This window comes from Triticum aestivum, chromosome 2B, assembly GCF_018294505.1.
Source record: "Triticum aestivum cultivar Chinese Spring chromosome 2B, IWGSC CS RefSeq v2.1, whole genome shotgun sequence".
NCBI classification, from domain to species: domain Eukaryota; kingdom Viridiplantae; phylum Streptophyta; class Magnoliopsida; order Poales; family Poaceae; genus Triticum; species Triticum aestivum.
Window position 1 is genome coordinate 392,232,806 of NC_057798.1, and position 72,089 is coordinate 392,304,894.

Here is a 72,089-nt window from a genome sequence, read left to right on the forward strand (position 1 = left end):
CACGGTGCTGCATGCATCGCTGGCCAGGGCGCGTGTCGAAGCGAGGAGGAGCGGCGACGGACGGGACGGGCCTGTAAAGAAACCTAAGCTACCTAAGCTCCCGTCCCCGATAAAGAAATAAGACACCTAAGCTATGCATTAAATGAGTCTTGTCCTGTAATACGAGCGATAAGCTCATAGCACTGTAGGCCTTTCCACCTCCTGTGTGCCACTGTGACAGCCCCTTTCGACTATAAAAGGAGGCCCATGGCGTACTGGAGGGGGATTCGGCTCTTTTGAACCATGCGACCACCGTAGCTAGTTCAAGAGCTAAAGAATATTCAATACATCCACCAAAGCAGGACTAGGGTTTTACGCATTCCTCGCGGCCCGAACCTGGGTAAACGATCCTTGTGCTGATTACTAATCCTGCTCTTCTCACAACCCTGCGCCCCCACAACCGCAGAAGGGATCCTCATGATCCCATAGGTGTCGTTTTCCACCGACATCTTTGGCGCGCTAGGTAGGGGGCGCAGTTGTGAGAATCTAATCTAGTAGTTGGCCTAGCAGTTCTTCATCGCCATGGCTCCTAAGAAGAAGACGACCACGGTGATCGGTTCGTCTGGGACCGGACTGCCAGTACCGATACGGACCAGTAGTGGGCTAGGCGCGGAGAGAACCCGTGGTGCGGCCCGCGAACATCCACAACACCCTGGCGGTCCAGGCCTGGTGAGTTGCGTCGTTCGTACGCCAGGCGACGAGCCACGTGTCGCGAGCTCCAGAGACGGGGTTGGCCCCACCCCCTCGCAGGCAGCATGGCGCCCTCCAAGGGCGGCATCGTGCCGCCAGACGATGGCGCGATGACCTCCAAGACACCAACACCGGCGCCCACGGAGCGCTCTTCTCAGGTCGTGCGCGATGAGCAGCGCCGCCCTGCTGGTGACCCTGGGCGCTGCCCTGGGAAGAGTCCCATGCACCCTTCACATGATGAGGAGGGCCAGCATGCGCACTGAGGTGCTGGCGGAGGTGGCGGACGATTGCGGGGCCGTGATGGGGCTCCTTCTAATGCGGTTAGAAGTAGAAGCGCATCACGGTTCACACAGCTTTCGCCCCCGCCCACGCCAACAGAAGCCCTAGCACGCGCGCAGCTGCTCCTCGACTTTTCTCCAGCTGTGGAGAAGCTTGACAAATGGAGGTCCACCATCCGGAGCCTCGTCGGCATCGCTAACAACGACGAGTTGCGGCCGGTGGGACCCGTAGGCCGTCGCTCCGTCGAGCCACCGCATGCCAGCGGAGGACGGGCCGGAGGCGATGCGGCCACGGTGCACTCCCCTCCTCCATACCGACCACTGCGGGTGTCGGTCCGTCGCGATGACACTCATGATGATATCTCCATAGCATCGTCCGACCCGCGAACCCACCGCGACCAACGTCAAGTTCTTCGGGAGCGAGCTCATGAAGACGCTCGAACCACCATCAAGCGCCAGCGTGACGTGTGCCACCAGTTGGACAGGCGGGCATGGCCCACTACGGACCACCCAACACTAGGAGGCTACGGTGGCCTACCCTACGAGGTGGGTTGTCCGGCCTTCACCCGTGAGCTGTTTCAGTTCTAGTGGCCCTCCCACCGCACGTTCAAGCTCGACGTTGGCGAGAAGTACAACGACAAGACTCACTCGTCGGAGTTCCTCAGCATCTACACCATCGCGATGCAAGCTGCTAGGGACCACGATGATAAGGTTGGCACTCAAGCCCAATGTTATGTCATGGTTGATGCACTTGCCGGTGGACTCCATTTCTTCTTGGGCGGATTTGTGTCATGAGTTTGTGGCGCCTTTACTGGAGGCCACCAAGCTCATGGCCAGGCGAGCGACTTGCATATCATCCTCCAGAAAGAAGGAGAAAACTTGCATAAGTACATCCAAAGGTTCAGCCGAGTGCAGTACAACATTCCCGACGTTCATCCTACCGCCGTGATCAGTGCATTCCATCAGAATGTGCGCAATCGCAAGATGCATGAGCAGCTGGCGATGAACAAGGTCAAGGATGTGGTCGAGCTTTATGTTCTAGCCGATCGGTGCGCTCGCGCTGAAGAGGGAAGGAAGTACCCCGACGAAGACGCCGGCATGGAAACCGACTCCACGGATGATACCACCACCTCGGCGAAGAAGGGTCGGCGCCGTAACAGGAAGCGCAAGGGCAAGACCGTGCTTGCCGTCGAGGGGTCCGACGATACCGGCGCCACCAAGAAAGCCGAGGCGAGCGACCCCGGCAAGGAGGTTGCCGGGTGTGTCGCTTGCCGGGCCTTGGCGGCTGCCGATAAGCCAGGGGGCTTCGACAAGCAGTATTGCAAGATCCACCGCACCAAGGGCCATGACCTCCAGAACTGCTCGCAAGTGGAGCTGCTCGCTGAGAAGCAGAAAGCCGAGTATGAGCGGCGGGACAAGGAGAAGGGCCAAGAGGGTGCCGAGGGATCCGACAAGAAGCGTGGCGGCCAAGGAGGCTGCCGTGGCAAAGATAATCAGCAGGAGACGATGATCATGACGAGGACGATGAGTCCGGCGACCACGAGTTCCAGAAAGCCACATAAGCCATGTGCATCGATGGTGGCGCCTCGCTGCATACATCCCACCACCAGCTCAAGCAGTGGCACGTGAGATCACAGCGGTGGAGCCATCGTTCAACGCACGAAAGCCGCTGAAGTGGTCCAACATGCCTATCATCTTTGACACCGAGGACCATCCTGACCGCACTACTGCGGTCGGGTGCTTGCCGTTGTTGGTCTCACCAACAATCCGCAACCTCAAGTGATGAAGATGCTAGTTGACGGCGGGGCCGGTCTGAACTTGATCTCGCCTGTTGTGATCAAGAGGCTGCAGATCCCTGATGGAGACCTCGAGGAGACAGGCATGTTCCAAGGGGTCAATCCGGGGAGGAGCCAGCCGAAGGGAAATGTCACGCTGCCCATGGCGTTCGGAGGCGAGCTGAACTACAGGACAAAGAGGATTGCCTTTGATGTAGCCGAGATCCCGTTGCCCTACAACGGGATCCTCATTCGCCCGGCACTAGCCAAGTTCATGGCGGCTTCACATTACGCCTACAACATGCTGAAGATGCCCGGGCCGATGAACATCATCACCGTCCCTTCCGACAAGAAAGACGCATTGATTTGCGCCGACCAACTCTACCGGGAAGCAGTTGCAGCAGCTGCCGCCAAGGCACCTGCTCCTGCCGACGGAGTCCCCGGAGGGGAAAAGACCAGCAAGACCCCTCGCACCCACTCCAGCAAGCGCACCTCTTCGGGGTGTTGCGCTCCCGTTGAGGACGTGCCAGAGAGCTCCACCGGCAAGAGCAACAAGTCTAGAGCTGCACCACCAGAGACCAAGAAGGTGCCCGTCAAGGAGGAGGACACGGGGGGAGCTTTTACCATAAGCTCCACCCTCGACAGCAAATAGGAAAGCGAGCTCGTCACTTTCCTGCGGGCGAATGTTGATGCGTTTGCATGGCAAGCCTCTGACATCACCGGCGTTCCCAAGGAAGTGATTGAGCACCATCTTGTTGTCTGTCCTCATGCACGGCCCGTCAAGAAGAAGGTCAGGAAGCAAGCTCTGGAGAGGCAGGAGTTCATCACGAAGGAGATCAGAAAACTAGAGGTGGCAGACTTGGTAAGGGGGGGGGGGTGCTCCGTCCGACGTGGTTGGCCAACTCGGTGGTGGTGCGCAAGGCAAACGGGAAGTGGAGACTGTGTATTGATTACATAGACATCAATAAAGCTTGTCCAAAGGATCCCTTCCTGTTACCGCGCATCGACCAGATTGTTGACTCCACGGCCGGGTGTGACCTGTTATCATTCCTCGACGCCTACTCAGGGTACCACCAGATCTTCATGACAAAAGAAGACGAGGAGAAGATAGCGTTCATCACCCCATGTGGTACGTATTGCTTTTTACGGATGCCTTTCGGGTTGAAAAGTGCTGGCTCAACCTTTGCAAGAGCCGTCCAAATTGGTTTTGAGCCCCAACTACATAGAAATATGGAAGCTTATATGGATGACATAGTGGTCAAAATCAAGGACAAAGCAACACTTGTGCAAGATCTGGAGGAAACATTTGCAAACCCGCGCAAGATCAACCTCAAGTTGAACCCTGAGAAATGTGTCTTCGGTGTCCCGTCCGGCAAGCTTCTCGGGTTCTTTGTGTCGCAGCGCGGGATTGAGGCAAACCAAGATAAGATCAAGGCCATTGAGCAGATTGAGGCACCTAAACGGATCAAAGACGTGCATCGGCTCACTGGTTGTGTTGCCGCCATGAGCAGATTCATCTCCAAGTCCGCGGAGCGTGCCCTTCCCTTTTTCAAGATCTTGAAGAAGACGGGCCCAATGGAGTGGACCCCAGAGGCCGAGGCAGCGCTGCAGGATTTGAAGAAGTACTTCTCCTCTACTCCAGTGCTGGTTGCGCCCAAACTACAAGAACCATTGCTGCTGTACCTAGCGGCAAGGAATCAGGTGGTTAGCGCCGCAGTGGTGGCACAGAGAGAGTTCGACGAAGAGGCAGCGGCGGTGGCAGAATGAATGGATTGCGAGCCGGAACCCTCCCTGGCAGGGCTCGGTCTCGGCAAGACTGAGTCCTCGGCAGGGGGCTGACGCTAGTGCGACAGGGCCCACGCGACTAGGTAAAGTGGCGCAGAAGAAGAAAATGGTGCAGCACCCAGTTTACTTCATCAGCTCCCTCTTGTAGGGGGCTAGGTCGAGGTACTCAGGTGTGCAAAAATTGCTCTTCGGCCTCCTTATGGCCTCGAGGAAGCTGCATCATTACTTCCAAGCACACGAGATCACCATGGTCACCCGCCTCCCGTTGCAACGGATATTGCATAACCCAGATGCAACGGGAAGGATTGTGGAATGGGCCCTGGAGCTGTCAAGTTTTGATTTAAAGTTCGAAAGCACCTCGACGATTCAGAGCAGAGTCTTGGCGGAGTTCGTTGCAGAATGGACCTCGACGCTCGACGAAGAGGTACAGGAGACCACTCTCCCTGGCAAGGAAACGAGCCGCAACTGGATCATGTACTTTGATGGGGCTTTTTTGCCGCAAGGCGCCGGTGCTGGTGTGCTGCTTTCCCCTGGGGATGTCAACTAACAACACCGCTGAGTACGAGGGCTTGCTTGCTGGTCTCAGGATCGCGGCGGACCTCGGAGTCAAAAAGCTCATCGTCAGGGGTGATTCGCAGCTCGTCGTCAGGCAGATCAACAAAGATTACCAAAGCCCGTTGATGGAAGCTTACGTGGATGAATTGAGGAAACTAGAGGAGCGCTTTGACGGCATACAAGCAAAGCATGTCCCTCGGACGGAAAACGACATCGCCGACTACCTGTCAAAGCGCGCTGCCCTCAAGCTACCTGTGGAACCAGGTACTTTTGTGCTTCAGTTAACTCAACCATCCATTGAACCATCAACCGGGCAGAACAAACGGAGGAAGCTAGGCCCCGGCAAGTACTTCCCCACCGAGCTCCCCGGAGCCGCTGGCGAAGATGTTGCCGTGGATGCCGATCCTGCCGCGGGGCAACCGACTCCGGTAGGGCCTCAGGCCATGGCCATAGAGATGGCCGCTCCCGTGGCAGAAGAGATGCCTTTGGTCCTTGTCATCGAGCCACGGGATCCAGCATTGGCGCAGCACACCGTCCGATTCCTCCAAATAGGAGAGCTTCCTGAGGAGCAGGAAGAGGCAGAGAGAGTAGCCCGCCGGTCTGCTCTGTACCAATTCGTTGACAACGTCTTGTACAGAAAAAGACCGAATGGGGTGAAATTGAAGTGCATCTCCCGGGAGGAAGGACTAGAGCTGTTGGTAGAGATACATGGAGGCATATGTGGCCCCCAAATAGGGTCGAGGGCCCTTGCTGGCAAGGTTTTCCGACAAGGTTTCTTCTGGCCCACTGCCCTCCAGGATGCGACGGCACTAGTAACCAAGTGTGAAGCGTGCCAGTTCCATTCAAAGAAGCTTCATCAACCAGCTCAAGCCCTTCAAACCATCCCTCTCTCCTGGCCCTTCTCAGTCTGGGGGCTCGACATATTGGGCCCTTTCCCTCGTGTCGTCGGGGGCTTTGAGTACTTGTACATTGCAATCGACAAGTTCACAAAGAGGCCAGAGGTGGAAGTGGTGAGGAAGGTGACAGCGCAGTCAGCCATCAAGTTCTTCAAGGGGGTAGTTTGTCATTTTGGGGTACCCAACAGGATCATCACCGACAACGACACACAGTTCACAAGCCGTGCCTTCATGCAGTACATTGAGGATCTCGGCAGCAAGGTCTGTTTTGCTTCTGTGGCACACCCACGAAGCAACGGCCAAGCAGAGAGAGCAAATGCTGAAGTTCTGTGAGGCTTAAGAACGAAGACTTTTGATAGGCTGCGCAAGAGTGGAAGGCGCTGGATTGACGAGTTACCAGCGGTTCTTTGGTCGATCAGAACAACGCCAAATCGAGCCACCGGCCAGACACCCTTTGCCCTGGTCTACAGGGCAGAAGCAGTTCTCCCCATGGAACTCACATACGGGTTGCCTCGAGTGCTCGCTTATGATGAGCTTGAGCAAGAGCGATTGCGGCAAGATGACACAACGTTCCTTGAGGAAGATCGTCTCCGGGCGGCTGTGAGAGCAGCGTGCTACCAGCAAGCCTTGCGCCGCTACATAGCCGCGAGGTTCATGCCCGGAGCTTTGAGGAAGGCGACCTTGTTCTTCGGCACGTTCAGTCGGCCAAGAATTCCAACAAGTTGATGCCAAAGTGGGAAGGCCCTTATCGGGTAACACGAGTCACCAGGCCCGGCGCAGTCCACCTGGAGACCGAAGATGCCATTCCAGTGAGCAACTCCTGGAATGTCGAGCATCTTCGCAAGTTTTACCCATAAGGCGTGGTTGCCGGGCCTCCTGGCAAGCCACCTTTTGTACGAGCCTTGCTGGCAAGGCATGTAACCCTCTGTACAAAGCCAGGCGCAGACCCTGAGCATAAATAAATGAAGCGCTGGCGCCCTAAGTTATAGCATGCATGCTAGATTGAGTCTCTCCCTCGGTTAGGGTTGATAGTGCTTAGCGGCGACTGACCCCTAGCATAGAGGTCGAGTTTGCGTCATTTTGTTCCTATCCATACTCTTTGGTACGCAGGGTACATGATATGTTTTCGCCAAGCCAAGTGGAAGGAAGAGAACAAGCCAGCGCCCCAGGCCCAGCAAGCCGAGCTTGCCGAGGGCAGAAGACACAGAGGTCCACCCACGGCAAGTCAAGGTTGCCGGGGGCTGTAGATTCAGATAAGTTTTCCCATCCCTTGTCATGCATTCCCGTATGAAACTTGGGATGTATGGAACCTTGTTTTGTTCCAAGGCTGTCGTGCTCCCCTCGTTCCTATCACCCAAGAACTTCTTGGGCCGGAATATGGTTGTAGCCGCGGCGGCAAGGAAGCAAGCGAAGGGCCCACCCCCACTTTGTCCCTGCTTCCGCCAGAGGCGTGAGTATGGACGAATGGAGTGGGGGAACGGCAAGGCCTGCTATCGGGCAACGATGCTTATATTAAAAATAACAAGGACTTGTTCCTTGGTATGGGCTTTGCTCACACGCACGCACAAGAGCAGGCAAGCACCCCTTTTCCATTAATACATTCCATACAGGTACAGTAAGTACAGAACATAAACATGAAAAGGGAGATTACAGGTTTTAGATCTAAATAAGGCCCGTAGGCTTACAAGTTGAGAAAAGATAAGGTGCCCGTAATCCCTTTCTTGTCCCTCTCCTCAGGATTTGAAACAAGAAAGCAAAAGGGCAAAAGGGGCGCCTAGGCGAGGTGTGAGCAGCAGAAGGCACCAGGAGAACATCCCGGTGGCCACCCCGAAGGGAAGCTGGTGATGATGATGATGGGAGAAGAGCTGGAAGACGAGGCGGCAAGACCGGCAATACGCGACGAAGGCGTCAGTGCCCGCGTACTCCGGCTTGACGGCCCGCCACCTGCCCTCTTCGTCTTCTCCAGCCTCCCAAGCCAGCCGCCCAAGGAGATGGCCCCGAGAAGTTCAGGGAGCCGACGACATGGATGATGGGGTCGCCAGTGTCGCCCTGGAGCTGCGCGCCCGACGCCTAGTTGGACCCGTCGTCCTGCCGCCCGTTACCCTCGTCGTCGCTGCCGCTGTCCTTGTCGTCACTCTCGCTCAAGGAGGAGTCTTCGTCATCAGAGGAGCTCTCCACGCAGCACCTTACGCGAGTCCTGAAGTGCCCAAAGACCTTGACGGAGAGGAGGCCACTCTCCATTAACTTGAAATGGAGAGTGAGCTCCTCCGTCAGGTTGTGGATACGGGAAAAGGTCTTCCACCCTCGGCGAAGATACATGATGTGGGGGGCGGGGAACTCGACGTCGGCCCATGTACCGCTGTTCCCACAGCCCCTCATATGCAGCTGCAGTGCCTGTGGTGGGTCCAGCCCCATCTCCCACGCAAATGGGGTCGGGAGACGTAGACGACGGCGTGGCGGCTGGCGCTGCCTGAGGAAGAACTCATAGGGGTTGTCCCCGACGTGGCCCTCCACCGGGGGAGGGACCGCTGGCGGAGGCGAGGCTGATGCGCTGCCCCGTCCTCCTCTTCCCTGAACACTATGACGGCCTCGACCTTGCCCCCTCCCCCTTCCTCTAATGGCTGGCTCTGCCACCACGAGCTCTTGGGGAAGAGCGACACGTCGTCTAGCCGAGACCCTCGCCGCCACCGATGAAGCGTCGCCACGCCCCCTCACCATGGCAAAAGGAAGGAGGAAGAAGGAATGGGGAGAAGCAGGTGACGAAGGATTGAGAGGCGTCGTTCCTCCCGCTCCCCTCTTTATAAAGGGGCGGGGGTAGGGCTCGGCCACCCCCTTCGGCCAATCCGTCTCATTGAAGTGACAACGGGCGGGGCCGTCGACCGCCCTCCCTGCCCAATTGAAGGCGCGTGGGAATCAACCCACGCGCGCGCGACTTCCCGTATCCCGCGCACCTGTCATTTGCTCTGTGTCATGCATGCAGCACACATGGGGCAAGAGACGGGCGCAATGGGATGCGTGGAGCGACGGTTCCCAAGTGAGGGCAGTAAATGAGCGGTGGCCCTGCGGTCTCAAGGGGACACGCAAGCCGCCTCTTTGCTGCCCACCGCAAGATGACGCCAGCGTGCTTCGGTCACTCGCGCGCGCGCGACCCCCACGTCGCACATTCAACGCGGGTCATGGGGAAGCACAGCGGACGGAAAGTTTTACCACGGTAAAAACTGCCCCGCCTACCCGCGCACCATTCTGGGCCGAGCCCAACAACGTGTCGCGCTTATGTGTGGACCAGGCCCGGGGGCTCCTGTCGGTGTACTAAAATAGGGGTGCTCTTTTGTACCCCTTATTTGTGCGCGGGCAGTCAGAGCCGCGCCCACGGCCACACTTAAGCAGGGCAGAGACAGGAAATCAGAGCCACAAAACCAGAAACAATCAGCGCAACGCCAAAGACAGAGACCACAGAGAGGAGATGAACAAAGCAGGTTTCCCCGGCAAGACCCTTGCCGGGGCGGCTTGCCCACACCAGCGAAGTGAGCCACCCTCGAACCCACGGTCTCCAACACCATCAACCACGTTGGGCCCGGGCTCGAGAGGAACCTCCATGGTGGCATGCAGATCTTTGTGAAGAAAAAGAATATTCAAGATCAGATGAGGTTTGGAAGGCAACGATCCTCGACAAGATTCTTGCCGAGGAAACCGACAAGACCCTCTTGCCGGGGACGACAGCGCGCCATGGCAAGACCCTTGTCGGGCCACCCGGCAAGGCCCTTGCCAAGGGCGTCAGTGGGACCCTTGCCAGGCCCGTACCAACCAAGTCTCCACCGCCGTTCACATGCAGCTGCCAGCTCAACCAGCTGGGCAGGCACCTGTGTGGCAACATGCAGCTTCCAGGACAACTCAGCACACACCTGCGTGGCGGCATGCAGATCTTCGTGAAGGCTCCACCACCGCGCCACCTCAACTGCTTGTCTGCCTACACGGCGCCACATGCATCACTGGCTAGGGCGCGTGTCGAAGCGAGGAGGAGCGGCGACGGATGGGACGGGCCTCGCTCCCGTCCCCGATAAAGAAAGAAGACACCTAAGCTACACATTAAATGCGTCTTGTCCTGTAATACGAGCGATAAGCTCATAGCACTGTAGGCCTTTCCACCTACTGTGTGCCACTGTGACAACCCTTTTCGACTATAAAAGGAGGCCCATGGCGTACTGGAGGGGGATTCGGCTCTTTTGAACCACATGGCCAGCATAGATAGTTCAAGAGCTCAAGAATATTCAATACATCCACCAAAGCAGGACTAGGGTTTACGCATTCCTCACGGCCCGAACCAGGGTAAACGATCCTTGTGATGATTACTAATCCTGCTCTTCTCACAACCCTGCGCCCCCGCAACCGCAGAAGGGATCCTCGTGATCCCATAGGTGTCGTTTCCCACCGACAATCGGTCTGAGCCGCTTCATCCAACAATACCGCCAAAACAAAGTATGACATGCTGGTAAGAAGTATGACTATTATCGCCCACAACTCTTTGTGTTCTACTCGTGCATATAACATCTACGCATAGACCTGGCTCAGATGCCACTGTTGGGGAACACGGTAATTTCAAAAAAAGTTCTACGATCACGCAAGATCTATTTATGTGATGCATAGCAACGAGAGGGGAGAGTGTGTCCACATACCCTCGTAGACTGAAAGCGGAAGCATTTAGTTAACGCGGTTGATGTAGTCGAATGTCTTTGCGATCCAACCCATCCAAGCACTAAACATACGTCACCTCCGCATTCAGCACACGTTCAGCTCGGAGACGCCCCTCGTACTCTTGATCCAGTTGAGGCCGAGGGAGAGTTTTGTTAGCACAATGGTGTGGTGACAGTGATGATGAAGTTACCGGCACAGGGCTTCGCCTAAGCACTACGACGATATGACTGAGTTGTGTAACTGTGGAGGGGGGCACTGCACACGGCTAAAACAATTGTCAACTTGTGTGTCTAAGGGGTGCCCCCTCCCCCGTTTATAAAGGAGTGGAGGAGGGGGAGGGCCGACCCTCTATGGTGCGCCCACGGGGGGGAGTCCTACTCCCAGCGGGAGTAGGATTCCCCCTTCCCAAGTTGGAGTAGGAGAGAAAGGAAGGGGGAGAGAGAGGGAAGGAAAGGGGGGCCGGCCCCCCACCCAATTTGGATTGGGCTTGGGGGGCCGCCCTCCACCTTGCTGCCTCCTCCTCTCTCCCACTATGGCCCAATAAGGCCCATACACTCCCTGGGGGTTCCGGTAACCCCCCGATACTCTGGTAAATGCCCGAACTCATCCGAAACCATTCCAATGTCCAAACATAGTCGTCCAATATATCAATATTCATGTCTCAACCATTTTGAGACTCCTCGTTATGTGTGTGATCACATCCAGAACTCCAAACTACCTTCGGTACATCAAAACACATAAACTCATAATACCAATCGTCATCGAACGTTAAGTGTGCGGACCCTACGGGTTCGAGAACTATGTAGACATGACCGAGACACGTCTTCAGTCAATAACAAATAGTGGAACCTGGATGCTCATATTGGTTCCTACATATTCTATGAAGATCTTTATCGGTCAAACCGCATAACAACATACGTTGTTCCCTTTGTCATCGGTATGTTACTTGCCCAAGATTCGATCGTCGGTATTTCAATACCTAGTTCAATCTCATTGCCGGCAAGTCTCTTTACTCGTTCTGTAATACTTCATCCCGCAACTAACTCATTAGTCACATTGCTTGCAAGGCTTATAGTGATGAGTATTACCGAGAGGGCCCAGAGATACCTCTCCGAAACACAGAGTGACAAATCCTAATCTCGATCTATGCCAACCCAACAAACACCTTCGGAGACACCTGTAGAGCACCTTTATAATCACCCTTTTACGATGTGACATTTGGTAGCACACAAAGTGTTCCTCTGGTATTCGGGATTTGCATAATCTCATAGTCTGAGGAACTTGTATAAGTCATGAAGAAAGCAGTAGCAATGAAACTAACACAATCATAATGCTAAGCTAACGGATGGGTCATGTCCATCACATCATTCTCTTAATGATGTGATCCCGTTCATCAAATGACAACACATGTCTATGGTTAGGAAACATAACCATCTTGATTAACGAGGTAGTCAAGTAGAGGCATACTAGGGACTATAGGTTTTGTCTATGTATTCACACATGTACTATGTTTCCGGTTAATACAATTCTAGCATGAATAATAAACATTTATTATGAATTAAGGAAATAAATAATAACTTTATTATTGCCTCTAGGGCATATTTCCTTCAGGCGGATGTAATTGATGGCGAGCATGAAGGGCCCCATATTCAATGGGCCCCGTAAACATAGCAGCCATGTGGTCTCCGTGGCACGAATTGGACCAACTCAAGGGTGTGCAACCATGGGCCCCACTCGGCCGCTCCCTGCATTGTAGCCTGGGGCGGAGTAGGCCCTGGTGCGGCTCCTCCTAGTGCGCTTTAATTCAAAATGGTGTGCCATGACTTAGCGCAACGACTACCTCCACCGCGCTTCACCACAAGAACTCCGGGATTTGTGTTGCCATCAACGACCTCGGGCAAACGCAGGCCATGTCAGCTCCCCTAGTGCTGGTGATGTCGCGTCCCGCCTCCCCAGCCGAGAAACACGCAGTGATGCAGAAGAGCATCTCAACCTGCTCGACCGGCTACCTGAAGATGCCTAGGGGTCGCATACCTCTCCAACCGCCCGCGTGCGTCGTCTACCTCTTCGACGTGGTATTCCTTTGTCGTTTATGAGTGCAGTGCGTGGGTGGCTATCATGCTCGAGCTGTGCGTTGGTGGACAAACAGGGAAATTTTGATGATTAGTGTTGGATTGCCGGCTCCCCTATCGCTCTCTGGACGTGTCCCTTTTCACTTTGAATATAATTACATCTTGAGCATTCATTTTAGATCAAGCGCGAAGCAAGTTTTACCATTTGTCTCGAGCCCTTATCCTTTGGTTGTTGGAGACTCAATAGGGAAGCCAACCCTAGAAAGTTCCATCCATTTTCACACTTTTACCAATCATTTTCTTGTTTGAGCGAGATTTGGAGCATTGTCACTTTTGGAGTAGTCCCTGTTTTGGAGGTTGGAGACTCATAGGTGGTAGGTGTCACCATGGAGGAATTAATATGTGATTTACCATGTCATTTGTAAATGCACGGAGGCCGCCTCAAGGTCTACCACGAGTGGTTGAGCATCCCCTTTGTGATGAAGGAAGCCATTGTGGTTTAACACCCCTTCAATTCCCTTCAAAGGAAGTGAACATGGGCTACATCTTCATCTCCACATGTTTGATTAACTCTTATGTGAGTTTGTTCATCAGTGTTTTACTTTGCTCTCTTGACCTTGTGAAACATCTATAAATTGTTCTCACTGTATCTACATTCGCACACTTTATATTCCACACAGCCTACCCTTATAAAGGAAAAAGCTTAAATTTGTAGATACCGATTCAACCTTCCTTCGGGTCCATCCCGATCCTTCAAACATGCCAAACCGAGAAATCAAATTTGTATGCTTCCTTTGCATCTCACATATGTGGTGATAGCACAAAATTGTTGCTTCTTGTCCGACAAGTTATGTCAGTTTCTCCCATGGGCTTGCATGACATCCATACTTCTTTGTTTCCTATATTTTCTCACATTTTTTGCTGTAAACATTGTCGCATATTTATTGATTTCTCACATGTCACAAACAATTATTGCATCACTTGTCTAATTTATCTTTGTTTACCATTGCACTATTTGTTGCTACATCTCCTCATAGTTTGTCATTCTTCCAAAAATAGCAGGATATGTCTATATTAGCTAAGGGATTCTACTTTTTTTCCTATGCAACCCATTGCCATCATGGAGGTTTTCATTTTGTCTAGCTAATTTTCAAAATGATTGTTGAAGCTCAAGCCCAAATGGAAAATCCTTGTTTGCAGTCCTTGTTTCATGAACCCCCTAGATGTTCAACATGGAGTCCTTTGTTACGGTCTACGCCCTAATGTAAATGTTATTAGGGCATCTCCAATAGCAACCCGCAGAAATCCTCCCGCATCCATCCGCGGGTTGGAGGATGCTACTTGTGAACTGCGTTCGGATTTCCCCGAAGAGGAGAGGATGATGCAGTACAATAGAGATAAGTATTTCCATCAGTTAAGAATCAAGGTTATCAATCCAGTAGGAGAACCAAGCAACACCTCATTAACAACACCTGCACACAAACAACAAATCCTTGCAATCCAACGCGAACAAGGGGTTGTCAATCCCTTGGCAGTTACCTGCAAGATTAAATTGTGTAGTAATTGATAGATAGATAGAACGAAAATACAAAATAAAATAAATAAAGTAAAATTACAGTAAGGTATTTTTAGGATTTTATATATGATAAAAGTAGACCCGGGGGCCATAGTTTTCACTAGAGGCTTCTCTTATTAAAATAACATATTGTGGGTAAACAAATTAATGTTGGGCAATTGATAGAAAACCGAATAATCTTAGACGATATCCAAGGCAATGTTCATATATATAGGCCTCACGTCCGAGAAAAGTAGACCGACTCCTGTCTGCATCTACTACTATTACTCCACACATCGATCGCTATCCAGCTGCATCTAGAATATTAAATTAATAAAGAGCGGAGTGACGCCTTAAGCAAAATGACATGATGTAGACAAGATAAGCTCATTCATGAATAAACCCCATCTTTTTATCCTTAATGGCAACGATACAAATATGTGTCATGTCCCTTTCTATCATTGGGATTGAACACCACAAGATCGAACCCATTACAAAACACCTCTCCCGTTGCAAAAAAAATCAATCAAGTTGGCCAAATCAAATCAATAGATCGGAGAGAAATATGGAAGTATAACAATCATATGCATAAAAAGAGTTCAGAGAAAACTCCAATAATATTTATGGATAAATCTGATCATAAACTCACAATTCATTGGACCTCAACAAACACACCGCAAAAGTGATTACGTCGAATAGAACTCCAAAAACATCAAGGAGAATATTGTATTGAAGATCAAAGAGAGAGAGAGAGAGAGAGAGAGATCTAGCTACTAACTATGGACCCGTAGGTCCGTGCTAAACTACTCACACATCATCGGAAGGGTAGCAAGGTTGATGTAGAGCCCCTCTGTGATCGAATCCCCCTTTGGCAGAGTGCTGGAAAAGGCCTCCAGATGGGATCCCGTGGTTCTGAAACTTGCGGCAACAGAAAAAGTATTTTCGCTGGCTCCATGTTGTTTTCACAATTTTAGAGAATTTATAGAGACGAAGTTAGGTCAAATGGAGCCACGTAGGCCCCATGAGTCACCAGGGTGCAACCACCCCTTGGGCGCGCTCTGGTGCCTCGTGGCCCATGTTTCATCATCTGATCTTCTCCCAAGCTTCTAGTGTCTCTTTAGTCCTGAAAAAATACCTCTAAAAAATTCGTCGCGTTTGGACTTCATTTGGTACTGATATTCTGAAAACCAAAAACAGGCAAAAAATAGCAACTAGCACTGGACACTAAGTTAATAGATTAGTCACAAAAATGATATATATTGCTTGTAAATGTATCTAAAGCATCCAAGATTAATACTAGAGTAGAATGGAACAATTAAAAATTATAGATACGTTGGAAACGTATCGGGGGACCAGTCCGCGGACACAGTTATGGAAGGATGCCATCCAACGCTAGCCGCATACATTTCAAACCACATTTTAACCAACCGGACGAAATTCATGGAAAGCGGCCAATATTCATCAAAGTTCGGATAGAAAATAGTACAAATCATCCATACATAGCATACAAATTAAGTCTAGTACAACTATATCTCTAATTCGACTAGATCCCGGATGTCTAGCAAGTTTTTCATGAATGAATCATGTCGTTCCACGCAAACTCTCGCTTCAGCTTCATCCAACAGTGTGTTCATGTAAATGGTCGTGCCTCTATCCTATGATACACCATGGCGGTGTGTGCGGGCTACATATAATGTGTAGACCAACATGGAGTGAATGAATCAATCAACAAGTTGAGCAAGAGGAAGTAAAACTTACCATCTCCTCCATGTCCACGTGCAATGGCCACATTGCCTCAAGTTGACTAACCAAGTTGCAAAACCTGATGACACTACCTGGATAGCGCGCCAGCAATACAACAACGACCTAACATTGCGTGGTTGAATGATGTACATGTCGTAGAGCACAATGTGTTTTCATCCGTGAAACTTTTCATGCACTTGCTCCCAGAGGGCTCCTCTCTGCTCCTAGCTATGAAAATTCGCGCATACGGTGAGCCACACATCGCACAACTCATCCTCCATGGTCGAGTAGCTAATTATCCTTTGTACTCTAAAACTGACAGACCATTTGAAAATAAGCACAATGGCATTTGACCGAACACCTGCCGGGTGTGGTGTTCGCTATGGAGATCATCGACAGGGGGTAGAGTGTACCTGGGTACAAACGGCTCCACTGTGGAAAGCTCCATATGAACGGTGAGCGGGCGCATTGACGCTTGTATGGGCATATTTATCCCTAAGGTGTTTTGGTGATTGATGACAATGCTTTTGCGGACTAATCGTGTGCCTTGAGTATTTCAGACATTTCGTCACTAGGCACAAGACGGTTTGGTGCCCCTCGAAGACTATTGAAGACGACATTTTTTTATGTTTCTTTTCGGTGGATTTGAGTAGTAGGAAAGCCGTACTATTAAGAGGGGGTCCGCGTTGGAAAGGTTCAGGTGGAATCATCACGTACATGTTTACTCCCTCTGCACCGCCTTTCCCTTTGCACTTTGGAGCATCCTCTGTTTTCTTCATATATATGCAAAGAGAAGAATTCCTAGTGTTGTTGTTCTGTGGTATGCGGTAGTACTGCTCTTAGGAGCGGTAGTACCGCAGGCCCCCGCGGTAGTACCGCACGCCCTTGCGGTAGTACCGTAGGTGCCCATGGTAGTACCACTCCTAAGGAACTGTAGTACCGTGGCCTCAGACAAGACTCAGCCGCTCGTGCGGCTGTAAGGGCGGATGTAATTTTTTACATCCACGCCATACGCGGTAGTATCGCCCCATGCGCGCGGTAGTACCGTGAGTCCTGGTCTGGCATAGCAACATGAGCGGAAGTAGGGGCGGATGTAATTTTTTACATCCGCTCCCTGCATGGTAGTACCGCATGCCATGCGCGGTAGTACCATGTCGGATTTTTGCATTGTTTGATTTTCAGCAAAAATTGGCACAAATGTATTTTTATTCATCTGCACCCTTCCCAGGATAGTCCAATCTTGACTTGCAATAGTACCGCAAGGGGGAGCGGTAGTACCACGTCAGCGGCAGTACCGCCCTCAGCCTTTGCGGTTCAGGTCTGGGCTAGCTCCTGCCGTAGCAGCGGTATTACCGTGAGCCCTTGCGGTAGTACCGCTTGTCTGGGGCGGTAGTACCGTAGGTCGCAGGCTGGTTACGTGGATAACGGTTGGATTTGTCTCTCCACTATATAAGGGGTGTCTTCTTCCTTGACCACCTCTTCCACCCCTAAGCTCCATTGTTGCTCCAAGCTCCATTTTCGCCCGATCTCTCTCCCTAGCCAATCAAACTTGTTGATTTGCTCGGGATTGGTTGAGAAGGCCCCGATCTACACTTCCACCAAGAGAAATTTGATTCCCCCCACTAATCCCTAGCGGATCTTGTTACTCTTGGGTGTTTGAGCACCCTAGACGGTTGAGGTCACCGCGGAGCCATAGTCCATTGTGGTGAAGCTTCGTGGTGTCGTTGGGAGCCTCCAATTAAGTTGTGGAGATTGCCCCAACCTTGTTTGTAAAGGTTCGGTCGCCGCCTTCAAGGGCACCAATAGTGGAATCACGGCATCTCACATTGTGTGAGGGCGTGAGGAGAATACGGTGGCCCTAGTGGCTTCTTGGGGAGCATTGTGCCTCCACACCGCTCCAACGGAGACGTACTTCCCCTCAAAAGGAAGGAACTTCGGTAACACATCCTCGTCTTCACCGGCTCCACTCTTGGTTATCTCGTGCCTTTACTTGTGCAAGCTTATTTGTGTTGTATCCCTTGCTTTCTTGTGTGCTTGTTGTTTTTGCATCATATAGGTTGCTCACCTAGTTGCATATCTAGACAACCTACTTTGATGCAAAGTTTAATTTGGTAAAGAAAAGCTAAAAATTGTTAATTGCCTATTCACCCCCCCTCTAGTCAACTATATCGATCCTTTCAATTGGTATCAGAGCATCATCTCTTTATTAAGGACTTTGCCGTCCGAAGAGTATGGTTAACACAATAGACGGTGGGGAGGAGCACTCCCGTGTGAATCTAAGCTCGTCTACGGCCGATGGGGGAACCGCAGTTTCTCGTGAGGAATTCAATGTGGCTTTGGACAAATTGAAAACCTCCATGACAACCGAGGTTGAAAGCATGTTTAATAAATTCTTAGAAGGACTTAAACTATCTACCTTGCCGATGAAAGTGGGTGATCCCACTAACAAGGTGACGGATGCTTACTCCGACAAGGGGGAAGCTACTAGTGAAAAGGGTCCTTCTACTAGTGGTAGAAATGGCACCGGCATCTTTGCCCATGTGGAACCTCCAATTTATGGAGGACCGATTCCCTCTACTCATTTAAATCATGCCGGCTCCTCTTAAGATTGTGAAAAATGAGGACTTTGATTCTTGGGTTTATCGCTTCAAGCATCATTTAAATCATGTGAAATCTTTAGAGAATCATTGAAGAAGGTTTCCATCCACATGACCGAAGCAACTTCACCCCTAGAGAAGCCGTGGATAATCAATTCAATGAGAATGCTCTCTTCATCATTCAAGATGCAGTTCCACCCGAATATCTCCCTCATCTTCAACCCTTCGCCATGGCCAAAGATGCATGGCATTGTGTTGTTTCCCTCTATAAGGGAAGCGCAAGCATTCAACGCTCCAACTATGAAGTGGTGCAAGATGAAGCCGATGAGTTTGCAATGAAAGAAGATGAAGAACCTCGTGAACTCTTTCGGAGAGTAACCAAACTCGCGATCTCACTCCGAGATCATGGGAGCAAGGACACGGATGACAATTGGATCAAGCGCAAGTTCCTCAAAGCAATGATGCCTTACCACAAGGCCATGTCCTCCTTCATCCGTCAAAGACCGGACTTCCACTCCTTGACCTCAAATGAAGTGTTGGATGAGTTTGTGGCAATAAGGATCTTGGACAAGGCCGCCGACAACGCGGTGTTGCGTTCTCAAAGGGCAAAGAAGCCCAACCTTGCCTTGAAGGCCAAGGTTATTGTGGAAGAAGAGGAAGAAGAGGAAGATGAGGAGAGCAACCCCGAAGATACAAAATATGATTATCATGAGCACATGGCTCTTGCTTCAAGGCAATTTTGGAGAAAGAAGAACACAAGGCCCAACTTCAACAAGAACAACTCAAGTGGGTTCAAGGGCAAGCAACGTGTGAGAACATGTTACAATTGTGGCAATGTGAGCCACATTGTTGTGGATTGCCCTTACGAGAAGTGGGAAGACAATGGTGTCAAGCTCATCCGAAAAGACAAAATCAATTCCTTCCCAAACAAGAACAACTTCACCAAAAAGACTCCTACTCGAGGGTTGGTGGTTCAAGAAGAATACCATGAGGATGACGATGATGATGAATATAGTGAAGCCATGGCCATGGCATCCGTTTCCATTGCCACAACTCCACGGGTGTCCCTCTTCGACTCGCCCAATGAGAACATCACCGCCAAGTGTCTCATGGCTAAAGCCACCAACAAGGTAACCCCCAACATCAAAACCACTATCATTACTAATTCCTCCTTGGAGGATGGCATTGATTAAAGTGAGGGGTCTAATGAGGAAGTGAATGAATTTGAGTCTTTTATTAGTAAGCTCAAGGGCAAATCCAAGAAGCACTTCATTGCTCTCTTGGAACAACTTGGTGAAGCCAATGACATGATCGAGGCTCATGAACAAACCATCTCTAAGATGGAAGGTCATAGTCGTGACTATGCCGATGAGATATTGGATCTCTCTAATGCTCTTGAGGAAGAGCGTGGGCATCGTTTGGCTCTTGAGGAGTCACACAACAATGACCATGCTAAATTAAAGAAAGATCTTGATCATGCTCTTGTTATATCTCGTGTGCTAACTTCCGAGAAGGCTAAACTTGGCGTTGACCATGCTAGACTCAAGGAGGAGTTTGATATACTCGACAAGGCCCACAAGATCTTGAAGGGTGCTCATGCTAGCCTCAAGGAGTCTCATGATCAACTCCAAGTGAAGCTAACCAAAGAAAAAACCACCTTTCCTCATATGGTATTAATTGATAATGCAAATGCCACTAACCCGTGTTGTGAGCATGTGCATCTTGTGGAGGAGAATGACAAGTTGAAGGAGCAACTTGAGAAAGGCCTTGTGACATGCATACAAGGTGAGAATAACCTCAATGACCTTTTGAGCAATCAAAAGGAAGTTGGGGCCAAGGAGGGAGTTGGGTTCGCACCCAAGTACAAGAATAAGAAGAAGAACGACAAGGCCAAACGACCTCCTCCTCTCAAGCAAAATTTTGTGAAGGAGGGAGAGGGTGATCCTAAGGAGAAGAAGAACAATGTGAAGGGTGGTGATGTCAAAAAGGGCAATGCCACTCATTCCGACAAAGACGGCGACTTTAACCCTTCTTATGTGTTGTGTCGTGCTAGTGATGGGCATGTTTATGCTAAATTTGTTGGTTCTCCTTATGAGTACATTGAATGGTATATTTGGGTTCCTAAGACCCTTGTTACTAACATCAAAGGACCCATTACAAAATGGGTACCTAAAATCAAGCATTGATCTCTTGTAGGTGTTTGCTTCCGGTGGGGGATCATGGTTGCTTGATAGTGGAGCAACAAATCATATGACCGGAAGCAAGGACTTGGTGGTGGACGTGCACAAGATCCCTTCTATGCCCACCAACGTCGAGTGGGGTGATGCCTCGTCTTCTAAGGTATTGGGTCTTGGCAAGGTTGCCATTTCTCATGATCTAACGATCGAAAAAGTCATGCTTGTTGAGTCCCTTGCTTACAATCTACTTTTCGTTCGTAAACTTGCACTCATGGGCTTTGCCACTTTCTTTGATATTGATAACGTGGCCCTCTTGTGGAGCAAGACTCTTAAAGTAGCCTTTGTTGGGCATGTCGGGAATGGTCTTTATGTGATTAACTTTTCGGAGCGACCCACTAAGACCACGACATGCCTAATGGCTAAAGTTGATGTGGGATGGCTTTGGCATCGCCGTTTAGCCCACGTCAATATGAGATCTTTGCAAAGTCTTCTCAAGGGGGACCATGTCCGTGGACTAACAAATGTTAGTTTTGCCAAAGATCGTGCTTGCAGTGCTTGTATCGAAGGAAAGCTACATGAGAAGGCTCACCCTCCCATGACTATCATCTACTCGAAGAGATCCTTGGAGCTGCTTCACATGGATCTCTTTGGGCCTCCATCCTTTGATAGTCTTGGAGGCAGAAAGTATTGCTTGGTGATTGTGGATGATTATTCAAGATACACTTGGTATATTTCTTCAAGAGGAAGAGTGAGACTCAACAAACCATCATCGACTTTGCAAATGAAGCTCAACGTCAACATGATGCAAAGATCTTGACAATAAGGAGTGACAACAGCACCATGTTCAAGAACTACACCCTGGATGAGTTTCTTAGTGATGAGGGGATCAAGCATCAATATTCTGCACCTTATAGCCCTCAACAAAATGGTGTCGCGGAGAGGAAGAACCGGACGTTGATGGATGCGGCAAGGACCATGATGGCGGAGTTCAAGTCTCCATACAACTTTTAGGCCGAATCCATCAACACCGCATGTCATGCGTCCAATCGGCTCTACCTCCACAAGGGCTTGAACAAGACTCCATATGAGATACTCACCGGTAACAAGCCCAACCTCAAGTACTTTCGGGTGTTCGGGTGTAAGTGTTTCATTCTCAAGAAAGGTGTTCGGTTGTCTAAATTTGAGGCTAGAGCTTACAAGGACATATTTGTTGGTTATGCTACAAACTCTCATGCTTATCGTGTACTCAATAAGTCCACGAGACTTATTGAGGAGACGTGTAACGTGGAGTTTGATGAGAATACGGCTCCCAAGTGGAGCAAAGTGGCACTTGTGATGTAGGTGACGAAATTCCTCCCCAAGCCATAAGAAGAATGGGAGTGGGTTTTATCCTACTCATTGAGGAACCCCTTGTGGCCGAAGGAGAAGGACAATGCTCCACTCAAGTGGAGCCATCACCAACCCAAGGCCCACACGCTTCTGAAGAACAAAGTGAAGGCCCTCAACCTCATGAACAAGACCAAGGGCAAGACCGATCCCAAGATGGTGTTGAAACATCAAGTGATGCCCAAGGTCAAGTTCTCTCCTCCGAGCACATTCAAGATCAAGAGCTTCCTCGAGATCAAGAACAAGCTCAAGACGGCGCTCAAGATGATCAAGTGACCGCTCCTCGACTCACCCCCGAGGAGGAATTGGAGCATCATTCCGCTAAGATTGCATCCAAGCTCTCCACTAAGGGTCATCTCATGAAGAATGTGCTTGGAAGCATTCAAAAGGGGGTAAGCACTCGTAGACAATTGGCAAACTATTGTGAACATCACACGTTTGTCTCTTGTGTTGAACCCCAAAAGGTCTATGAGGCGCTCGAAGATCCGAATTGGCTCAATGCCATGCATGAAGAACTCAACAACTTCGAGTACAACAAGGTGTGGAGATTGGTGCCAAGGCTAACAGGGAACCACAATGTCATTGGAACCAAGTGGATATTCAAGAACAAGCAAGATGCTCATCGGACCATCGTTCGCAACAAGGCAAGATTGGTAGCACAAGGCTACTCCCAAGTCGAGGGTATCGACTACGGTGAAACCTTTGCTCCTGTTGCTCGCCTTGAATCCATTCGTTTGTTGATTGCTTATGCTTCCCATCAAAACTTTAAGTTACAACAAATGTATGTGAAGAGTGCTTTTCTTAATGGTCCTATTAATGAGTTGGTTTATGTCAAGCAACCCCCCGAGTTCGAGGATCCCTACTTCCCCGATCATGTGTATCAACCCGATAAGGCACTCTATGGCCTTAAGCAAGCCCCACGTGCGTGGTATGACCACCTTACCGAGTTGTTGCAAGATCGTGGATTTGAAGTTGGTCAAATCGATCCCACTCTTTTTACTAAGAAGGTCAAAGGGGAGTTGTTTGTATGCCAACTATATGTTGATGATATTATATTTGGTTCCCCTAACAAAGCTTTCAATGAGGAATTTGCCGCTCTCATGACCTCTAAGTTCAAGATGTCGTCGATGGGAGAGTTGAAGTTCTTCCTCGGTTTCGAAGTCAAACAAAGAAGAGAAGGAACCTTCATCAACCAAGCCAAATACACTCAAGACATGCTAAAGAGATTCAAGCTAAGTGATGTCAAGCCGGCTTCCACCCCAATGCCCACCAAGTGCCAACTTGACATTGATCCAAATGATAAAGCGGTGGATCAAAAGGTATATCACTCCATGATTGGCTCCTTGCTTTACCTTTGTGCATCTAGACCGGATATCATGTTGAGTGTGGGAATTTGTGCACGGTTTCAAGCCGCACCAAAGGAAAGCCACTTTGTGGCGGTCAAGCGAATCTTTTGATATTTGGCTCATACCCCAAACTTTGGCTTATGGTACCCAAGAGGAGCAAACTTCAAGCTTGTAGGATATTCTGATTCCGATTGGGCGGGAGACAAAGTGGATAGGAAGTACACTTCCGGAGGGTGCCAATTTCTTGGTTGCTCTTTGGTGAGTTGGTATTCCAAGAAGCAAAGTTGTGTGTCTCTCTCGTCCACCGAAGCGGAGTATGTGGCGGCTGGTAGTTGTTGTGCACAACTCTTATGGATGAGGAAAACTTTAAAGGATTACGGTGTCATTTGTGACAAAGTGCCTCTTTGGTGTGACAATGAAAGTGCCATCAAGATTTCTCTCAACCCGGTGCAACACTTCAAGACAAAGCATATTGAGATTCGGTATCACTTCATCCGGGATCATATTAGGCGAGGGGAGATCGAGCTCAACTATGCCAACACTCATGATAACCTTGCAGATATTTTCACGAAGCCCTTGGATGAAGCAAGATTTCGCGAGTTAAGGCATGAGCTAAATATCATTGATTCGAGAAATGTGACTTGAACCCTTGCACACCCCACCACACTCAACTTGTTGTATAGTTTAGGTGTAGGCATGGACATAGGGGGAGCGTTGTTCTCTCAATGAACTCTTCCTCCCCCATTATGCATAAATTGATCAACCCTTTCACATTAGCCATTTTTGATGGTACTTGTGCTTCAAAGACGAGTTTTGGTCATGGGCCCAAGGATAATTCTTCGCGGTGCCATACCAATCGACTTAAACATAGGTGGCTCCGGCCACCGCCCTCTCCTTGGAGAGGTTGTGTCTTGTTTTTGGTCCTTGTTGTCTCTTGCTTTTCTTTCTTCGTGCCGAGCTTGTGCTTGTGGTGTCTCGTTTGTTAGCTCGTTGGTGTGTTCATTCGCTTGAAGGTTCCGTGCAAAGGTGTTTCTTCCTTTTGTTTGAAACTGCATTTTCTTGGGTTCACGATACTACCGTGGCCTGCCACGGTACTACCGCAAGGACACGGTACTACCGCAACCAGCACGGCAGTAATTTTTTACTGCTGCTGGTGGAGCAGTACTACCGCTCACAGTACGGTACTTTCGCCTGGGCGGTACTACCGCAAGGACGCGCGGTACTACCGCGAAGTAGCGAGCACGTGGGGGTTAAGAGCGGGAAGGGGGAGTTCCAACTCCCCCATACCCATTCACTCTTTCTCCCCATGCCGCCTCTCTCTCTCTCCTGCCCAAGAACGATGCCGGAGGTCCTCGCCGGATCTCCGTCTCCGGACGCTCTCCTCGGATTCCGACCGGTGGGATTGTTCCCCACCACTACCTCTTGCCATGGAACAAGGTTTCTCCCCAAATCCCTCTCTTTTTGGTTCATTCTTTTGCTTCTAGGTCTTTGGGGAGATGCATGTTATTCTTGAGATTTTAGGCTAAATCTTTGCAAGAGTAGGATGTAGGACAGTAGTAAAGCGTAGAGATGGTTCTTGCTATGTTACCCTGTGATGGATTTGATCGACTGTAGTACCGCGTTGTTGTCATGGATGTGCACAGATAAAGTTGTGGTTTCGGATCTGCAACCGTGCGGTACTACCACATCTCCGGTGTAGTACTACCACTCGTCCGGTACTACCTCTCCTCAGGAGTGGTACTACCGCGCGAGGCACGACACTAAAATTTTACTGCCGCACCTAGACACGGTACTACCGTGCCTCCCTGGCGCGGTACTACCGTGGCTAGGAGCAGCACTAAAAATTTAGTACCGCACAGCACTGCGATACTACCGTTGTCTCAAATCCCTCACATGGCAATTATCATGTGCTACTTCTACTTGTTTCACCTACTTTGTTGTGTTCTTTGCATTGATCCTTCTCGCTTTTCGTGCGTGTTTTGTGTTTTGTGTCTTAGGTGGTGGCTCCGGTGCCCCTGCTCGCCGTTCCAATCCCAGTCGTGACACTAGCTCCAAGTGTCTGCGCAACCAAGACGAAGCTCCAGAGGGCACCACCACCAAGGACAAGGAACCCTCCATGGGCTTGGATGAGATGCCACTTGCTGAGTTCATCTCTCGAAGGAAGATCAATCCCTATGTGCATCCTCATGCCGACTTTCGAGGGAATGACCTGTTCTGGACCAAGCAGCAGAATCTCATTTATCTGGATGTGATCAAGGCCAAGCGAAACATCTATGTGGATGTGCACTGGATTGACATGCATCATATGAGGCAAGAGAAGCACCGGGACTACTTTGGTGAGGCTTTGGATCTAGTGGAGCAATTTGGCATTGAGCACATCATCTCTTTTCACAAAGACTTTGATCCTGAGATTGTGGCTTAGTTCTTTGCCTCGGTGCACTTTCATCCTAATGAGGAACGAACTATGACTTGGATGACTAATGGTCAGCAGCTGACTGCTACGTGGAAGGAGTTCATGACTTTGCTTGGTGTTCAGGATGAGGGGCTCACCACACCCCAAGGTGTTCGTCCTCATGCCAATCCCGAGTCATCCAACAAGAACAAGATTCAGCCCTTCTATGTTGAGAAGAAGCTCTCCAGTGGCAAGTCATCTTGGGTGCTCAACTCCTTCCTTGACATCATGTACCGGATCTTCCGCAACACTCTCTTTCCATGCATTGGTGACAAGGACAAGGTGCATGCTTATCTTGTGGACATGCTGCTCTTGTGTGAGGAAGCGCACAACTCTCAGACGCTACCACTTGATGTATCACATATCATGTGGTGTGAGCTTCGGTTTGCGGAATACAACTGCAAGGTCCCCATCTATGGACCTTATCTGTTTCATTTGATCTCGGCAACTTGGGAGAAGCTCTACCCTCAGGATGAGTTTGAGGCTCCTGGTTTGATTCGACATGATTCCATCAGGCTCCGTGTCAAGACTCAGTGGGCTAACACCACTTCTCGTGCTGAGGCCGCGGCTGCCATGGATGTGGATGAGGAGGAGGCAGTGGACAAGGACAACTCTGAGGGTTACATCCCTCCCACCTCTGAGCCATCTTGGGCTAAGAGGCTGAAGAACAAGATGAAGGCATTGTTCTGTATGCAAGCAAAGGAGCAATATCGGACTCACGTTGTCTCCAAGGAGAGTTACCGTTGTGACAAGAAGATTATGAGGCTTTTTAGAGAGGATGTTTCTGGCGGTTCTGAGGAGCGCATCACTCCAGAGGCTGAGTGGATGGCAAAACAAGGCTTCAACTGGTTGATTCTGAGGAGGACAATGAGGAGACCGTTCCCGCTGCCGAGTCTGACGAGGAGCGTGCAAGTGATTACTACGCTTGAGCCACCACTTGTGTTGTAGGTGTCCTCTCTGCCTTTTTGGCGTCTCGATGCCAAAGGGGGAGAGAGTGTAGGGATTTGCGAGTCTTGTGTCATGCTTGTGTTTGCTTTTCTTGTGTTTGTTCCATTGAACCTTGCTTGCTTTGGTTTAGTTTGCTCGTGAGACTTGTTCTATCATATGGTGTAAGACATATGCACTCTATCGTACCTTATTGAGCTCATGATATGTTGTGCTATTTATGTTATGCTCATATTTACTATCTTGTTTAGTGTTAGCGTTATTGTTGCAAGATATGCATTGTCTATAAAATATAGGGGGGGTGTTGATCCTAGTATACGTGCCGTGCAGTCCAAAGAACTTATCTAGATAGCATGCATCTAGGGGGAGCCCGTCTATATTTTAGAGATGTGGGGTTTGCTTATGTTCTATATTATGTCCCCTTGTGCAAATCCCGTATTGTCATCAATCCACCAAAAAGGGGGAGTTGTAAGGGCATATTTATCCCTAAGGTGTTTTGGTGATTGATGACAATGCTTTTGCGGACTAATAGTGTGCCTTGAGTATCTCAAATGTTTCCTCACTAGGCACAAGACGGTTTGGTGCCCCTCGAAGACTATTGAAGACGGTGTTTTTCTATGTTTCTTTTCAGTGGATTTGAGTTGTAGGAAAGCCATACTATTAAGAGGGGGTCCGGGTTGAAAAGGTTCGGGTAGAATCATCACGTACACGTTTACTCCCTCTGCACCGCCTTTCCCTTTGCGCTTTGGAGCATCCTCTGTTTTCTTCATATATATGCAAAGAGAAGGATTCCTAGTGTTGCTATTCTGAGGCATGGGGTAGTACTGCTCTTAGGAGCGGTAGTACCGCAGGCCCCCGTGGTAGTACCGCATGCCCTTGCGGTAGTACCGTAGGTGCCCACGGTAGTACCGCTCCTAAGGAGCTGTAGTACCGTGGCCTCATACCAGACTCAGCCGCTCGTGCGGCTGTAGGGGCGGATGTAATTTTTTACATCCGCACCCTACGCGGTAGTACTACCCCATGCGCGCGGTAGTACCGTGAGTCCTAGTCTGGCATAGCAACATGAGCGGAAGTAGGGGCGGATGTAATTTTTTACATCCGCTCCCTGCGCGGTAGTACCACATGCCATGCGCAGTAGTACCGTGTCGGATTTTTGCATTGTTTGATTTTCAGCGGAAGTTGGCATAGATGTATTTTTATTCATCCGCGCCCTTCCCAGGCTAGTCCCATCCTGCCTTGCGGTAGTACCGCAAGGGGGAGCGGTAGTACCGCGTTAGCGGCAGTACCGCCCTTAGCCTTTGCGGTTCAGGCCTGGGCTAGCTCCTACCGTAGCAGCGGTAGTACCGCAGTCCGCCGCGGTAGTACCGTGAGCCCTTGCGGTAGTACCGCTTGTCTGGGGCGGTAGTACCGTAGGTCACGGGCTGGTTAAGTGGATAACGGTTGGATTTGTCTCTCCACTATATAAGGGGTGTCTTCTTCCTCTAGTTGACCACCTCTTCCACCCCTAAGCTCCATTGTTGCTCCAAGCCCCATTTTCGCCCGATCTCTCTCCCTAGCCAATCAAACTTGTTGATTTTCTCGGGATTGGTTGAGAAGGCCCCGATCTACACTTCCACAAGGAGAAATTTGATTCCCCCCACTAATCCCTAGCGGATCTTGTTACTCTTGGGTGTTTGAGCACCCTAGATGGTTGAGGTCACCGCAGAGCCATAGTCCATTATGGTGAAGCTTCATGGTGTCGTTGGGAGACTCCAATTAAGTTGTGGAGATTGCCCCAACCTTGTTTGTAAAGGTTCGGTCGCCGCCTTCAAGGGCACCAATAGTGGAATCACGACATCTCGCATTGTGTGAGGGCGTGAGGAGAATACGGTGGCCCTAGTGGCTTCTTAGGGAGCATTGTGCCTCCACACCGCTCCAACGGGGACGTACTTCCCCTCAAAAGGAAGGAACTTCGGTAACACATCCTTGTCTTCACCGGCTCCACTCTTGGTTATCTCGTGCCTTTACTTGTGCAAGCTTATTTGTGTTGTATCCCTTGCTTGCTTGTGTGCTTGTTGTTGTTGCATCATATAGGTTGCTCACCTAGTTGCATATCTAGACAACCTACTTTGGTGCAAAGTTTAATTTGATAAAGAAAAGCTAAAAATTGTTAGTTGCCTATTCACCCCCCCCCCCTCTAGTCAACTATATCGATCCTTTCAATGCTGGTTGTGGACGTCCGACAATGCCTCTGTGGCTACTGGAGATGAACAACATCGGCGATGAAGGTGGAGGGTGTTGATGCAAAGCAAATGAGAGAAGGGACAGAGTGAAAGGAGAAGAGACCGGGAGGGGGGTTGGGTGGGCTGGGGGTGTCGGAATCCTACTTTTCGGGTACCCGCACTCCCGCAAACCTCCCATGCTTTTGTCTTCAATTTGCAGCAGAAATCACGTCCGAACTGTCCCGCAAATCGATACAGTGTCAGGACTTAGCTATGATTTGAGGTGTAGGAGAAGAAATCAAGAGAATTTTCAAGGAAAGAGACCCTGATCTAGGTGTTGTATTGATCTGTCGGCGTCGCCGTATATGTTTAGGTTTCTGCCATCTGGCGAATTAGGGAAAAATTCTATCAGCTAAGCCACAACCCGGCTGCTTTATAGGTGAGCAAGTTACTCCTCCTAACAGTAACTTGTCTGAACAGTAAATCGTATATAACGGCTAGCGATGAAAGTAACTTGAAGAGCTACCAGAACTGTCCGATAACTGAACCGGTATTTGCTAGATAAGCTACAGTTAACTGAAGATGTATCTTCAGTATATAGCAGGCCTGACATTGCCTCCTCCTGAAGAAGCGACGTGACCTCACGGCATTGTGTTGCTGGTCCTCCACTCTTCAGTAATTGTGCGGAAGAACTATGGAAATGCATGCTTGATAAAGTCCACATCTTCCCATGTTGCATCCTTAGGAGCTAAATTCTCCCACTGAATTAGCCATTGTACCACAGGTAAATTTTGTCTTGGTACTTGTCTGACTTCCAGTACTGCAACCGATCCCATCTTGACAGTTCCATCCTCGTTTACCATAGGCAGATCAGGGTTAGGTATTGATTTCCTACCCAGGTGTTTCTTGAGCTGACTGACATGAAACACTGGGTGCATCTTCACCTGTTCTGGGAGCTGTAGCTTGTAAGCATTGTTGCCAATCTTTTGGACAACAAGAAAGGGCCCATAATATTTGTTCTGTAATTTAAGTGCGCCTCGAAATCCAAAGGCAGCCAGCCTGTAAGGGGCCATCTTCAGATACACTAGATCTCCCTCCACAAATTGTCTTTCAACTCTTTTCAAATCAGCATACTTTTTCATTCTATTTTGTGCTTGCACTAGATTTTCTTTCAGCTGATCCAACATGTGCTGTTTAGAGCTAAGGAAATACCGAGCTTCAGTGTCCTCTCGTCCAGGTATAGCCAGTTCAACAATTAATGGAGGAGGAAATCCATATAGTGCTTGGAAGGGTGACATTTTCAAAGCAGTATGGTAGGTGGTATTATACCAGTATTCTGTCAGAGGAAGCCAAGCTAGCCACTTCTTTGGTTCTTGAGTTGTCATGCACCTCAAATGAGTCTCTAAGCATTGGTTTATCCTCTCTGTCAGTCCATCTGTCTGGGGGTGATATATTGAACTATATCTCAGCTCGGTCTTATATGCAGCAAAAATGTCTTTCCATAGCTGGCTTGTGAAAATTCTATCTCTATCAGAGATGATCAAAGTAGGTGGCTCATGTAATCTAATGATGTTATCTACAAAGGCATGAGCTACAGTTTGTACTCAATAAGGATGTGATAATGAATAAAATGAGAGTATTTGGTGAACCTATCCACCACCACTAAAATCACATCCTTGCCTTGAGAGTTGGGTAGTCCTTCAATAAAATCCATAGAAATATGCTGCCAAGCCATATCTGCTATTGGTAGAGGGTCCAATAAACCAGGTTGCAAGCAATTTTCGTGTTTGGCTCTCTGACAAACAGGAAAAGATGCAATGTATGTTTCCACTGCTTGTTTCAAACCAGCCTAATAGAAAAGTCCTTTAATTCTCTGATAAGTTTCTCTCATTCCTGAATGTCCCCCTACAGGAGAGTTATGTAGTGCAACAATTAATCTTTCCTTCAACTTGGGGTCATTTCCCACAAGGATTTTGCCTTCAAACCTGATAATACCAGCATGAATACTGTAGTCAGAATTGTCCTCTGCTTTCTGTAATAACAGTTTCTCTTGTAGTTTCTTGGTGGTAGGATCCGTTTGATAGCTGAGCAGTAATTCTTCAGCCCACATTGGTGTGACAGAAGAAATTTACATGCATTTAGGAAACATCCTGGAAAGAGCATCTGCTACTCTATTTGTTATGCCCTTCTTGTACTGAATTGTGAACTTAAACTCCAACAACTTCATCTTGAGTTTGTGCTGCACTCCTTCTGTGATTTTTTGATCAGTAATGAACTTGAGGGATTGTTGATTGGTTTTAATGATCACACTGTTGCCCAATAAATAGTGCCTCCATTTCTTTAGAGCTTCCAGTATTGCTAACGCCTCTTTCTCATAAGTAGAGAGAGCTGCATTCCTGGGACATAATGCAGAGCTATAATAAGCAAGGGGTCTTCCTTCTTGCATTAATACAGCTCCAATTCCATGACCAGAAGCATCAGTCTCGAGCTGGTTTTGCGAAGTTAGGAAGAGCCAAAACTGGAGCAGTGACCAAAGCTTGCTGGATTTTGTTGAAAGAAGTATCGTGCTTAGTTGTCCAAGAGAATTTTCCTTTCTTTAAGAGATCATGAAGAGGTCTACAGATGACACCATAGTGCTGTATGAATCTTCTGTAGTAACCTGCTAGTCCCAAGAAGCTTCTTAACTTGGTCACATTTGTAGGAGTGGGCCAAGCTGCAATAGCTGAGATCTTGCTAGGATCTGTAGATAGGCCTTTTGCAGAAACTACATGACCTATGTATTCCACCTGAGGAACAACAAAAGAGCACTTAGAGAGTTTGGCATACAGTTGATTTTCTCTTAGAGTTTGCAAAACCAGTTTGAGATGTTCTATATGTTCCTCCAAACTTTTGCTGAATATTAGAATATCATCAAAGAATACCAAGACAAACTTTCTTTTGTACTTTGCAAAGATGAAATTCATGAGGGCTTGAAAAGTTCCAGGAGCATTAGATAATCCAAATAGCATCACTAAATATTCAAAGTGACCCAAAAATGTCCTGAAAGTTGTTTTATGAATATCCCCAGGGTCCATTCTGATTTGGTGGTACCCAGACCTTAAATCCAGTTTTGAGAACACTTTAGCACCATGTAACTCATCCAGTAGATCTTCTATTACTGGTATTGGAAAGTTATTTTTGATAGTGATAGTATTGAGCTTTCTGAAATCAGTACAAAATGTCATGGTTGTATCCTTCTTTTTAACCAACAGTACAGGAGCTGCATAAGGACTCTGACTATGTCTGATGAGATTGTTTTCCAGTAAATGAGTTATCTGTTTTTCCATCTCAACCTTTTGGTGATGAGGAACTCTGTAAGGTCTGGAGTGAGGTGGAGTGACCCCTGGCATCAGCTCTATCTTGTGATCCAATGCCCTTTTTGGAGGTAACTTGGTGGGCTCTGCAAACACATCCTTGTATTCTTCCAAGAGCTTGTTAACTGCAGCATGTATACAGTGTTTCTCAGGTGTTTCTGCCACAATATTGTGAAGTTGTATTAAGAATGCTTGCACTCCTTTGTCTAACATCTTAGTTGCCTGCTCAGTTGATATCTCTACAATTTCCTCAATTTTGTTGTACATGGCAGCAGTTACTATTGTTTTTCCTTGCACTGTGAAGCTGAACTAATTTTGTGGCACATCAAACAAAATTGGGCTTACTAGAGTAAACCAATCATACCCCAATATTACATCATGACTTGGGAGATTTAAAACTCTAAAAGAATGTTCTAGTGGAAGTTTGGCCATTTGAAAAGGACAATGGGAACCACTGCTGCAGATATTAATGTGCCTCCCCCAGCCACAACAATTCTTCTGGGTTTAACTGGTAATAAATGGCAATTTGCTTTGAGGGCAAATTGTTCATTTATAAAGGAAGAAGAACTACCAGAATCCAGTAGGGCTACTGCTCTTTTTCCATTAAGGGATATAATCACTGTAGGGCATTGTGTAGTCAAGTGTTGGACCATTGCATGAGAGGAAATGAGCATTGCTTGTTCAGATTGTTCTGCCACTTCTTCTTGACTTTCTTGTTCAGTTTCAACATCAATTGGACCATTCTCCTCTACCTCATGTTGCAACATGTGAACATTTGGAACTAAAGTGCATTTGTGGCCATGAAACCACTTATCTCCACATCTCCAACACTCCCCTGCTTTTCTTATTCTCTGAATATTACTGTTGACATTTTCAGTATTTTTGCTAGTGCTTGGATTATGCGCTGCAGCAGGAGTGTTTGTTGTTTTCACTGATGAAGAAACAAATTGCTTCTGATAATAGTTATTGAATGGCACACTAAATTTCTTCTGATGGGGTACTAGAGGGTGACATGGTTCAATATCCCTAGCTAAATAGAAAGCATCAGTCAGTGTGGCTGGTCTTAATGGCCTCAATTGATATTTAATACCATCTCTAAGTCCATTGACATAGCACCTCACAAACCACTCTTCAGATAGGGCAGGATTTTCTTCTTGCATTTTTGACATTAAATCCTCAAAGAGTTTAGTATAATCTGACACTGTATTGTTGCTTTGTTTCAGTGTATTAAACTTTTCAGTTAGATCATAGGAGCTCTGAGAGGAAAATCTCTTAACAATTTCCTTGCCAAACTCTTTCAAGTTAATTGCTTCTTTAGGAGACCAGATCTTCTCAGCCATACATCAGCCTCACCTGTCATGTACATTTGTGACAATGACACTTTATATTCTTCAGGAGCACCTGCCATCTGGAAATACTTGTTACACTGTCTGATCCAGCCAACAGGATCTTCACCAAAAAATCTGGGAAAATCCATTTTAGGTCCTTTTGTCATTGATTTCATGAACTGGACTTGCATATCATGCTCGTATGTTCTGAAATAACCTTGCTAGAGTTGCTTGTCTCTTGTTGGTTGTTGAAATGCAGGTGTATGTACTCCTCTCCTCTGAGTGACTGGGGTTCCAATCATACTAGTTGTTTCCTGGTTTGCTTGATGAACAAAACCAGGTGGGCCATTGGTCCTGTGAGTTCTGATGGGAGGTAAGTTGTGCGTCTGCAGATCTTCTAACTGTCTCGTTTTCTCTCTTTCAGCTTCTAGTTGTTGTCTCAGTTGTTCAGCTCTGAGTTGTTGTTGCTGCGGTATTTGTTGCAGTGTTGGGGATTTTACCACTGGATCAGGATCAGTGTGCATTGTACCTTGATTTGCTGAACTTGAAGGGGCCACAATATTCTTCAACACTGCACTCATGGCTGATAGTTGCTTGCCCAACTCCAAAACAGCTTTCTCGACTCCTCCCACTTGCAGTGATATGTCATCTTGCTTTGAACTGATCGAGTGTACATCCTCTTCCAATTTAGTTACATCTATTCGCAGCCCTGCACTATCCCTCTGAAGAACACCAAAATCATCACGTAATGAGAGAACCTCCTGGAGATCGGCCTCATCGATCGTTGTAGCATGCCCCATCACCCTGATCTGAGTAAGAGAGAGGGAATTTTACTGCCAGATTCAACTGGTAACCAGGCTCTCTACACAGATCCTGCCGCCTTCTCGCTCCGCTCCACCCAAGCTGCACGAACCAGCGATAGACATGGAATTTTACCACTAGAGAAGGGATCTCCAGCAACCACTCCGCGCTACTGATTTGCAGCCAAACGGATCGCCGCCACCAATGTCGCCCTAGTGCAGATCACCGCCACCACGCTGCCCTGGTGCGGATCACCACCACCACGCCGCCCTGGTGCAGACCGCCACCACTCGCGCCGTCCTGGTGCAGATCGCCGCCACCAGCGCCTCCCGGCTCAGATCGGCTCAAATCGCGACATAGGAAGGGAAATTGGGTGGGAATAATCTCTCTCTGTACTAAAATTTTGTGGCCAAAGAACAGACTAGCTCTGAATACCAATTTGTCAGGACCTAGCTATGATTTGAGGTGTAGGAGAAGAAATCAGAGAGAATTTGCAAGGAAAGAGACCCTGATCTAGGTGTTGTATTGATCTGTCTGCGTCGCTGTATATGTTTAGGTTTCTGCCATCAGGCGAATTGGGGAAAAATCCTATCAGCTAAGCCACAACCCGGCCGCTTTATAGGTGAGCAAGTTACTCCTCCTGACGCTAACTTGTCTGAACAGTAAATCGTATCTAATGGCTAGCGATGAAAGTAACTTGAAGAGCTACCAGAACTGTCTGATAACTGAACCGGTATTTGCTAGATAAGCTACAGTTAACTGAAGATGTATCTTCAGTATATAGCAGGCCTGACATACGAGTCCATGTTGGATGGATTCCACGGTCCGGACAGTGCGGCCCGAACAATTGCGGGAGATTTGTAGGTCCACCTTGGAGATGCCCTTACATCCATATTGGATGTAACATCATGGGACGAAGGGGGTACTTTTTTTAACGTATGCAAAAGTTTTGCCTCATCGATTAATTAAGAAGAAGAGAATTGCCCAATTAATTATGGAAAACCGGGCAAAAATCAATACAACACATGCGAACTACTCACAAAGTATGGAACACCACAACCGCACGATCGATCCAATAGACATAACCAATGCACAACAACAAACCCTCACACTTTTAAAACACAATGAAACACCCAACAGGAACACCTCGACTGAAGACAATGGACACCACCATGGGGACGGTCGAAGACATTTGAGATCATCCATTTAAGCAGCGGCGGACGCCTTTCCTACGGCGCCATACTTCTTGCCTATGCTCCTAAGAGCTTTCCACCTTCTCGATTTTGCCCGTTGTAGCCTTGTTCGTCGGGATGCAAGCAATCGCCTTGCCAGATCCGGGGCTAGCCACTTCCAAACTAGCAAGCAAGTCATAGATCTCTTTCGCAAACAGAGCCTCAGAATTAGTTGTCGACACACTTGCTATATCAACCTCATAACCCACAGACACCACTTGCCCAATGTTCTTCTCAGGTTTCTCCTTCATCACGCCAGTAACAGTCTTGCTAGACACAGGGTGATCAGACGCCCATTTGTCAAAGAAATTGTAGAACTCATTGTAGTTTTTGGTGTAGTTCTCATCAACTAAGCAACTGCCACTAGCATGCATCAAGACAACGGCCGCATCAACCTCCTTAACTTCAGGCATCACCGACATGATGGGTCCAGACATAGACAAGGTGGAAAGATTTTCATCACAGAAACTTGCACGAGCCTCTGCAAGACCCAAGTCCAAGATGGGCACACCATCCAGCACCTCAGTTGGCACTTGGCTAAGCTCCAAGGTGGTTGGAGCAGGAGCCACAGGCACCAACAATTCCCCAAGTAGCGGGGAAATTGGTTCCTCACACATCCCCTGAAGCTCAGGCATGGTCTGCATCACCGGGGCCAAGACCACGGAAGTGGCCTCTCCCACGGAGTCAACATGAGCGGCGGGTAGAGCATGAAGTGACGGCAAACTGGCTTTGGAACGAGGCGAAAAGCAACCATAGAGCTCCATATCACTCCCATCAACAACTCCAACATCAAGATCGACCATAGGAGACGATGCAGGGGCGGTTTGCTTCGCAATCAAAGCAATAGAGAGCCTGTCTAGAACAACTTTCGCACATTCCATAAAGCTCCCAAATCGAAGCAGCCAACCTTGCAGCGATTCACGACATCACGTAGAGGTTGCACCGCCTCCTTCAGCTAAAGCAACGCTAAGCCTTGTAGTTCAGAGCGCAATAACTCGGCTTGCGCTGCAAAACTAGGCTGCTGGGTTGCAAAACTCGAGGACGCCGAGATAGTGGGGGCAGAAGCAACAACCACTGCCCAAGAATGACGCTGAATTCCTTTGGAATGGGCATGTTGTGGAGCAGGAGCTTGGGCTTGACAATGCTGAGAGACGAGGCGGTGTGGTGACGATATGGCAGAGGTTGCCAACAGGCTGAGTGGGCGCGAAGCATTGCGTCCACGCGCACGATGACCATTCCCAAGGCAACGGGAGCACCTGAACGGATCTCTGCAATCCATGGCTCGGTGCCCAGGAGCGAGGCAACGACAACATCTACCATGGATCCAAGCGGGGATTGAACGGTGAGCAGATGTTGGGGATAGCGACCACGGACGGCGCGATCCATGCCGCGGTAGAACCTCCTGCCAACCCCCTTCTATGTCTGGCACGTGCCCCACACGCACCTCGACGAAGTCGATGACCTTGGCGGCAGCCGGCGGCGTCTGAGGGGCCACCTCCTCGTCGTCATCCTCGTCTGAATCGGGGCCAACAGAGAAAGCTCCACGAAGACCATTGTCTCCAGCAGCATTGACGGGCGGCGTGGTAGGCGTCGGAGTCGCCGGGCCCAGATTGGAACTGGCCAGCCTCTCGGCCTCGCAGGAGGCAAGAAAGGCCGCAGTGGCGCCATCCACAGAGGGCAGCGGCAGACGAGCTGAGGCGGCCTCCGTCATCGTAGCGGTGGTGGCACCGGCAGAAGGAGCCAGAGAGACCGGGGAGGCCTCCCTCGTTGTAGCGGTGGTGGCCCCGGCAAGAGGCGTCAGAGATGCCAGAGCGGCCGCCATCGACGATGCGAGGAGGCCACCGGCAGGAGGTGCCAAAGAGGCCGCAGCGGCCGCCGACACCGAAGCGTGGGTAGCCATGGCGGGCGAACGAACGGAGAGGGAGACTAGTGGAGAGGAGAGAGCACGTCACGGGGGTGCCGGATCTGGGCTCGCCGAACGCGGAGCAGGCCAGAGCGATGAGATCAAGCCGGCGGCGGCCGCACGGCTACACCGCGCGAGGGCCGTCGCCATTTCCGTCGCGGCTCTCGCTGCTTCCCAACCCTGCTGTGGTTGTGGTCTCCAAGGGGGTACTTTGTGACAAGATAGATAAAAACCCATACCCGAGTTAAGTCTCAACATCCGATTCAAGAACTCCCTAACAAGTACCGAGCTGTTCTACACAAATCCCAGCAAATTATTCACCATCTCACAAGAAAAATGCATCGCCACTCTTGCGCATGGCAACAGCCGGATCTTGCACGCCTGGAGCTCAATTTGTCTTCTACAACGTACTGAACAAGAACGGAAAACTCAAAACGGTGCCTGTGCTCATCTGCTCCCTCTCAGCAAAAAATTCAAAAAAAATACTAGAAAAATTCAAAAAATTCCAAATTTTTTTGTGGTGGTAGATAATTTGACGCGTGAGGTGTGCCCAAAAATTCAACTCATTTGGACATTTGAGCAGCTCTCGGCAAAAAAGATAAATCGGGTCAAAACAGTGCGTGAACAGTAAACATTTTTACAGACCCTGATTTTGTCTTTTTTGCCGAGAGCTGCTCAGATGCTCAAATGAGCTGATTTTTGGGGCGCACCTCGCGCGTCATATTATCTACCACCACAAAAAAAATTGGAATTTTTTGAATTTTTCTAGTATTTTTTTTTTGAATTTTTTTCTAAGTGTGGGTGCAGATGAGCCCGGGTGCAGATTAGCCGCACTCCGCAGTATACACCTAAAATGTCATACATGTGTCTGGACTGGAGAAGCGTAGTAACATCTGGCGCAACTCCTTGGCCCTGCTTTCAGTCATTAAACGGAAGAAAGTTATATTCACCGTCTTTAGTGCTGTAGACCAGCCGAATAACCGTTCCACCAGAGCTACTTCCCATTCGGTTCCTCTCAGCCCTCTGATTTCTACATCTTCGAGGCAATCCAGCACCAGCTCCTCAGATCTCCAGTTTAGTGGCTGATCACATATGCAACCTAGTGGACATGTTTGTACCTGAAACGGGGAGTGTATCAGGTTAGTAGCGATTTATTATACAAAAGAACAAAAAATCAGAAATGTGTTCAGACTGCCTGAATTCTTCAAGATATGCCACCAACAAAACATACATCAAAACTTTCTATAAACAAACACAGAATAAGATGAATGCCTAATTTGCCTCTGATGCTCATGGAACCTTTACAGAAAATAAGCATCAAGCTCTAATAGAACACATAGTATGTCCTAACTCCTAGCTCTAGCAGTGTTATAGACTGACTGATTCATATCTTTGCCTTAAACTCGAGATCGGGCCTGTCATGCAATAACTCACTTAACTTCGCATCCACAGCCATGCATTTCCAACAGTCTGCCATATTTATCGTCATATGTCATGGGATGATATTCGTAATTTGCATAATAAGGGAGCTCACCCTTGGGTGGTTTTAGGAGATTTTAATGAAATTCTTTACTCCTCAGAAAAAGAAGGTGGAAATGTGAGACCCAATGAAATGATGAAAGAGTTCAGAGATTGTCTTGCTGAGTGTTGTTTAGATGATGATATGGGTTATATTGGCGACCCCTTTACTTGGAGGAGAGGGAATATCAGGGAAAGACTGGACAGGGTGGTTTGTACTGCGTGGGACTATAAATTTCCTCATGCTGCGATCATTAATGAGGAACATGTACACTCTGACCATCGCCCCTGATTCTGGATATTAATTATTATATGACAATAATATGTTTAGTCGTTCAAAGAGCCGTATGAATTTTATTGAAACTAGTTGACTAACAAAAGAAGAAACAATTGAGGGGATTGTGAAGTCTGCTTGGGAGTGTAGAAGTGCATGCTCTAGTCAATGCAATCAAAAGACCGATCTGATGGAAGAGACTAGGCAATACATTTATACGTCAACACTCCCCCTCACGTGTGGCTCCCTCAGGCCTAAACGTGGACCGAAAGTGGGCTGCTATTTAATTGCGCCAGCCGGGTCTTGAACTCAAGACCTCTTGGCTCTGATACCATGTAGAAGTGCATGCTCTAGCCAATGCAAATAAAAGACCGATCTGATGGAAGAGACTAGGCAATACATTTATACGTCAACAGGGAGAAGGCCAAGATGGCTGGCATTGGCCCGTCTCTCGCGGCGCGTACACGTGCTGTGCACACAGATTTACACTCTTGGGACTGAGACACGTTAAGGGTCAGAAATGAAGATTGACAAATTAAAAAAGGAATTGGAGAGGCTAAGACGTGGTCCTTTGGACGCTGAATCCCGTTCACGGCAAAAGGAGATTTTGGTTCTTATTGAGAATCTTCTGGACCAGGAAGAGATTTTCTGGATTCAGAGAGGTCGCGCCAATTGGTTGATGCATGGGGATCGCAGTGCATCTTTTTTTCACAATGCGGCTACGGCTAGAAAAAAGAGGAATAATATTAAGAAGCTTCTTGATCACTCAGGGATTTTGGAGACAAGGTACGGAGTTGAAGGACCATATCAAGAAATATTTTTTAAAACTATTCACTTCATAAGTCTTGCAACCAAATCAGAAGATCCTTGCCCTAGTCCGGAGAAGAGTATCGGCTGAAATGAACAATACCCTTCTTGCTCCATACACTACCGAGGATGTTCGAAGGGCTCTTTTTGCTATTGATGATTTAAAAGCGCCGGGTCCGGATGGATTCCATGCTATTTTTTATAAAAGACTTTGGCCCAGGCTAGGGGATGATCTGGTTGAGGTCCTTCAGGCGGTTAATACATGTACTATCCCTCCAAGGTGGAATGATACTGTGATTGTGATGATTCCCAAGGTCAACTCTCCGGAAAAGGTATCCCATTTAGACCTATCAGCTTATGTAACACGGTGTATAAGGTTATTGCAAAAATGGTGGCAACTCATTTGAAGGCTTTTCTTCCAGAAATTATTAGTCCAACTCAGAGTGCTTTTGTTCCCAGAAGAATGATTACGGACAATGTCTTGGTAGCTTGTGGGTGCTTCCATACAATAAAGAACAAGAGAGAAGGTAAAGAGGGCCTGTGGCGCTATCAAACTTGATATGCATAAAGCTTATGACCGGGTTGAGTGATCTTTCCTGAAGGAGATTATGCTGAAACTTGGTTTTCAGAGAATTGGGTAAATTTTGTTATGCAATATGTATCCACTGTTGAATACCGGGTCAGATTTAATGCAGAAGAAAGTGAGAGTTTCAAGCCGACGAGGGGTTTAAGGCAGGGCGATCCTCTATCACCCTATCTTTTCTTGCTTTGTACGGAGGGGTTGACGGCTCTCTTGACGCATGCGGAGGAGAGTGGTAATATCTTGGGTGTGAAGGTTTGTAGAGATGCACCCCCTATCACCAACCTTCTCTTTGTTGATGACTCACTGATCCTCATGAAAGCCAATATGCACAATGCTGAGACTTCGAAGTCAATCCTGGACTCCTACTGTGCCACTTCAGGGCAATTGGTCAGTGTGGATAAAACCAGTATTCTTTTCAGCCCTTATACGAGGGTCGAGGTGAGAGAGCAGATGTGCATAAGTCTGAATATCATGACGGAGGTCCTTAATGATAAATATTTAGGCTTGCCTGCCATGCAGGGATGGATAAATCTAACTGTTTCCAATATCTGATTGATCGCATTATCAAGAAAATTAGTGGTTGGAAGGAAAAACTTTTATCTGTTGGAGGGAAGGAGATCCTCCTCAAGTCTGTTGTCCAAGCCATTCCCACCTATGCAATGTCCGTTTTTTAAAATCCTACAAAAATGTAAAAGAATTATTGACGCGATGGCGCATTTTTGGTGGGGAGACGAGGATAACCAGAGAAGGATGCATTGGATGGCTTGGTGGAAAATGTGTCTCCCAAAAAATCAAGGACGGATTGGTTTTCAAGATATCCACTGTTTCAATCTAGCGATGTTGACAAAGCAGGCCTGGCGTATTTTTGAGAACCCCGACTCTTTACGTGCTACTATTCTGAGAGTCAAGTATTTTCCTGATGGGGATTTATTGAGCACAAAGTTAAAAAGGGTTCCTCGTTATCTTGGCAAAGTATTATGGTATTCTCTGAAGAATGGATATATTTGGCGAGTTGGAAATGGTCAGAGTATTGCTATTTGGGATCACGCGTGGATTCCAAATTGTTCCACTAGGAAAGTTATCACTCCGAAAGGGGGTCATTTGTTATCCCGAGTGGTAAACTTTATTGATCCGGTTTCTAATAATTGGGATGAAGATCTGGTTAGACAAACCTTGTAGCCTATTGATGCACAAAGGGTCCTTGCTATCCCTCTCCCTCATCATGACATGCAAGATTTTTCTCCCTCATCATGACATGCAAGATTTTGTCGCATGCAAATTTATGAAAAACGGTTTGTTTTCGGTCCGATCAGCATATTTCGTGGAATGGGATCATGAACATGGAATGAAACTAACAATTACCAATCGCATGGGACGACCACTGCTAATCCTATTTGGTGCAGATTTGGAAGCTTTCGTGCCCAGGAAAGGTTAAGAATTTTATTCCGCGCACATTGCATGGTACACTTCCGTATCATGTCCCGGAAGTTTGGAGGAGATTGGGGCTGGACAAAATTATTCATAGAGCCTGCGAAGTTGATCATGCTGGGGAGGGGGTTCTGGAATTCCTACTCCTATTACCCGATCAGGATTTATCCATGATGGAGATTCAAAATTGCCATTACTGGCTGGTATTTGTGGTGGACAAGATGTAAGTTGGTCAGAAAGTTCAGAGTGCCATCCAGATATCTATGGGGATTACTGTGCTTTACGGCTAGTTTTGTTATTGCTTCTTCTCCTAATGCTTCCATGAAAAAAGGGGGTTGGACCAGGCCTCCAGGGGTTTCGTCAAACTAAATGCGGATGCTTCGTTTGATCAAGACATGTTTAGGGGTACTGTTGGGGCGGTCCTGAGGGATGATAAAGGGAAATTCATTGCGGGAGGGAATGGGAGGATGGACTGGTGTGCAAATGTCTTAATGGTTGAATTTTTGGCTCTCAAGGGGGTTTCGTCCATAGTTGCCAAGAAGTTGGGTCGACCGGGTCGAGGAACGGGGTCGCTAATGGCGAAACCGATGGATCGATTGGGGTAGGCTTATCCGGGACGCCAGATCGGGACGCGGGACGTGACCCCGGGTCGACTCGTCCGGGTCGACAACACTAATTACAATTATTAGTACAGAAATGTTGGATAATAAAACAATTAGCCCATTAGGCCCGTTAGCCTTCTTCTCACATGACCTATCTGAACGTGCCCTGTCAAACCTATGCTTCTAGTTTCTCAAAAAGAAAAGAAAAACTATGCTTCTCATTCATTTTCCTTCTGCTGCGCCGCCACTTCTCTTTCTCCGGCTAATCTCTGCGACTCTCCCATGGCGACTCCGCCCTCCATCGCCGGATTCTCAAGTGGCTCGCCGCTCGCGTACGCCTTATTCATCATTGGCGGGATTGGGACAGGAGAGGACGCATACGGCAACAGACATCTCGCCGGCCGGCCACCGGCAAGCTAGTGACGGATTGCGGGAGGGCGGACTCTGGATGCTCTGTCCGTTGGTGGAGCGTGATTTCCTGGTGCCCTGGTTTACCCTGGTAAGACTCATTTACTCATGAAATTCCCTTGCGTCCTGCTGCCTGCATACCAATCTGAGTCGGTAACCATCGATCAGGTTCGGGGTCGCGATCCATACATCGACCCTGCTCGACCCGCCATCGTTCCCGACCCTCGATCCGAGTCGATCGACCCCGGGACAGGGAACGCATGGTCGAACCACGAACCAGCCAACTATGGTTTCATCAAACTAAATGTGGATGCTTCGTTTGATCAAGACATGTTTAGGGGTACTGTTGGGGTGGTGTTGGGGCGGTCCTGAGGGATGACAAAGGGAAATTCATTGCGGGAGGGAATGAGAGGATGGACTGATGTGCAGATGTCTTAGCGGCTGAATCTTTAGCTCTCGGATTTGGGTTTCTCTAGCACAAAGGGCGGGATGCAACCGCCTCGTGATTAACTCTGATAACTTGAGATCATTGACACCATGAAGAATGGAGGACAATCTGCGGGTGCGGCGGCGGCGGTTTTTGACGATTGTTATCATTTTGCTTGTGATTTTCCTATTTCTAGGTTCGAGCATTGTAATATAGTAGCTAATAAAGTCACTCATGAGCTCGCTAGGCTAGCTAGATTCCAATTGCCTGTTGATTGGTTTGAGGAGCCATTAGATCATTAGATGAAATTGTAACCTTTCTCACAAACAATGTACTTGTTGTTTCTAATGAATAAAGTTGGTGATTTTTTATTCAAAAAAAAGTGTTATGCTACTTTGACAAGCTTGTCTTTTTGTACACAAATTGGTCATATTTTGTATCATTTTTGCAAGTGATTGTAATATGACACAGCATACCAAGGTGTGCTGGTGGGGCACTACCCTTGGCAAACAACGGCTTGGTCACTTCAAGCAGTGGCGTACCCGGGTGCCATGGTGGTGCTAAGAGAACAGGCAGTGAAACGACGAGGCTTTCTGCAGAACACCCCATTTTGGCGGCAGTACCTCTAATGGAGACGACTTTCTGCGATGGGATAAAAACTTTCAAGGTAAAAGCCGACGCGGTAGAGAAGCGCCTTGCTTGCTTGGAGAAGGAACACGTGGAATCAATCCACCGCAAGTAATGGCAGTGGAGCGACCTCTTCCTTCGACAGTGACAGTGGTGTTTCCACTAAAAGCGGCAGCAATAACAGAGCCTTGGCGGAAGCTGTGCAGCCATGCATCAAACCGTGGAAACGCAGCCAGCAGCATCAGTAGTGGTGTGGCCAGACAAAGAAGCTCCAGAGACGCATCTTGCGGCATTGACGGTAATGCAGCAGGGTGCACCAGTGGCAGAGCCACTAGAAGGAGCAGCAGCGCAGGACAAGTTGGGTGGGGAAACCTCATCTGTGGTGGAGATCGCTCCAGCAGCGCTGGCGAAGCCCAACCCAGAGGTGACGGTATGAAACAGAGGAGCATAACAGATGTGGCAGATCAGATAGAAGTACCACATGTTGTTACAACCAACGCAGAGGGCAGCATCCAAAAGGCAGCACTGATTCCCATCGGCAGCAACAATAGGCAATGCAACCTCCAAGACCCTCAGTGCAACAACTGGGCCAGCTCAAAACGGTGACTTCAATATGTGTAAACTAGGAGAAAGTCCAACAGTGCACAAAACAACTTGTGCAGTTGTATGCTTGTATTTGCATGGCAGTATAGAGCTTAAGGAACGAATCAGAAGAAGTGCTGGCCGGTGCTAATCCATGCATTGCATACATAAGGCAACCAAATCTGAGTTTAATTCTCCTGCTACAGGTCAGTTTGAAGACAAACCACAACCCCACGAGCTTCAGTGGGAACGGGCTCAGCTCTCCATTTTCATGGCAGACCACAACAGGAAGACGGAAACATCACACTTCATTGATGTGGGGCCACCTTCGGCAGAAACCATGTCTTCCAGACCACCACCAGAGCAGCTCAAGGATGGAATAGAGATCGTTTAGAACCTTTTGAATTGTTACTTGGGGGTCAAGTACTCAAGTAAGCCCTCCCAGATAAGGGACACCACATCCACACGTATCCATTATCAATCAAGAAATAAAGACACTTTTATCAATTGGCTATATCCCACATTCGTCCTCCTACTCCCCTATCCTCTACGCCATGCCACTGGGTCATCTTCATTTCAGCTGTTACCTTATCTGTCTCCATGGGGGTATCATTACTAAATTTGGGCACTATCAGATCAAGTTAAGGCATGCCATGAAATGCAAATGCATGCTTTTCTGACTTCCTTAGAAATCACGTATGAGATAAACAATTAAGGAAAGCTTTACCTCCAGACTGGTATGAGGATTTAATGTTAGGATCAGCCTTCTTACACCGGTACACATCCTGAGAACATGGAATAAGCTGGCTCCACAGGCATGTCCATGTGCTATTACACTAATGCTCAATAATGAAATGACTGGGAGCATTGTCATATCCTCCATCAAGTATTGCCTGTTACTTAGGTCCTGCAGATTTGTAAGATGTCACAAAAAAAAGGTTGTACATTGGAATATATAATAGTTGTAAAAGAAGTAGAACACATGGTCTTGTAAACTGTGATTAGCACATGGAAAAAGGTTGTTATAAGCTAACAAGTTCACTTTGGATTTCTATTACACAAAACCTGGCAATTGTAAGCCCAGCTCTAAAAAACAAAAACAAAACTCAATGCTGATTTTCTATATCAAGTCTAAACATTTTTGGCACGGTGGGGGCATTCAAGGTGTAACCTTGATAGATGTCTTACCTGTTCATGACGCTACCCATTCTCTAGCTAGATTACATGATAAAGGGGTAGTGCTCAAGCTGTGTTATGAGAAAGCTTTTGACACGGTCAATTTAGATTTCGTAGATGAGTTGCTCAAAATTAGGGGATTTGGTTGCAAATGGTTACGTTGGATCCATAAGTAGCCGTGTTAGTGTAAATTTTCTATTCACGGACGGTCGCGGACATGCGGACGCCATCCGCTTGCATCCCTATCCATAAGATCACCCACAAAAGTGGTGTTAAACCGAACTATGCTGATAGTGATGTCTTTGTCACTGGTAAGAGTCTTAGGCAGGGGGTTCCCTTTCCCCTCTGCTCTTTAATTTAGTTGTTCTCAGGATGCTATCTAGAGATGCTAGTACTGGGCTGATCAGAGGGCTTTGCCACTCTGTGTGTCCTGGGGGTGATTAGCCTCCAATATGCAGATGATACTATCATGTTTGTAGATAGAGACCCTGTCTTAGCAACCAAGTTGAAATGGGTTCTAATCTGTTTTGAACAGGTCTCAGGGATGAAAATTAACTATGATAAGAGTGAAATGATTCCCCTGAATATGGAACCTCATGAGATAGATAGTTTAGCTGGTATCTTTGGGTGCCCTGTTGGTGCTTCCCAATCAAGTGCCTAGGTGTGCCTTTGCATTTCGATAAGCTGTCAAGGGAAGACCTTCAACCCATTATTGACAAGATCCTTAAGAGGATAGCTGGCTGAAGAGGGAAGCTTTTATCCTATAAAGGGAGAATCATTTAGATCAGAACTTGTTTAGCTAGCATCCCTGTCTACCTTCTCTCATTCTTAAAGTTCCCTAAATGGGCTTATTGATATGATCAATTCCCAAATGGTTAATTGCCTATGGAATGACTTTGAAGGCCATAAGAAGATCCATTTAGCCCACTGGCAACTAGTATGTATGAAACAGGAATTTGGAGGTTTAGGTATATATACCTAACCTGCATAACCTTAACATCTGTCTTTTAGGATCTTGGATTAAGAGGTATATGGCTGGTGAGGGAAAGATTTGGAGAAGCATAGTTGATACCTGGTTTTCTTCCCCTAACATTATTTGTAGTGACTCTGTGGGAGCCTCTACTTTCTTGAAAGGGGAAAGGGGTCATGTGGGCTGCAAAAGCAGTTAAATTTGGTTCTAGGTGGGCAGTAGGTGATGGTAAGAATATCAGGTTCTGGGAAGATACCTGGTTTGGGTCTTCTCCATTAACTGTTCAATACTGAGACATTTACTGCATTTGCAGAGAGCAGTGCAATACCATACAGCAAGTGTGGGATAGTCATTCTATCAAGCTCTCATTTAGGAGGATATTTAATCATAATTTGATGAATCCGTGGTTTGAACTAGATTGTCAAAAGTCTCTAATTTGGCAATATGAAAGATCTAGGCAGTATTCTTCTAGTTCTTTGTATTCCACCACTAAGTATTGAACAGTGAAGAACAACGAAGATTCAGTGAGCTCTGACTCAGCAAGATACACAAGTGAAAATTTTGCACCAGCTATTCTGGAATGCCACCATCATCTAGATGATTATGTACCACCCCGAACACAAGTGAGAATTTTGCACCAGCTATTGTCAAATGACACAATCAACCAAATGACACGTTCCTTTCCTTACAAAACCTATGTTTTCTTCCTTATCTATTGACTTGCTAGCATGTTACAAGTGACTGCATAACTCCAAATAAGAGAAGGATGAACTCACCCGCTGATAATTCAGTGTAAGTCTCAAACTGTGGATGACCTTAAAGTGCCGGAAGAGCCTCATCAAATCGCGATTGTGTTCAATGCCACTTGGTCCATATACAACATAAAAGCTTGTGCCCAGCCATTGAAGACGTGTCATCCTGCCAAACTGAACAGAGACTGGATCATATGCATCACTCCACTCAAGCGACACCAGCCGAGGGGTTGAGATGGTGGCAACCGGTTGACTTGGATTAGGGGCATTAGCAAAGCTGTAGAAGACAGTTAACTCTTTGAGTGCCGGCGCCACAACAGTGAGGCGCTGCAGGCCACGCAATTTCCTGAGCTTTATTGTCATTAGAGACTCCGAATGTATGGTGAAATTGTCCAGGCCCCGGGCATCGCAGAGAGTGAGTTCTCGCAAGGCCGGGCACCGCGGAGAGGAGAGGGCGTCCCCGAGCTGGCACGGACCGTGTAGCCGGAAGTGAACGAGGCAGAGATTGGTGAGCCGGGTGAATACACCGGTAGGCGGCGGCGCGAGGCCGAGAAACCCCAGGTGGAGCGAGAGCAAGGTGGCGTTCTTGAAGCAGGGCAGCTCAAAGGCCCCTCTTTCTCCGGCCTCGTCCCGCCCACCATTCTGCTGCACCTTGTTGTCGAAGAACAGATCGCCGGAGAGGCGGCGTGAAGCAATTGGGAGCCAGGCCGCCATGGATTCGGCAGGGGCGTCCTGGACGAAGACAACGAGGTGATGGAGGGTCGGTGCTTCATGGGCGGCGAGGGCGGGGGCTATAAGGTGGGGGGCGGTGTATCCGGGGAAGTAGACCTGCGGGAGAAGGGCCCAGAGGCGGCGCCAGCGGCGGGAGAGGAGACTGGTTCGGGCGGCGGTGGGGGAATCGCGGAGCGTGTGAAGGATGTGGAGAACCAAGTCATCGGGCAGCGCGCTGAGGAAGTCGTCAATGCCTCCGCCGGCGGCGGCGGAGAGCCTGGTTCGCTTGGCGGCGGTTTTGCCATCGCCGTGCTCCATGGAGGAGGGATCTGTCTCACATGGAGTGAAGTCTATTATGAACCTTGAATTCATATGCCTCGTCTGAATTGAACCCTAACCTCCAAATCCCTTATGTCCGCACCCTGTACTCACTAATCCCGGTCTATCTCAACCCTTAACCCGTTAGACGATGTTTGGCTCGCTAGGAAAATGATGGTCCCGGCCGGGATCAATCTCTATTCTCACTGAATAGATGGGTCCACAGATCATATTTATCTTGTTCCTCCAAATCTCTCCATCTCTCCTGAGAAAGATCATGCTCTCCGTCGGGTCAACTGATTAATAGGCGTAGAGGTAAACACTGGTAAGATGACCCGTGCACGATCAGTACATGTATATATGTGTAATGCACGGAGAAAGGCCGATCGAAGTTTACACGGGCTCGACGAGTCCTACAGCGCCGCGATAGAGTTGTTGATGGCTCCGCCTCCACCTCCAGGGGCCATCAGAAAGCGGCGACGCCAGCTCCGGCCTCCAAACTCCACGTCACGTTCACCACGTGCCTTGGGAGCCTGCTGCACTTGTCGGTGTCCCGCTCGCGCGCCTAGCAAACCTTGTCGCAGCCACGCTCAGGGACGTCGTGCCCGTGCTCGCCGCCACCTGGGGCCGGAAGGACGCCGTCGTCACCCCCTCCCCTGCCGCCCTCCTGGTCGAGCAGCTCGCCACGCGCGCTGTCCTCGCCGTCAATGCAGTCTCCTCCCTTGCCGCACAGCCGCGGCCGGTCACCAACACACCATCCTCCGCGGCGGCGCCAGTAGCAACTCCTTGAAACCTGTTTTTTTCCTGGTCTCCGGCGACCTCCCGTGGATTGATTGAACTCTTCAACGTGATCTCCAGCAAGCTCCCCGTCCTTGCTGGAGGAGGCGTTGCGGCCCGTCTCTATCTCTGGTTTGCAGGGCACGACGAGGAGCACGAGTGCACGATCGTGTATGCCGGTTGGCTGGGCTTGAGCGGTTGAGCATGAAATGCGGGAGCCTGTCAAACAGCTGCCACGGTTGGGCGAGAGAGATAAAAAAAATCGGTGGAGAAGATGAATATGACATGGGGACCCATGTGTTCAGTCAGAGTAGAGTTCAATCCCGGCCGGGATCGTTATTTTTCTAGCGAGTCAAACATGTTTTAACGGGTTTAGGGTTGAGATAGACCGGGATCTGTGAGTACAGGTTGCCAACTTCAGGGATATGAAGGTTAGGGTTCAATTCGGACGCGGTGTATAAATTCAAGGTTTAAAATAGACTTCACTCTCTCACATGTCTCGCTGTACTCTTGGGAGTTGGGAGTATGGACGGCTATCAGGATCTGCTAACTGGACAGTGGCTAGAACAGCAGATTCAGAAGGAAAAACGGAAAGTGGTGGACTCCGGTACATGATTGTAAGGAAACTATGGCGAATTTCAGATACACCTCTCACCTCTGCGCCAGCGAGAACATGGCGGCTAGGATTTATACTGATCAATGAGATCAATATTTTTGAAGATACAAAATATGTTCAAATATTCTGAAAAAAAACTAAGACACACATCCATGTTTGATTTACAAGCTCAAAAAGTATCAGCTGCTAATTCAAACTACACTTAGAGAACCAAAAAAGATAAAATCAAATGTGAATGGTGTCAAATATTATTCACCCAAAGGTGTCACTATTCATAGTCGGATCTGTTTTTTCGAATCTCAAGCTGAGATCGAGTTTTGAATTGAGTTTTTCTTAGCTGCACACATACCCCGCAGGTTGTTATACTTTTTTTTTAGAATTTTTTGGATTGTCTAAATATGAAAATTTGGTGTTGATCATACGATATCATGTGAAAGGCTAATCCTATAATAGTCTCGCCAAGTTATTCCAAGATAAATTTCTCTTCTTATCAGGATCCCAGGCTATTATAGCTTTACATTATGAAAAAAGCAAAACACAAGACTAAAAATAAAAGAGGTTATAAAGCTCTTGTCATAATTCAAACAGGGACACATGTAGATCATCTTTGGTTGTTGGATGTGCAATGGAGAGTTGCAGTGCACCGAAGCCGCTCGACGAAGCGATATGTTGTCGTTAGAAGCAGATCTGATGGCAGGAACGAGTCCGAGATGATGGGAACAATAAAATTGTTACATTTCTTTAGTTAAACATAGCTAAGTGACGGATTCGTCAAACATCGTTAGGAATGGGGCCTAACAATGGCCCCTCTTGAGCTCAGACTTCTCCACTCGACTGATATCCTGGAAAAGCCTTCTGAATGAAGTAGAATCTTCCCAAGTGGCATGTTCTTCTAGTAAGTTCTTCAATTTGATCAGTCGTTGCACTATAGGAATGTTGATGTTACCTTGAACTTAGCGGGTATGTTCGTCCATGACCAACATCTTGGACTCGGTGGCGATGTTACTGTAGGATCAAAAGTATGTCTAGAGGGAGGGTGATTAGCCTACTTGGCCAAATAAAAACTTATCATTTTCTCAATTTTAGTTCTTGGCAGATTTTAGCAACTTTGGACAAGTCAAGCAATCTTAACACAATTCAAGCAAGCATGCAAAGAGTATATGAGCAGCAGAAAGTAAAGCATGCAACTTGCAAGAATATAAAGGGAGGGGTTTGGAGAGTGCAAGCGCAATAGGAGACACGGATGTTTTTGTCATGGTTCCGATAGGTGATGCTATCATACATCCACGTTGATGGGGACTTCAACCCACGAAGGGTAACGGCTGCGCGAGTCCACGGAGGGCTCCACCCACGAAGGGTCCACGAAGAAGCAACCTTGTCTATCCCACCATGGCCATCGCCCACGAAGGACTTGTCTCACTAGCGGTAAATCTTCACGAAGTAGGCGATCTCCTTGCCCTTACAAACTCCTTGGTTCAACTCCACAATCTTGTCGGAGACTCCCAAGTGACACCTAGCCAATCTAAGAGACACCACTCTCCAAGAAGAAACAAATGGTGTGTTGATGATGAACTTCTTGCTCTTGTGCTTCAAATGATAGTCTCCACAACACTCAACTCTCTCTCATAGGATTTGGATTTGGTGGAAAAAAGATTTGAGTGGAAAGCAACTTGGGGAAGGCTAGAGATCAAGATTCATATGGTAGGAATGGAATATCTTGGCCTCAACACAAGTGTAGGTGGTTCTCTCTCAGAAAATGTAAGTTGGAAGTGTAGGTTCGTTCTGATGGCTCTCTCCTCGAATGAAGAGGAGGTGGAGGGGTATATATAGCCTCCACACAAAATCTAACAATTACACACAACTTGCCAATCTCGGTGGGACCGGATTGATAAACTCGGTCGGACCGATTCAGCAAATCTAGTGACCGTTAGGATTTTCGATGGGACCGACATGCAACTCGGTAGGACCGATATGGTTAGGGTTAGGGCATAACGTAATCTCGGTGAGACCGATTACACAAACTCGGTGAGACCGATTTTGGTAATAAGCTAACCAGAGAGTTGGTCAGGTAAACTTGGTGGGACCGATTCTCTCATTTCGGTGAGAACGAAATGTTACAAAAGGGAAACATAATTTACATTGCAATCTCGGTGGGACCGATCGCTCATTTCGGTGGGACCGAAACGTTACGAAGGGAAACAAAGAGATTACAATCCCATCTCGGTGAGACCGGGATCCCTATCGGTGAGACCGATTTGCCTAGGGTTTGTGGCAGTGGCTATGACAACTGAACTCGGTGGCGCCGGATAAGAAGAATCGGTGGGGTCGAGTTTGACTTTTGTTTTAGGTCATATGTGGATATGAGAAAGTAGTTGAGGGCTTTGGAGCATATCACTAAGCATTTTGAGTAAGAACCTCATTAAGCAACACCTCATCCCTCCTTGATAGTATTGGCTTTTCCTATAGACTCAATGTGATCTTGGATCACTAAAATAGAAAATGTAGTCTTGAGCTTTGAGCTTGAGCAAACTTTTTGTCCTTAGCATTTTGAGGGGTCCACTTTTCTCATCCATGCCATGCCAATCATTGAGCTTTCCTGAAATATTTATCTTGAAATAGCATTAGCTCAATGAGCTATATGTTGTTAGGAATTACCAAAACCACCTAGGGATAGTTGCACTTTCAGTCTCCCCCTTTTTGGTAATTGATGACAACATATAGATCAAAGCTTCGACAAATGATAATAAGAGTGAAAAACATTGTCGCTTTGAGAAGTATGTGAAAAGCAAGAGCTCCCCCTAAATTTGTGCATAGTTTAAAGATTTGCTTTGGACTGCAAATGCACAATGAGTTAGGATAATGGGTTACTCTTCCATGTCACATACATCTTGGTGGAGCGCTCAAAATGATAATAATTAAATACATGCACTCATCACCAAGCAAAGTGAATGATCATATAGAGATATAAAAGGGTAATGTCATCCAACAAGCATTAAGGTAGCATATGATCAAACACATGATCATCCAAGTATCTCACCAAAGGCATAGAGTATCTCAAACAAGCAAATAACAAAGTTCAACCACCAAAAACAAGAGAGAACAAAAAGCAACACTCTCTCTCAAAGCCTATGATCTATACATTTTCTCCCCCATTGGCAACAAGTTACCAAAAAGTTCATAAAAATGCATAGTGCTAGATCGACTCTCAAGCTTGGTCTTCAGGTGGTGGTGTAGATAAAACTCCAAGGACGAAGGCATCAGTTGAGGTTGATGGAGCTAATGGAGTGGCTACTGGAGTTGGTGGCACTGAAGTTGTTGCTGGTGTAGACGAAGTTGCTCTGGTGTCTGTAACTGGCACTGCAGCAGATCTCTGACTTCTGGGCACTCTAGCAAATGCATCAGTGGTAGACTTGCCCTTCTTCTCCTGCACTTCATCCTGAAGTTGCTCAACAACTAACTGTATCTCAGTGACCTTCACATCTAAATCATAGAACTTCTGCTCCATGATCCTCTCCAAGCTCTCTTGGTTTTGAGTCAGGGTGGCCAATCCCTTCTCAATCCTCAGAGTGGAGGCAATCAAGTAGCCAAGCTGATCTCGCTTGCTCTTCAGGAAATACTGAGATGCCTCATCAATGGTTGGCATTTTTACAACCTTTTCAGTCCTCGCTTTCTCCTTCTTTTCTTGTGCTTGCACAGAAGATGGTTCATTTTCATCCATTATAACAGTGTTGTCCTCAAAGTCTGGGTAGATGGGCATGTGTTCCTTGTCCAAGAGATATGTGCCAGTGCCCATCTTGGAGTTGATTAGCTCCTGGATCTGTGGGGCATACCCACAACTTCTCTTCTGATCTGCAGCTGTCCTCTTGATAGTTTCCACAATTAGGCTCATGACTTTGAACTTTTGAGCACATCAAATATGTGAAGCAGGTTAATTGCATGGCCTCTGATCATCTTGTGATCACCTGACTTCAGCAATAGAGTGTGCCTGAGGATCCAGTTGATTGTTGGCAAACCTGACAGAAGGTAATGTACTGATCCAAATTTGTGTGTCTCAACAGCAGCATCTGGGATCTCTTTGTACATATGTGCCATGGAGTTGTGATCCTTCTTCTTCTTGGCATAGACATCCAAGTCATCCTCATTCTCCTTAGGAGCATTGATCAATTTTTCCCATTCTTCAAATGTTGATTGGTACCTAGTACCTTCAGACATCCAGACAATCCTTCCATCTGGGTAGAAATGAGCTGTGGAGTAGAACTGCATAATAAGCTCATCATTCCACTTTGTGAGCTTCTGCCCAACAAAGTTCTCTACTCCACAAGACTTGAAACTATCATAGACTCCTGGATAGTGTTCTTCATTTTCCCTGATGTACTTCCAGTCCACTCATCTCATATCACAGACTATAGGCTTCTTGTCAAGCAGCACTGTCTCATAGAAGTCCTGCCATTCCTTTGTATGGAACCTGTAGTCCACAATAGTTCTTCTCATGACTGCATGGGGGTCAGTCAATCTCCACTGTCTAAGTCTTGCATCCTTCCTGAGCTTCATGTCCTCAGCTACTGGATGAGCATCATTGTGATCTGGAATTTTGGGCTTCAACTTCCTCAAGACATGTGACTCATCATCATCTTCTTCTTCTATAGCAGCTTCAGGCACTGGGGCCTTGTTCTTCTCTCCAGCAGGAATATTCCTTGTATTCCTCTTGAGTGCAGCTTTGGGCTTTGGTGCAGCTGCCTTGGGAGCTTCTTTGGGCTTTGATGGAGCAGCCCCTGATCTTATAGCATCTCCCATAAGCTTTTGAGCTTTAGGTGCTGGTGCAGCAACCTCTTCCTCTTCATCTCCAGAGTCTCTCCTCATAGAGGGCTTGCCAAGTACTTTGGCAGTGGTAGTTCTGACTCTTTTTTTCTTTTTGTCTTGGCCAGCAGCTTCATCTTCAGACTCAATGGTGAACATCATGGTTTCACCAGTGGCAACCTTCCTAGGTTTGGAAGTGGGAATCCTTCTTGCAGGTGCCTTCTTCTGCATCCCTGGCTTAGTAGCAGCAGCTGTGCCATATTCCTTCTTCAGAATCTGAGGTTTTCTTCTTTCTGGCCCTGGTGGCTACCTTAGGCAAGTTGCTGGGTGTGCTCCTGCTACCATCATCATAGCTGCTAGAGGGACTAGTGCCCTCACCCATGTGAACTTGCTCCTCAGACTTGTTCTGACTGTCACTCTGATCTAACATGATGCAAACACTGACAGCAGACCCTGTGAATAGATATAGATGAGATAGATGGGATGAGCATCACAAAGTACAGAGGTTTTTGCAAAAGAATGAGTCAAAAAACTTAGTTTTAGTTTTCCACAAAAAAGCATTTCATATCTACCGATTTGAAAACTCGGTGATACCGAAGCAGCTTTTGGAACCTAAACTAGTGAACTCGGTCAGACCGAGTCACAGTTCGGTGGCACCGAGACTGCTAGGGTTTCACAAAGTCCTGAACTCGGTCACACCGATTTGCAATTCTCGGTCAGGCCGAGAATCACATGTGCAACGGCCTTAGCCAAATCGGTGGAACCGATTTCTACAACTCGGTTGGTCCGAGATGATTTCAGCGGAAACCTAACCCTAAATTTTCAATCCATAACTAAACTACGGAGTGATTTTGCTGGATAAAGTGATCTCAATCGTGGCAAGGTACATGGCAAAACAATGTGCTAGGAATCGGATTGAGATTATCACAAGGATCAAGTCCATACCCTAAGTGCAGCGATGGACCTGCTATGGCGGCAACGGCAGAGACGATTCCGCTGATGGCGGCGGAGACCAGCGACGGGAGGAAGCTGGCGAGGAGGAGGACGATCCGGAGACCCAGGGAGGAAGAGCAGGCTGAGCGCGGGCGAAGGGGTTCGGAGAAATTTCCAAATTTTGGCCCGGGGATATATATAGCCTGACCCTGTCGGTGTGACCGAGTGGAACAACTTGGTGGCACCGAGATGCATAACCGCAAGCAGTTACTACAACTCGTTGTGACCGAAAAGTTCAAATCGGTTGCACCGAGATTGAAAACCTAGATCGACTTAGTGATCTCGATATGACCGAAATGGATGAATCGGTCAGACCGAAACGCACAAAGAAGTTTTGGAAGTTTAAGTCTATGACGAATCGGGGACTCCGAGTGCTCCTGACACAGAGTGGTTCGAATCTGACTTGATCAAACTTTGTGATGTAGCATGAATAGAGTTTGAGACAAGAAAAGCATAGATAGCTAGAGAGGGTTCTTAGGCATTCTTGTCCATCCACTTGGCAAAAGAAAATAAACCAAACAATCAAAGCAACAAGTGGATGTCCTCGAATGAGTAAATTATGCAACCAACATGCTCACACAATAAAATGGCAAATGAAATATGTGGCAAAGCATGCACAACCAATTCTAACATCTATCAAGCAATTGGCGATGACTAGGTCATCTATATATGAGTATATTGACTTAGGAGTTAAATGGGAACATTTGATCATAGGTCATACTCATCGTTTAAGCACAAGTGGGGTTACCACTTTTACATAAAGCACTGTTGTGTTCACACCATTAGAGTTGCTTTAGCTCGATTCTTAGAGTAAAGCTCCCCCTAGATGTGAGATCCCCCCTAAGAGGGATGAACTAACCTTGGGTTTTGTCGATGATGACTTCATGTAGGTGTTGAAGATGTGGATGCTCAATGTTGATGTAGATCATTTGGAGCAATTCATTGGAGTGAGTTGCACTTTCAATACCTACACGGGTTAGTCCCACAAGGAACAAACAAGGATATTCATAGACATAGAGTGATGCACACACAAGATGATGTCCATGAAGGCATTCTGTTACCTTGTCCCTTGTCTTACCAACAAGAGGGTTTGTGACTCCTTGAACTAGTGCAAGATGTGGAAGTTGATTGCACTTGTTCTTGCCAAAATGATAAGAGTGAAGTATGTTGGCGGAGTCACCCTCAAGAACTCTCTAGTTCTTCTTCTTCGGGATCCACACCATCTTGATGGGAATCCTTGGAGTTGTAGTCGTACTTGATGAAGTAGAACTTGATGTAGTCTTGGGAACCCACTTGATCAAGGCCTTTGTCGGATGTTGGGTTCCGGCAGACCCTTAAGGTTCGAACTCTGGGGTGCGCACGAAGATCTTCCCCCTACCACTCCATGTTCGATCGCCTCACGAGAATCTAAGCTAAAACAATGAACAACATGAGGGACACAAGATTTATACTGATTAGGGCCACCGTTGTGGTGTAATGCCCTACTCCAGTGTGTGGTGTGGTGGAATGCCTCAAGGGCTGATGATGAACAGTACAAAGGATGAACAACCTCACGAAAGGTGTTCTTGAGCTGGTGCAATGAACTGCTCGGGTGAGTTCGATCGCCTCTCTATCTGATGAGGACTCAATCCCTCCTCCGCTTCCTCTCTGGTGGCTAGTCCTATTTATAGAGTCCCTGGTCCTCTTCCCAAATATTGAGCGGGAAGGGCGCCAACGACGACCATTTTGGAGGGGAACATCTAGTACAAGTATTCCTGACTAAAATTGGTCTTCGGCTGCCAAAAGCACTGGTGATGACGCCGTCTTGGGATCCAAGGTGACCTCCATCCTGTCGCTCTGCTGGTCTTGGTCTCGTTGCACTGAAATGGCAACCTTTGCATGATGCCTCGGTACTCCACGCTTGTCCTTGCCCCCTTTGCACCAAAGAGGAAACAAGGACACTGCGTAGGCCGGCCCCCGCCTGGCGCCCGCCTGGTCTCGATCATCATGGCTTGTGTCACGAGCACCTCACGAGGTACCCTGCCTTGATCTCTCCGCCTCCTCGCGAGCCTGCCTGGCGAGGCCGTTCCTGAGGAAGTCATGTGTCATCCGCTCCGCGAGGCTTGGCCCCTCGTGAGGGTCTTGAGTCTTACGCTGATGAAAATGGGTCATACTGGGCCACCACTCGAGCCACGCCGCAGGCCGCAGGCAGGCAAGTATGCGGACCCCCGTTCCCAGAACGCTGACAGTAGCCCCCGGGCCCAAGGCGCGCTCGGACTTGGCTTAGCGCAGAAGCGAAGGGGCAAGTGCGGAGCGCCGCGGGCCCCATCAGCCTGCAGCCTTGGGTGCTGCGTGGCGGTTGATTGGACGTGGGTGCCTCCGCTTCCCCATGCTCCCTCATTATGCGTCTGGCTAGGCGGCCACGAGGCTTGTACACAGTTATCCTCCCTTTGCTGCCTGCGCGCTTCCTCTGCTTCCGCTTCCAATCCATCTTGAGTCCCCCCCTTCCATTGCCATGGCACCAACGAAAAAGGATAAGGGGATGAATCCTGCACCTTCGACCAGCGCACCTCCGGCGGCTGCTCCCACCGTCAATAAGTCGCTCATACTCAATCTGGAAGCCCTGGAGAAGGTCTGCTCCGCGCTTTCCTCCAGCTTCAATGAGTGCGGGAGGACGACGGTCTGGCCCGCGTCCCATGCCTCCTTCGACAAGATCATCACTGAGGTCCGATTCTTTGCCGACGCCTTGTGGGCAGGCCTGGTTCCCCCCTTTTCCGATTTCTTCAATGCGGTGTTGTCCCATTACCAGATCCACATGATGCATCTTGGCCCCCAATCTATTACTCTGCTTGCTGTCTTCGCCTTTGTCTGCGAGGCCATGGTGGGGATTCCTCCTTCCGTTGCCCTTCTGCGCCACTTCTTCTCTCTGCGCCTCTCTGATCCTTCCCAGTGTTCGGGATGCGTGAGCTTCCAGGCCACGCCAGAGACGGCCGCCTCAGGGATCGATTTTGGCCTTCCATCTTCTGCGAGCGGGTTCCGAGAGCGATGGCTGTATGTGGATGTTGGGGTGCCCAGCCCCCTGCTTGCGCACCCGACATTGCCTGCTATTCCCAATCCTGGTTGGGGTCACCAGGAGCTTACGAGCCCCCAGCTCGCTTTCGCCTGTCATCGCTTCGGCAGGCTGAGGGATCTCGGGGTGACGGGGCCCGGGTGGTGAAGGAGTTCCTCCAGCGTCGCATCGCTCCTCTCCAGCGCCATTCCCGCCCAATGTGGGCTTACTCCGGTCGTCAGGACCGTATGAGGCTCCAGGAAGGGGATCTCGCGTCTGAGACGTTGAAGAAGGTGTTGCAGGTCCTGACTGGCGATCCCTCTCCTGGCAGCGTTCGTCATGGGGGCGCCCTGTTGTATCTTTGCACGAACAGGGTCAAATTCGTGAGGCAGATGCCCCGCCTCGATGAATGGGGTCTGCACCCGGCTGGCCTTGCAGGGCCACGCGAGAACCCGGTTGCTGCGGTCCTTCCCCCAGCCGCCCGCGCCGGCCTTGCCTCAGGAGTCGTTGCAGGGAGGCAAGCATTGGTAGGATCTGAGGGGCCTGATGTCGAGGTGCTGATGTCGCGCGGGGCTCCCGAGGCATCATCCTCCGGAGCTTACGGAGCCCCTCTCGAGGTGGTGGCTGATGAGAGGGCGCGACTCGCGACTCCCGAGGCTGAAGCCCCCGAGGCCTCGGCAGGCCACCAAGAGGTGGCACCTGATCGCTCCTCTCAGGCCGGTGCCCCTGATGTAGGCCGTCCTGATGCTCCGGCTCCTATGCCTTGCGCCAGCCCTCACGTCGGGAGCTTGGGCCGGTTCCGCATAGATTTTGAGGCCCTTCGCAAGAGGAAGGAGGCTTCCGGTGGTGATGATCGCCCGTATCGCCCACTAAAGCACATGAAGTACTTCACCATGGACGAGTAAGTCACTCCTTCTTATAGTTCCTTGTTTGCCGCTCCCTTTGCTGACCGTGGCCTTTCAGGATCCCCTATGACGAGCCCGCGGAGCCAGATGAGGAGCCGCTTCCTCAGGCCTCCCCTCCATCACCGACCTTGATTATCCCAAGTCTGCGTGCCGCCCTTGGTGCAAGCTCGGCTGGAGAGGCAGGTCGGCCTGTGGCGCGCCTTGAACCTGTCGGCGCGCCGCTCTTCCCTCGTGAGCTCTCCTTGGGCACAACCAGCTTGCCCCGAGCTCCCCCATTGATCATAGGCGGCGAGTGGCTGAAGTTGATCTTCGGGTCCCCAGCGGGAGGTGGATTGATGCCTGGCTGGGTCCCTTGCGGGGCCCGACCGCGATCATAGGGGCGCCAGCCCCCAGCCCCCTGCCGAGAGGGCGCGAACCACTCCAGGGCCCTCCGCCAGCGTCAACGACGGAGGATGATGTTGACGACGTGCTCGGGCGTGCGCGGGAGCGCAGCGCTGTCCGCCAAGAGTTCCTCCAGAGGGCGACCGATGCAGTGAGCCAGCTTGGCGCAGAGCTGGCGGGCGAAGATGTGCGTCTCGAAGCTGAAGGCTTGAGGCTGGTCGAGGAGCGGTGCAAGCTGAAGGTGGCTGTTGGTCTCGCGTGCCATCAGCGTGATCTCAAAAATGCCAAGGCCGAGGCATCCCTGGCGGCCTCTCGGTAGGCCTGCTCCCGGGAAATTGAGGAGGCTCAGGAGGCAGATAGGCGACGCCAAGCTGCGGAGGAGCGCGTGTGGGAGCTCCAAGACTGGTGCAACTCCCTGGAGCAGCAGGTGGAGCTGCGCCGAGCCGCCCTTGCATTGCTAAAAGGGGGCCCGGTGAATAGGAGGAGCTCCGGAGGCGCGAGGAAGCGCTGACTTTGGAGGCTGCCGAGCGCAACCTCAATCTGGAGCGGTTGGAGACGAGGGAGCGCCAGGTCACCCAGGCGGAGGACGACGTCGGCACGCGGGAGGCCTGGATCCAGGAGGAGATCGACCATCGCGTGGCGGAGGCTCGCGCCGGCCTTGAGAGCGGGTATGAAGAGCGGCTGGAGCTGGTCAAGGCTGAAGCCGTGGGCAGGACCGCCGCCCTTAGGACCAGGCTAACCGAAGTCATGCAGCAAGCTGAGGCCACTGCTGCCGCACTGGGCTCAGCGCAGGCTGAGCTGGCCTCCTCCCACGCCGAGCTACTTCTTCTTCGACGGTGGGCAGATGACGCCGAGGCCGTCGCGCAGCGGAATGCGGACGAGATCCGCCAATGGCAGACGTTGGAACACATGCACGGCCCCATGCTCTGAACACTCAGGGAAAGGGCCAACGCGGCCTTGGGCAACATCTGCGAGGCAGTCGCTGAGGAGCCGCATGTGACCAACTACTCCGGCAACCTCCGGTTCTTCTCTAATGTGGTGACGCATCTGGAGAACCGCTCTGAGAAGTCTTGCCAGCCGGGGGAGGAACGGAGCCGCGGCCTGCTCGCGCGGGCATTCTCCCGCGTCTTCAGCCATCTCCAGAACATCGACCCCCTCTTCGACTTCGACGCCGCCATCGCCCTGGTGCCTGAGGCCGTTCGAGGCGACCTAGCGCGATGGGTGGAGGACAATGTAGATGCGCTCGTTCGGGCCTTCACCTCAGATGACGACGGGGTGATCGTTGCTGCTGATGAAGGCGACGTGGTGAACGGTGGTGAAGACGGTGCCAACAACGGTGATGAAGAGGCTGGTGGCGACGATGGCGGTGCCAGTGACGCCTCCGAGGATGCCCTGGGGGATGCGGTGAGCGACATGTCCGATTGATCCCGCGCTTTCCCCTGCTGTTTGTACTATGCAGGAAGAGACTCGGGCGTGGCCCTAAAGGTTGTGAGAGCATTTTGGGAGGGGAAGCTCCTCATGTAAAAAGATTGTTGCCTACGTGTTGTTGAGATCGTCGCCGGATGGGTTCCTGCATGATGCCATGATTTTTGTGATGGGTAGGTTGTCGTGGTTTTACCTTCGTCTTGGCGAGCCTCGAGTGGGCTCGCAGTGTCCGTCCGAGGGCCCCATGGTGGTCCTGTTTAACCATGCGGCGAGAGCCTGGCTGGAGCGAACGCCAGCCGCGGGACGGCGGGCACACATGTTGGGCCCTTCCCTACTCGCGAAGGGCTCACGAGAGGGAGGCAGCTAGTCTGAATTCCAACTTGAACAGAAATCGGAGCACGAGAAAGCACACGAATAAGACACGACACCCCTCCCCGCATACACAAACACAAATTCGACTTCAACTTAGATCCGAAACGAGAGAGCTTGTTTGCATGAAAGGAAGCAAAAAGCAAAAGGCCGCGTCCGGCACCTAGTCTAGTCTTCGACGTCTTCTCACCAGCGCGAAGCTAAGTGCTGCCACTGGGCGTGGGAGGGAGTCCCCGAGGCCCGAGGGCGGCTCTCCGTAGACTCTGGGGCGTGCACAACCCCAACTCATTATTAAGTGAGAGTGTCATGGGCGGCGAGCTTCACAGGCACTGGGCCTTCTTCACAGGTACTGGCCTTGCTTCATATCGCCAAATGAGGGCCCCGCCTTGCGCCACCCTTGATCCCATCGACGGCGACCGGAAACCAGGACGACGCCAATGGGGAAAAGGGGACGCCAGCGGTTTCCCCTATGACCACGGGTCCTCTGCCGGATCAGGCCCTGGGGCACCTCCCCGGCAGAGGGCCTACCTCCAAAGAACGCCTTGCTCCACATGCGATGGGGAGGAGTCTGGCTCCCGGCCCCTCTCCTGCTGCCCTCAGTGCCCTCTTCCTGAGGGGAGGGAGATTACCGCACTGAGGCAGCCATCCGCTGCAGCAACCTGAACCTCCTGCGACCCATGGTTAGCATAAGCTTGCTCCTAAGGAATTAGCGGTACCCGGTAGTTGCTGCCGCCGGCACGGTTGTTGAGGCCTCTGTGAGGCTCCTGAAAGAGCTCGACTTCTGGCGCCTCTTCCTCCTAGCCTGGCCCGAGGAACGGGCCGTGGTCTTCCTCCAGTGCGTACCCTCGATCCAACATGTGGGGCACATAGGCCTCCGGGGTCACCACCCTAAAGGCCTTGCCGTAGTGCTCCGCGTGCCATGCAGTTTGACTTGAAACTCCATCTTGGGGACGGTAGTGTGGCGGCCCGCCAGGACCATAGGCAGTGATGCGCATGCCCTCGCTTACCAGAGGTGGTGCCGGCGCAGCTTGCTGCCCGGCGCTGATGGCCAGGCCGGTGTTGATGAAGCCTTGAGATGCGCCTGGGGGCGCGTGGGCACGGATTGGCCCACCTCGTGATCCGCCCGGGGCCTAGGGTGGAAGCTGGACGCAGAATGGGGGTGCCCCTGAAGCAGCAGCATCCAGGAGCTCGGTGACGCGTTCCAACAGTACATTGTGGCCGCTTTCTTGTAGTCTGCACTGCAACAGCTCTCGCGCCACCGTGAGTGCGGCCTTCATGTTCACCTACTCCCGTCGGATGTGCGGTGCCGTGGCCGCAGCATGGCTTGAGGCCCTTGCCGCCGATCATACTTGCCGCGGAGTGAGGGCAGGCGACGCATGACCGCATCGCCCGTGCCCCGCAGCGCCCTGCGAGGCGCGGGCTGCCTGAGGTGCGGGGTTGAGGTCACCTTGGGCAGGCGGCACGGCATGGGCAGGCCATGCCGCCCAGCGGTCGGAGTTGGCCGTCGGGTCGCCAGACATGGAGGCGGTGAAGCGGCGGAACGCAGGATGGAAGAAGGAAGATTCCGGTGCACCCCTACCTGGCGCGCCAAATGTCGGATGTTGGGTTCCGGCAGACCCTTAAGGTTCGAACTCTGGGGTGCGCATGAAGATCTTCCCCCTACCACTCCACACGAGAATCTAAGCTAAAACGATGAACAACATGAGGGACACAAGATTTATACTGGTTCAAGCCACCGTTGTGGTGTAATACCCTACTCCAGTGTGTGGTGTGGTGGATTGCCTCAAGGGCTGATGATGAACAGTACAAAGGATGAACAGCCTCGCGAGAGGTGTTCTTGAGCTGGTGCGATGAACTGCTCGGGTGAGTTTGATCGCCTCTCTATTTGATGAGGACTCGATCCCTCCTCTGCTTCCTCTGTGGTGGCTAGTCCTATTTATAGTGGCCCTGGTCCTCTTCCCAAATATTGAGCGGGAAGGGCGCCAACAACGGCCATTTTGGAGGGGAACATCTAGTACAAGTTATCCTGACTAAAGTTGGTATTTGGCTGCCAAAAGCACTGGTGATGACATCGTCTTGGGCTTCACGGTGACCTCCATCCTGCTGCTTTGCTGGTCATGGTCTCATTGCACTGAAATGGCAACCTTTGCCTGATGCCTCGGTACTCCACGCCTGTGCTTGCCCCCTTTGCACCAAAGAGGAAACAAGGACACTGCGCAGGCCGGCGCCCGCCTGGCACCCGTCTTGTCTCGATCGTCATGGCTTGCGTCACGAGCACCTCGCGAGGTACCCTGCCTTGATCTCTCCGCCTCCTCACGAGCTTGCCTGGCGAGGCCGTTCCTGAGGAAGTCGTGTGTCCTCCGCCCTGCGAGGCTTGGCCCCTCGCGAGGGTCTTGAGTCTTGCACTGATGAAAATGGGCTGTACTGGGCCACCACTCGAGCCACGCCGCAGGCCGCAGGCAGGCAAGTCTGGGGACCCCCGTTCCCAGAATGCCGACAACCTTAGGAGCTTCTTCAAATGCATCAATCTCCTCTTGAAGCTTATCCTTGCCTTTTTGCTTGTGGTCTTTGTGGTGGAAGATCATCTTGAGCTTGTGTCCCTTTGAAGGAAGTAGGATCATACTTCTCTTGTTGAGGAACAAACTTCGTCTTGGGGTATTGATCTTCTTCCCACTCAACTCCATTGGCATTGAACTTTCGTTCAAAACCAACACCTTGGTTCTTCTGGTGCCTTCCTTGCTTGCGTACAATTTCCTCGAATTGCTTACTCCCAGCAAGGCTCTTGTAAACACCTTTCTCTATAATTCCCTTCAATAAGCTATTTTCTTGCTCAAGTGTAACTTGGCTAAGAGAATCATTAGTGGAATCAAGAGAACTTCTAGAAGCAACATCATTGGATTTAGCATGATTATTGTTACTACTAGAGGAAGAATCTTTCTTGTTCTTGTTACTAGACTTGACTTGAGGCATGTAAGTAGATAATAGTAAACTCTTGGCAATGTAAGAAGAACTTTTCTTGCGAAGATCATCATTGATTGCCTTTAAGCTCATGCTCTTGCTCAAGGTTGAGCTTTTCAAAGCGTAACTTCTCATGAGTCCTTAAAAGTTCTCGATGATCTTCTAAGATAGTTTCATGAGCTAACTTAAGGGTGTTTAGTTCTTTAGGTAGAAGCTCAATCTTCTCCTTATCATTGTCATTAGTTTTATCTTGATTAGCATGATTAATTAACATTTCATCATAGTATTCATCACTAGAGTTGTCAACAAGTAAATCATCATCACCTAACAAGTCATCTTCATCACTATTGAAATCAACATACTCGGGGGTGTGATACCTTTGGGCCTTTAGCCATGAAGCATCTTCCAAGTCCTTCATTTGGTGAATCAAATATGTCGTAGGAGTTGGTTGACACAAGTGCTAGACCGGCAACACCTTCATCTTGAGTATGTTCGGAGTCGGAGTGATAGCTTCTCTCGGAGTGATTGTCGGAGTCGGAGCCGGATACCCATTCACCAACATGAGCTTGATGTCTTTGTTTTGTGTAGCTCCTTGATGACTTGTCCTTCCTTTCCGAATCCTTGCTTCTCTGGGATGTTCTTCGTTCATAACGATCATCTCTACTCCTTCTCTCTCTTGATGGTGATTCTTCTCTTCTACTTCTTCTTTTTGGAGAATCTTCTCTTCTTTTGTAGGGAGCCGTACACTCATTGGAATAGTGTCCGGGTCTTCCACAATTGTAGCAATTACGCTATCGACTAGAAGATCTTTTGTCATTGTAGGACCTTGACTTGGAACTTCTTTCCTTGCTTCTACTCTTGTAGAACTTGTTGAAGTTCTTCACCATTAGGCTCAATTCTTCATTGAAGGTTTGTTTCTCACTTGATGATGTGGGAGCTTCACATGAGGCTTTGTAAGCATCACTTGACTCTTAGGATCTTCTTGATGATGAATTTCGGTCATCTCTTCACTTCCTAAGTTGGCAATCTCATTTGTGATAAGAGCAAGCCTAGAGTACATTTCAGCGACACCTTCACCATCCTTCATTTTGAAGTTGTCAAGCTGACTTTGAAGCACATCCAACTTGGATTCCTTGATTGAGTCGGTACCTTCATGCATATCAATCAAAGTATCCCAAATTTCCTTTGCATTCTCAAGACGGCTGATTTTGTTGAATTCTTCGGGGCACAATCCATTGAAGAGGATATCACAAGCTCGAGCATTGTATTGCAGCATCTTCAACTCTTCTGCGGTTCTTTCCCATCAAAGAATTCACCTTGCAAGCCAATACACACAATAGCCCAAACGGCGGGGTTATGTCCAAGAATATGCATTTTCATCTTATGCTTCCAACTAGCAAAATTAGTACCATCAAAGTAAGGACCTCTACGGTGGTAATTTCCCTCACTAGACGCCATACTCTCCTAGGTTGTGAAACCAAGGTTATGACTACCAAAAGCTATGGCAATCAAAGCAAATGGAGACCAAAGCTCTGATACCACTTGTAGGATCGAAAGTATGTCTAGAGGGGGGTGATTAGACTACTTGACCAAATAAAAACTTATTCTTTTCCCAATTTTAGTTCTTGGCAGATTTTAGCAACTTTGGACAAGTCAAGCAATCTTAACACAACTCAAGCAAGCATGCAAAGAGTATATGAGAAGCGGAAAGTAAAGCATGCCACTTGCAAGAATGTAAAGGGAAGGGTTTGGAGAGTGCAAACGCAATAGGAGACACATATGTTTTTGTCGTGGTTCCGATAGGTGGTGCTATCGTACATCCATGTTGATGGAGACTTCAACCCATGAAGGGTAATGGCTGCGCGAGTCCACGGAGGGCTCCACCCACGAAGGGTCCACTAAGAAGCAACCTTGTCTATCCCACCATGGCCATCGCCCACGAAGGACTTGCCTCACTAGCGGTAGATCTTCACGAAGTAGGCGATCTCCTTGCCCTTACAAACTCCTTGGTTCAACTCCACAATCTTGTCGGAGGCTCCCAAGTGACACCTAGCCAATCTAGGAGACACCACTCTCCAAGAAGTAACAAATGGTGTGTTGATGATGAACTCCTTGCTCTTGTGCTTCAAATGATAGTCTCCACAACACTCAACTCTCTCTCTCACATGATTTGGATTTGGTGGACAGAAGATTTGAGTGGAAAGCAATTTGGGGAAGGCTAGAGATCAAGATTCATATGGTAGGAATGGAATATCTTGGCCTCAACACAAGTGTAGGTGATTCTCTCTCAGAAAATGTAAGTTGGAAGTGTATGTTCGTTCTGATGGCTCTCTCCTCGAATGAAGAGGAGGTGGAGGGGTATATATAGCCTCCACAGAAAATCTAACCGTTACACACAACTTGCCAATCTCGGTGGGACCGAATTGATAAACTCGGTCGGACCAATTCAGCAAATCTAGTGACCGTTAGGATTTTCGATGGGACCGACATGCAACTCGGTAGGACCGATATGGTTAGGGTTAGGGCATAACGTAATCTCAGTGAGACCAATTACACAAACTCAGTGAGACCAATTTTGGTAATAAGCTAACCAGAGAGTTGGTCAGGTAAACTCGATGGGACCGATTCGCTCATTTCGATGAGACCGAAATGTTATGAAAGGGAAACAGAGAGTTTACATTGCAATCGCGGTGGGACCGATCGCTCATCTCGGTGGGACCAAAATGTTACGAAGGGAAACAGAGATATTACAATCCCATCTCGGTGAGATCGAGATCCCTATAGGTGAGACCGATTTGCCTAGGGTTTGTGGCAGTGGCTATGACATCTGAACTCGGTGGCGCCGGATAGGAAGAATTGGTGGGGCCGAGTTTGACTTTTGGTTTAGGTCATATGTGGATGTCAGAAATTAGTTGAGGGCTTTGGAGCATATAACTAAGCATTTTGAGCAAGAACCTCATTAAGCAACACCTCATCCCTCCTTGATAGTATTGGCTTTTCCTATAAACTCAATATGACATTGGATCACTAAAATAGAAAATGTAGAGTCTTGAGCTTTGAGCTTGAGCCAATCCTTTTGTCCTTAGCATTTTGAGGGGTCCACTTTTCTCATCCATGCCATGCCAATCATTGAGCTTTCCTGAAATATTTATCTTGAAATAGCATTAGCTCAATGAGCTATATGTTATTAGGAATTACCAAAACCACCTAGGGATAATTGCACTTTCAGTTATCCTCTGGGGGGCGTCATCATGGAGCTTAGGTGTCATTGGCCATGGAGTAGCGTCATCTTCGGCTTCTCATGTGCTCATACTCGGCTTTCTCACTACCTTGTATTGTTTGGCCATTGTGTTTTAACTATAAAAGGAGGTGAAAGGTTGTTTCAAAATGTTACCCTAAACCCTAGGAATGAGCTTGCGTTGTAGTAAGGCTTCAAGCTTGATGAGGATTGTTCCATAAGGCTTGAGAAATTGTAAGGAACTGCTCCAGGCCCCAAGTGGTACTTGAGCTAACGAACATGGAATGTATCATGTAATTTGCACTCTTGTGGTGGCAGTAACTTGTAAGAGACTGCTCCCACCTCAGAGAGAACTCTAAAAGGACCATAGTATTTGGTGTGCAACTTTAAGTATTTTGTAATACTCACAGAAGTATACATGTGTGGCCTGCAAGTGCACATGGAGATGTAGCAAATTCATAGTAAGCAAGGTTTGTTGATCTCGCAGGGAATGAAAAGGAAGACACTGCTATCCCCGCAACTGTGTTGTCACTTATGCAATTACGCTCACACCCAAACTAGAGTTTGAAAATATTTCAGTAAAGTCGGTTGCTAGGGAAAACGATAAAATGCGTGAATTAAACTAAGTACTAGAACGAACGAAAAATAAATACTAAATTAAACGGAGAAAATAAACAACTGTGATGTTTTAGATGAAAATGTTGGCATCTAGGTACATTCTCATTCAGCTTTGGCGCTGATTGGGGTTAAGCTTTTTGACTATTAGGACATACATCTAAGTCTATACCTTGCATTATGGAATATGACAATCGTTTAATGGTGGATGGTCCCCCGCATAACTTTATCCATCAAGCAGCGTCCTACTGCCCCTCTCATACCAGTGGCGGATAATAGAAAGACATTAATTTCACAAGGACCGGACCGAAGGCCCTAGAATAACTGTGTTTCCCTCAAGATAGCAACACATGTCTCCTCGAGATCTCTCGGTTTGCACAACTATCTATTAAATTCATGTGTGACCTAGGGAGTTGAACGCCTCCAACTACACCGATGGATCTAAACGTCTCCAGTCACTAAATTACCACAAGCATAAATAATAACATGAAAAGGACACACATAAATATATGACGCATACCAAATAACTGCTTACTAGCCGACCAACACATAGCAACAATTAATAAAATAACATGGAATTGAAGCACTGGTGGTTGAGGTTCATCAAATTGAAGCAACCATCTGGCTTTTGCAGATCTTTTATACGGTTGGCACTAGTATGTTGCTTAAAGAAGTTATTTTCCCAAGGTTTGGGGTCCCTAAATATTTAATGACTGATGGTGGTTCACATTTTATTCATGGTGCATTCTGTAAACTCCTTGCTAAATATGGTGCCAACCATAGAATTGCATCACCTTATCATCATCAGTCTAGTGGTCAAATTGAATTGAGCAATAGAGAAATAAATCTAGTTTTGCAAAAGACCGTTAATAGATCTAGAAAGAACTGTTCTAAGAAACTTGATGATGCATTGTGAGCATACAAAATTGCTTATAAAAATCTTATGGGTATGTCCCCTTATAAAATGGTTTATGGAAAAGCATGTCATTTACCTCTTGAGTTAGAACATGAAGCATATTGGGCAATTAAAGAACTTAACTATGATTTCAAATTTTCGGTGAAAATAGGTTATTTGATATTAGTTCTCTAGATGAATGGAGGACACACGCTTAGAAAATGCTAAGTTATTTAAGGAAAAGGTTAAAAGATGGCACGATAGAAGAATCCAAAAACGGGAATTCAAAATAGGAGATCAAGTTTCATTATACAACTCCCCTTTAAGATTCTTTGCAGGAAAGCTTCTCCCTAAATAGGAAGGACCTTATATCGTTGAAGAAGTTTATGGTTCCGGTGCTATCAAGATAAACAATGTCGAAGGCACTAATCCGAAGGTGGTTAATGGGCAAAGAATTAAACATTATATCTCAGGTACACCCATTAATGTTGAAACTATTATTCCAAACCATGACACCGGAGGACAACATAAGGGAAACGTTCTAGAACACTCTAGAACCCTAAAAATGGGGTAGGTACGCGGTACGGTAAGTAAACCGACTCCAAAGGTTCCATAAAAGTACTTTCTGTCCATTTTGAAATATTTAAAAAAATTAGGAAAATAATAAACAGTACGAAAAGTGCACAAGGGAGCGACAAGCCCGAGGGCGCGCCTCCTAGGAAAATGGCCCCTCATGGACTTTCCCGACTCCATTTTTCTTCCATGTTACTTGTCCTGCACGAAAAAATTCATTATATATACTTTCTGGTGTTTTGACCACGGTATCGCAAGTACCTCCTCTGTTTATTCCTCCTCCTTGAACAATGTGGAAGATGATGCTTGGTTGGTGTAGATTGAACTCAGGAGGAAGGAGGCCGAGGAAGTCACCACGGAAGAAGCTGAAGGAGATTCGCTTGAGGTCCACCCTCCGGCTTCGGAGAGGGGCACTCTAGCTGGCATCTCCACTACCCAAAATCCTCATCAGGCAATAGGGACTAGAAGCAACCATGAAGGACAAGAGGTACAAGAAGGACTTCCTCCTAGGAGGCCCTTACGCAGGTTGCATCGAAATAATTTTCATAATTATGGAGTCGATAATACTCCTCGTACGCACATATCGTCCAATTGGGACATATCTCACCTAAGAGTAAGTGATGCGGGGACAAGCTCTTGGAGGCCAGAAAATAAGCGTATTATGGCCGAGGTTCAGAAGAATACGAAGATGATAGGTCATGTGCTCCGGGAGATTCAGAGTTTGAGGGACATCCTCATGGGCAAGATGGAGGACAAGCCTACTACTCCATCACCACCACCATCACCAAAGAAGGAGACTTGAGTACATGGGTATGGGTACTCCCCTTGGTTTGTGCCAAGCTTGGGGGAGGTGCCCCGGTATCATACCACCACCACTTTTATCATCATTATCTATCTCAGTTTGATCCTTGGTGACGGGGGGATAAACCTTGGGTAGCCTCATCCACACCCTAGCAGATTTCAAGACATCGGGGCTAGCCTAGACCCTCAGTCCGACTGGTCGCAAGGCCGGCCCATGCGGCCGACTGGTGCCAACGGTCCGCCTCCTAGAAGGCGGCACCCCAGAAGGAGGCAAGGGCGCGGGACGACTCCTGCCAGGCGGCCCTTCACCCCCTCAAAGTTTGCACCCACCTGCTGTGACAAGATAGGGCATGGAAACAGTACCACCTGCCACCCCCGAATCTCGGACAGAACGTGGCCACGGTGTGGGCATACCAGGAGGACACCCCTCATCTAACATGACATTGTAGCCACGTAGCCCATGACGACGCCTACGTCAGGCAGGGCCATGCCCCACGATGGACGGTTGATGTCTACTATGCAACCTTCTTCTTGTAGACGTTGTTGGGCCTCCAAGTGCAGAGGTTTGTAGGACAGTAGCAAATTTCCCTCAAGTGGATGACCTAAGGTTTATAAATCCGTGGGAGGCGTAGGATGAAGATGGTCTCTCTCAAACAACCCTGCAACAAAATAACAAAGAGTCTCTTGTGTCCCCAACACACCCAATACAATGGTAAATTGTATAGGTGCACTAG

The 72,089-nt window shown here is 48.7% G+C and overlaps 1 protein-coding gene across 1 annotated transcript; it reads right to left on the minus strand.

Annotated features, from left to right (window-relative positions):
• Positions 1-38,025: 38,025 nt before the first annotated feature.
• On the minus strand, positions 38,026-49,060 carry LOC123045083 (uncharacterized). Its single transcript, XM_044468015.1, has 3 exons — positions 47,980-49,060; positions 45,785-45,964; positions 38,026-38,919 (listed from the first exon to the last, which is right to left on the minus strand). Exons 1-3 carry the CDS (start codon positions 49,036-49,038, stop codon positions 38,650-38,652), a joined length of 1,509 nt encoding a protein of 502 aa, XP_044323950.1. The 5' UTR covers positions 49,039-49,060; the 3' UTR covers positions 38,026-38,649.
• Positions 49,061-72,089: the final 23,029 nt, after the last annotated feature.

Excerpts from the sequence above, each read along its gene's own strand:
- LOC123045083 (XM_044468015.1), bottom strand. The coding sequence starts at position 49,038 with ATGAATTCAAGGTTCATAATAGACTTCACTCCATGTGAGACAGATCCC. Across the intron at positions 45,965-47,979 it reads TTACACTGAATTATCAGCGG|GACCTAAGTAACAGGCAATA; the intron begins GTGAGTTCATCC and ends ACAAATCTGCAG. Across the intron at positions 38,920-45,784 it reads ATCCTCATACCAGTCTGGAG|GTACAAACATGTCCACTAGG; the intron begins GTAAAGCTTTCC and ends TCCCCGTTTCAG.